The sequence below is a fragment of the Lygodium microphyllum genome, chromosome 30 (genome assembly GCF_053477565.2).
Source record: "Lygodium microphyllum isolate KBCC chromosome 30, Lygodium_microphyllum_v1.1.10, whole genome shotgun sequence".
Taxonomy (NCBI): Eukaryota; Viridiplantae; Streptophyta; class Polypodiopsida; order Schizaeales; family Lygodiaceae; genus Lygodium; species Lygodium microphyllum.
In genome coordinates this window covers 94,066,417-94,138,505 of record NC_141164.1, presented here as the reverse complement: position 1 = coordinate 94,138,505, position 72,089 = coordinate 94,066,417, and positions in this window count along the sequence as shown.

Here is a 72,089-nt window from a genome sequence, read left to right as displayed (position 1 = left end):
ACATGGCAGAATGCCTCACATCCAAAGACACACAAATGATTATAAGAGGGGGGACTTGCCTGCCCGTACCTCCTCTACAACCTGAAAGTCAATGCCACTGCTAGGCGACCTGTTAATGAGATGCATTGTAGTAGTAACTGCCTCAACCCAAAAGTGCTACGGTAAGCCAGCCTGGCTAAGCATGTTACGGACCCTTTCTTGAATGGTCCTATTCATGCATTCAGCCATACCATTCTAGGGTGGGGTGTAAGGGGCAGTCAACTGACACTTAATACCCCGCTCATCACAAAACTGCTCAAAAGCATGTGATATGTACTCACCCCCATTATTTGACCTTAGGCATTTGAGCCTTTTTTCAGACTGGTTCTCGGCCAATGCAAGCCAACACTGAAATGTGTCTAAGACATTGGATTTTCTCTTTATGGGATAAGCCCAAACCTTAAGTGAGTAATCATCTATGAAAATAATAAAGTACTTTGCCCCACCAAGTGACTGACAGGGCATGGGCCCACATACATCTAAGTGCACAAGAGCTAAGGGCTCACCCATGCGTTTCTTACCGGACTTTTTATGCGTATTTCTAGTCTGGCTGCCATACAAACAATGATCATAAGAATCAAAATGTCAAGAGTCAAAAGGTGGAAGACACTGCAAAGCACAGAGCATTTTCATTCCTTTAAGAGACATATGCCCCAAACGAGCATGCCAAAGGGATACATGGGGAATAGAACCCACAGACAAAACATGATCCAATTTAGCTTCAGATACAAGTAAGGGATAGAGGCAGTCAGACTTGGCACCTCTTGTAAGTACAAGCCTGCGACAAGTAATCTTCCATGCAGAGTCTCCAAAAGACACAAAATACCCTACATCATCAAGTTATCTAGCTGACATAAGGCTGCGAGTCAACATAGGTACATGGAATACATCATGCAAAACAAAAGAACTGCCAGAAGGAAATTGCAGCCTAACATCTCCAATGCCCACAATGTCAAGAGACATGTCATCACCAAGACGCATAGAACCAGACATGGTATGATAGGTATGAAACCAATCTCGACAGGGTGTCACATGAAAGGATGGACCCGAATCCAAGAGCTAGCACTGTGCATACATAGAATGTATCTCAGAAATCTGTAAGGCATCGCATGAAGAAGCTGCCCTTATGATCATTATCATGCCTGCCATTTCTGCCACCTCTAACGGTCAATGCATGTGAAAAGCGGGAAGCATCACTGTTTCTCTGATTGATTTCCTCAGTCAATAAAGCACTCTCAACATCTTTGATTTTCAGCCCATCAAGATTATTCATGCATATGGCAGTACGGAATACATTCCATGATTCAGGCAAGGTGCCAAACAGAAAAAACGGGTGCAAGTTGTCTTTGAACTCAATACCCTGTGAAAACAGACTCTTCATGATAGCATGAAACTGACTGAAATGAGATGAAAGGGAGGTCCCCTCCATGCGAAGGTCCATTAACTGCTTCAGCCAAGACATTTGTGACGTAGGACTCTGCTATGCATAAAGCTCCTGAATCTTCTCCCATAAATTCCATGCACTCTGATTCTCATCTTTAGCAACATTATGATGGACCTCTTCTGAGAGTGACAAAATAATGGTAGACTTGCATAGCTCATCAACTTCCATCCAAACATCATCATCTATATCCTCAGGTTTAACACCCTTGAAACACAAGGGTTTAATTTGCAGCTTTTGCACCAAAACTTGCCATATTTTGGGACTTCCAATACCCATAGTTGGTACCATCCAACTTGGCAATGTTAAAGAGAGCTATATCTTTCAAATGACCAGCCATTCTGTCCCAAATCAAAGCAAAAAGGTAAAATTGCAGGTTGCTATAATTAGCAAAAAATGCACTAAAACCACTGCTAAAACTGACTGAAAGGGTGGAAGCACCTGCCCACCAAATATGACCAAGATAACATCAAATAGTAAGCACTACCCTTAGAGAAGTGCTCAAAATCTGCAAATTTTAGATTGCTGTAATAAATGACAGCAGTATGTAAAACTGTCACAAAATGAAGCAATCATTGATAAATATGTTACTGCAACTGCCAGGTAACAAGATACATCCAATAGTGAGTTTCCAGGGGCAAGAAGGTACCAAGAATTGTCAAACCAATAACCTGTCAAGCAAGAGACATCTCATAAGTCCAGAAGTCATGCATGTAATGGGTCTCGGGGTAAGAGAAGAGACCAAGCACAAGCATAACTGATAGAGCAAGAAGCTCAATACATAACTATCCAAGATGCATACAAAATTGACAAACCTGTGATAGAGATAGGTGCTTGCCCCAATAGTCGTATCAAATTAGCCCACTACAGACAAATTGCATACATAAAGCTCTCAAGGAGAAAATGCATGTAATTGTCCCACAAGCTCAAGCTCATCTATAAATAAGACTTTGTGTACATTCGAATATACCAAGAGCCTCCCATTGGAAGTCAAGTCAGATGCAAAGAGAGCAAGCAATGCTCTAATACATCAAATACATAGCATTAGACATGCCAAATCCTAGTAAGGTACATCCGGAGCATAAATCCCAAGCTATCTCAGACCTGTAAAGCATAAGCCTGAAAGCATCCAAAGAGCATGTAACTGACAACCAAATGTAATGCCTAGTAGATCCAAAATGCTCAAATACATCTGAAGATGAAGCTCCAAGTAACTGTCAATCATGGGCAAACCAAGTGGCATCCATATCTGACCAAAGTATAAATGCAAGAGGCCTAAATGCCAAGCAAAGACAATAGGCATAAACCGGTCCAAAACATGCCAACTAAAGCCAAATGCCAGTGAAGAATGACCAAATCGAGCTTAATCCAAGCTTAAAAGCATTTTCGAACCAAGAAGAAGCATTTGACAACCTCCAAATACATGGGTATGGCAATTCAAACCTCCAGGAAGCACCCCGTATCCATGAACCAATGCATACACCAAGTAAATGAGCTTCAGCCCACTGTATTGTAGCAAGCAATTTACTGTTATATAAAGCTCAAATGGTGCTCAAATCTGCTCCAAATCAGTCCCAAAGCATAGACATAGCATCCCATAACATCCGGGCATCAATAGGCATCAAACAGGCAATAATGCTAAGAAGCATTAAATAGTAAATGTCAAGTGTTGCCCTATTTTGACAGTCCTAGGACTGTGTATACAACAAAGAGCTGAAGGGGGAAGCACTCGAATCGGGCACCGAGAGCCAAGATCCAATGTCAGGGAGTCTGAAGATGATCGGGAAGGTTGCAAACAATGCCGTGAAGTGGGGAAAGGAGCTGGAAATGCTAGGAGGGGATCAACCCAGCCCCCTAAAAATGCGCTGCATTTTGCGCTGGTTGCTCTTGGGGGATGGGGAATCTTCTACAGCCCTCGAGGGCACTTGGCAATGTCGAGGGGGCTCTGATGCAGTACGGGAAGAAGCCATTGAAGGGTTTGAAGATTGGGGAGGAGGTGAGAGATCAAAACATACTTGCAAATGAAGGTGCCATGGCTGCCATTGAAGCTTGGGTTGAAGCTCTTCAAATCCGGGCTGAAGAGAATACCGGGCAAGCTCCAATGCCTTTGCTCTGATACCAGTTGAAAGGGAAGTGGAACGTAGGAGGAGGAAGCTTAGCAGTGAGAGCTATGGCAGATGGAGAGAAAGTGCCGAGAGAGAGAGAGAGAGAGAGAGAGAGAGAGAGAGAGAGAGAGAGAGAGAGAGAGAGAGAGACTCAAAAGTGGAAACTCCAACAACCACAATGTGTGGCTGGGCATTCCTTTATTCAAACTGTTTCTAAAAGAATAAAGATTAAGTGACTGTGATGGGCACTTGCCACCTGTAGTGTGCATTGGTGGGTATTGTGAGTAGTAATACACGGGTGGCTAGGTGAAGGTGCCTTTACCACCAACAGGGATAAGCTTGGTGGACATCCCAAATCCTGAAATCAAAATGCATGCAAAACTACAGGCAAAGATGGTTCATACCCTCTTCTCCAGTCAAAGATACAATGTCCTTATGAATAGAATCGGGGTATCATTGTTGGAAAGCATTGCAATTGGATCCCTAGATAGGGTGGACTGGAACGTCTTCATGCGAAAGACCATCAAAAGCTTAGCAAAAGCCTTGACCATAGGTAGAGCAAAAGTAGGAGGGGAGTCCCTGACCTCCACAACAAGGTCATCCTGGAAAAAGTTATCCTCTAAGGCATCCACCATTAGGTCCAGTGGAGTAGTGACAACCATCATCTAGGAGGCCTTGAAGGACACAAAGAGAGGTGAAGAGGAAGTAGGGGAGACACTTGATCGATTGCCACACCCCGAGCAAGAGCAGTACAGCGAGAGGACTATAAGTGATAGGGAAGAGCAAGAGATATAGTTTGGCCAGAGAGAGCCCAAGGCGCCAAAGAAGAGAACCCCATCGAAGACACAAAAGGAAATAAAAGAAACAATGACAAAGGAGGAACATGCCGAGCTAAAGAGGTCCCAAAGAGAGTGCATGAGGGCCGAAGAAGAGAGAAAAAGAAAGCATAGCAAGAGGTGGAAGAGTTGAGGAGAAAGGAAGATGAAGACATAGTTGAGGCCATGCACAGGTTAGTGGAGGAGACCTTGGGTGTAGAAGAGCTAGCCACCATGAGCCCTTGGAGGGAAGGAGAACCAAACATCAATGCCAGGGCCATAGAAATTGAAGCAGTCTTGATAGTATCAGGCAAGGGCAAGGCCCCAATGTACCTCGTCCCATCAATATTCACATCCCATGCCATGATCACCTCGACTGCCAAAGAAACTACAGCTGCCATGGACACTAGTAAGTTAATGTCCATGATGCAAGTTTTGGTAACAAAGATGCATGAGATAGCTTTAGATTCGGGAGCAGAGGTCCCCACTGCAAGAGCTAAAAGACTGGCCATAGCCAATGCCGAGTCAAGGTAGGATCCTAAGAGGCAGAAGCTAGAGGCCTCCACGACTACAACATCCCCCGACACCCACGGCCACAACATATGATGAGTATGTCAAAGAGCTCCTAGTGCAGCTAGAAAAGGCCAAGGAGGAGAAGAGAGCGGAGCTGAAGATCGAAAGAGAAACCTCAGTAGTAGTAGTTAGATTGGAAGCAACCTACAAGGTAGTAAAGCATCAACGAGATATTCGAGAGATAAAAGAGCAGCTCGAAGCAAAGGAAGGAGAAGAAGGAAAGTGGGAAGCAAGGTGGGCTAAGGAGAAACAGAACCTCATAAGCATGCAACAACTTAATGACGAGTTAGCAAAGTTGAGTGAAGAACTGCAAGGGAATATGAAAAACATCCTAGAGGCTATGAGGAGCTAGAGGCCACAACAAAAGAGAGGACACGAAGATATTAACAATAAATAGAAGACTTGAAAAAGAGGACTACCCTAGAGTTGGAGGAACAAGGGAGATTGGAAAGGGAAATCAAATGCTTGGAGAAAGAGAAGGAAGAAGCCATTGATGAAGCAACCCAAGGGTTGTAGGAGGAGTAAAGAGCCTAGAATGGGAGGTGGAGGAGATAAAAACCATGGCTGAATCTGAAAGACAGCAGTAGAAAGGAAACCAAGAAGCCCACGTGCAAAAGAATGAAGATTTGTCCAAAAGGCTGTCGGAAACTTCCATGTAGCTCTTCGTGGTGCAACATGCCTAGAATATAGAGGAGTAGCTAAACCACCAGAATAAGGAAAAAACACACATGCTAGAAGTATGAAATGAACAACAATAGGTGGTAATGATGCTGTCTCAAAGCATGGAAAAGGGCAAGGAAGAGTTGAAAGAAAGAGCCACATAGTGGGAAGAGCACAACTTCGAACGAGTGCGAGAACTTGCTGAGCGCTTGATGTCAAGATTGTGGGAGAGAAGGAAGGAGTCTCACTTGTAGCTTTCTCACTTCACTTACACAATGGGGGAATACACACAAGGGTGGAGGCTGAAAACAGTTTTCCTCTTCTTAATTGTGTAAGCCAAAAAGAACACTCATACTAAGAAATAGAAGAACCCTATATATGGATCTCAAACCAAACTCAACTAACTAAGGTGGCATACTAAGTGAACCACGAACTAGAGTAGATAAGGATAGCTGTCATCTAGCTATTATTCATGAGCGGTGTACCAACCGCATCTGCAACTAACAAGTCGGTGACATAAATGCACAACGGTCACCCTGGCATATCACGAGTGGAGCTCGATATCTCAACACTCCCCCTCGAGCTCAATCCCAATTCCTGCACACCAAGTAGGTCTCTGAACTTGCACAGCTTCTCTGCGCCCAATGCCTTTGTGAATATGTCAGCTACCTGATCCTCTGTTCTGACATAAACTAGATCAATAAGACCTAGTAAAACCCTCTCTCGCACATAGTGATAATGCATCTCAATGTGCTTTGTTCTAGCATGATAGATTGGGTTATTTGCCAAGTGTATACTGCTCATGTTGTCACAATAAATGACAACTGGCCCATTTGTAGGTTGATGCATATCATAATGTAGCTTATGCAACCAAGCTACCTCACATGTAGCCATTGTTGCTCCCTTGTACTCAGCCTCTATGTCGACAAGGCAACTGTAGGCTATTTCTTGCTGCTCCAAGTGATTGCAGCACTCCCAAAAGAGAACACATATCCACTGGTAGATCGTCTATCAGAAACACTACCAGCCCAATCAGTATCAGTGTATCCATGCAACTGTATCTGAACCCTAGTCTCATAAAATAGTCCATACTGCAATGTGGACTTCACATACTTGAGTGTACGTCTAGCCACATCCAAATGCGGTTTCCTTGGAGCTTGCATAAACTGACTTACCAATCCAACAGCATAGCTCAAATCTAGCCTGGTAATAGTCATATAAATCAAACTTCCTACTATGCATCTGTACATAGTAGGGTCTTCGAGAAGCTCACCTGCATCTGCGCTCAGCTTCACATTCTGCTCTAAAGGAACTGAAATAGGCTTACAGCCTGTCATCCCATATTTGGACAGCATGTCCCATCCATACTACCTCTGCAAGAGCCATATCCCACTTGGTGATCTTATCACCTCAATGCCCAAGAAATAACGCAGCTCTCCCAAATCCTTCATCTCAAACTTTTGCTTCAATAGCATTTTCACATGAAGGATATCTTCATCACTATCACCTTTCATAATCAAATTATCAACATAAATGATAAGTAGCATAATACCTTTCTTTGTTTTTCTCACATAAAGTGAGAAATCTGCCTTGGGAATCTAAAAGCCAATAGTGACAAGATACTGCCCTATCTTGTCAGACCATGCTCTAGGTGCTTGCCTCAAGCCATACAAGGCTTTCTTCAACCTGCAAACAAACTCAGGATGAATAGCATGCACATAACCTGGTGGCTGCTCCATATAGACCTCTTCTTGCAAATCACCATGCAAGAAGGCATTCTTTACATCCATTTGATGTAAAGACCATCCCTTTGATGTAGCCATAGCAATGACTGCTCTTACGGTTGCCATCCTTGCAATTGGACTGAATGTTTCTTCATAATCAATGCCATATGTTTGCGCATATCCCTTGACTACTAATCTTGCCTTGTATCTGTTGGACAGAACCATCTGCATTGTGCTTCACCTTATAAATCCACTTACAACCAATTGCATTCTTATCTTTAGGCAAAGGTACCAATTCCCATGTAGCATTTGCTTTCAACGCATCCATTTCTTCATCCATGGCTTTCTCCCATTTTTCTTTTCCCATGGCTTGCTCAAAAGAAGCGGGTTCTGGTTCGTGTATCACTTTGACCATATAGGCATAGTGAATGGCTGTAAATCCATCATATTTCAGCCTATCCACAGGATACCTAGCTCTGGTAGACCTGCACAAAGTAGGTTCACTCCCACGCGCTCTCAAAACATCCCTGGTCTTCCTTACTCCAGGTGTAACAATAGAAGGAATACCCAACTCACCATCAATGCTATGTTCTGAGCCACTAGATTCACCATCCACATAAGAGTGACCTGCATCATTCACATCAAACATGGGCTGATCTACCTTCTCTTTTCCTTTTCGTGAAAACTTCATACCACTGTCTGCATTGTTTTGAGGAGATTCGCCTGATCTCAATCTACCTGTCCATGGCGAAGAATGTGAACCATTGCTAGAGGACACTCCAGGTCCACTAATATTTTGTGACTGCTGCTGTGAATTCTGTGCAGCATTATCATTTTGTGCATCTACATCATCAATCACATTTACTGGTTTATACCAGCTACTCATCTCATCAAGAACAACATCTTTGCTCACTATAAACTTACGAGTAGAAGGGTTATAGCATCTATACCCTTTCTGCTCTGCAGAGAGTAACCAATAAAGATGCACTTCTCAGCTTTTGGATCCAACTTGGATCTCAACTCATCTGGCACATGAACATAGGCAATGCAACCAAAAATTTTCAAATGAGAAATATCTGGTTTCCTACCAGTATACCTCTCCTCTCGAGTCATCCCACGTATTGCTGCAGTGGGAGTCTTGTTCATTATGTAGACTGTTGTAGCAACTGCTTCAGCCCAGTAAAAATTTGGCAGGTCTTTTTCGTTGAGCATGGCACGAGATACCTCTCCAATATGCCTGTTTTTCCTTTCTGCAATTCCATTTTGCTGTGGGGTATGACTGCATGAATATTGCTGCTTTATGCCATGCTCCTATAGGAACCTTGCAAACTCATTTGAGAGGTACTCTCCCCCTCCATCTGACCTTAGGCATTTTATTTGCAGGCCTGTTTCTTTTTCAACCATAGCTTTAAGAGTTTTGAAATGCCCAAACACTTCACTTTTCTTTTTCATAAAATACACCCAAAAATTTTTGCTATAGTTATCAATAAAAGTGACAAAACAATGACAGCCTCCAATAGATGCAGCTTTAGTAGTCCACACATCAGAGTGGATTAATTCCAATGGCTTCTTACTCTCTTGAACATGTCTAGGAAATTGTTTTCTTGCCTGTTTTCCAAATTGAGAGGCTTCACATACCTTATGCATTTCTGCAACCTTGAATTTAGGCAATCTTGCAACAATATTTTGGGCCTGCATTGATTTAAGTCGCTGTACATTAACATGACCAATGCGTTTATGCCAGATATCAATATCTGCAACTATAGCGGTCCCATGTGCAAACATTGCTGCACTCAATTCAGACATATTTGCATCCAATGTAAACATTATGCCCTTCTTCTTTCCTTTTGCTATCAAGCGACCTTTATTTTTCATATCCTGAACAAAGCATCCATGAGGATTAAATCTGACCTGCAAGCCTTGCTCAACCATTTGACCAACAGAAACCAGATTCTTGGTGATATTCGGGACATGATATAGATTTGACAAGTATTTCTTTTTTCCATCCTGCATAGACAAATGAATTTTGCCAACCTGCACAATAGGATGTGCATTATCATCACCAGTCTCCACAAATCCTAATTTTTCCATTTTTCTTGCATCCTCATCCATTCTGCATGACCTGTCATGTGGTTTGATGCACCTGAGTCAACATACCACACTTCGTTGCTTTCTTCTGCACTTGTCACAGAATTGTTCATGTGCTGCACCATAAACAAATGCTCATTTCTGTCATCACCCTGTCTACTAGAAGATGCATAATTCCCTTGTTGCAATTATCCATTCATGATGTCATTCTGCTTTTTATAGCAATTTTTAGCCATATGACCCATTTTACCACAGTAGTAGCATTCAACATTGATGTTTGCATTTTGGCCTCTTTGCCATCCACCACGACCTCTTTGGCTCCCCCTGCCTCTAGAGTTACCACGTCCTCCTCCATAGGGATGGTTTTCTTGAGTTTGCTACATATTCTGATTTCTACCACAGCCTCCAGATCGGCCTCCTCTACCTCTGCCTCTACCTCTTCCAACATTTGAGTAGAAGACAATTTCTTTTGAAGTTCCTCCTGAAGAAGATGCACCACCATTTCTCTGCTCCTCAGAAATTAGAAGAGCAATCAACTCCTCAAAATCAAGAAATCTTTCACGAACGGAAATGGATGTTCGGAACTGTGCATAATCCTTTCCTAGACCATTCAAGGTCACAGAAACTAAATCATCATCTTCCACTGGCGACCCAATGGAAGCAAGTGCATCTGCAATCTTCTTCACCTTCATGTGGTAGTCATTGATGCTCATACTTTCTCTTTGCACATTGTGCAACTCTTGCTTGAGCTGCATTTTCCTGGCTTGCGTATTTGTGCTATACATTTTTTGACAAAGTATCCCATGCCTCCTTTGGCGTACTTGCATCTTGAATATGCACAATCATAGAGTCTGAAATACTGATAGACAGCCAGTACTTAACTTTTCTGGCTCTCTCATGCCATCCTTTAAATGCCTGCATTTGCTGTTGATTGGGAACATCATGAAGAACTGGTTCTTCTTCATTTCTTGCAACAAATTCCCAATATCCTTTTCCCATAAGGAAATTCATCATCCTAAACTTCCATGCTTGGAAGTTGTTCTTGTCAAGCTTTTCAGTGACAATCTGTGAAAGAGAATCAGATGCCATTACAGAACACTGCAAAAAATTCCGTCACTGCAAAAAACACAGCTTCACCCTCACAAGGGCAAATCTGCAAAACTGACGAAAGTGGTATTTGACCACACAGTCACTTCCTAGTGACGATTTTGCATCAATAGACAACAAGGATGATTCTATAACTCCCAATGTCTTTGCGCACATGCATACAATGCAATTTCTATGGTAACTTTTCACTGACCTGTAGAACAGTAGTTGCACAACAAAAATAGGGCCTTTTCCTGAGTGCGTGTGGAAAACTTCCGCCTTCAAACAGGCCCCGAAATGGCCTCAAATCAAAAAAACAGGGCAACCAAGGGCTAAACCCCTTTTCCCACAGCATATACTGCCCGCTTGCTACACTGCAAAGCGTGTCTCAATCTGAGACAATGCACTCTTGCACTTTCCGGCTGTGCTACCTGCAGAGACTTGCTCCCAAACTCGAAAAATGAAAGCAACATTGGTCCTCTTACTAGAACACCGCGAACTTGGTTTGCTTTCTTGAGCTCCTTACCACGAACCAGGCTCTGATACCATGTCAAGATTGTGGGAGAGAATGAAGGAGTCTCACTTGTAGCTTTCTCACTTACACAATGGGGGAATATACACAAGGGTGGAGGGTGAAAACAGTTTTCCTCTTCTTAGTTGTGTAAGCCAAAAAGAACACTCATACAAAGAAATAGAAGAACCCTATATATGGGTCTCAAACCAAACTCAACTAACTAAGGTAGCATACTAAGTGAACCACGAACTAGAGTAGATAAGGATAGCTGTCATCTAGCTATTATTCATGAGCGGTGTACCAACTGCATCTGCAACTAACAAGTCGGTGACATAAATGCACAACGGTCACCCTGGCATATCACGAGTGGAGCTCAATATCTCAACACTTGGCCATAGCAAAATGTGAGCGGGTGTTGGCAAAGGCCAGAGCCAAAGTCGCAGAAGCAAGTTTAGAGGTGCAACGACAAGCCTTCTTAAGCATAGTGCTCCATGTAACACAAGTGGACAACGAGGATTCGGTGGACATGACAAGAAGGAAGTTAGAATTGACCTTTAGAGCCCTGAAGTATGGCATGCAAGAGCATGCTCTCCCAACCAGCATTGGTCTAACAAGAAAAGAACAATTGCAGTATTTGAGGCAAGCGGGCCTGTCCACATTGATGAGCTGAAGGAGTTAGGATTTGAAGAGCACGAGCAGTCACATCCACCCCCAACTCTGACCCCACAAGAGCAATCGCCAGAGAGGAAGGGCCAGACTTCGAGTAGGAGGAGCTAGGAGAAGAGCAACAAGCCCGAGAGCTTAGCCCACCACTACGAGATGTACCCTAGGAAGATCTAGAAGGTAGCCAAGTACCCAAGTGCATCAATATAACTAAGAGAAGAAGATGGGAATTGGTGGAGCAAATGCACGAGAGAGCTAGAGTGAAACCCCAACAGCTTCCTAGAGAGCCGATGCCACAACTCGAGGATTGCTATCCTATCAACTGGCCCTAAGAACTAAGTATTTTGGAGCAAGGAGAACTTCAAATGTAGCCCTTCGAGCTATCATTCCTCTACCCATGGGCCGTAGACCGAGTCCTACCAGTGGAGGTAGTGGATAACATAATTCAATGGCCAACAACTTGGCGAATCGATGGGTTGCAGACTAGAGCATAGTTATCACTCAATGAAAGTGGGAAGTTCTAGACTACTGGCAAAACAGGGTGTACCAGATTCCCAAGATGGTCCAAGGCTATGAAGCATGACCCAAGTGGCGGAGAAGGATCTGAGATATGAACCTTGATGCATGGATGGCATTTTGTGGCATGCTCCTTGAAGAAAGAAACGATCCTATCTACATGCCCTACCCTCGAGGCATGTAGTAGATTACAATACGGAGGAGCATGGTAGGTATGAATGTCCCAAGATCTACAATGCCAATGTAGAGAATCCCGAGGATTGCCTAACCTTCAAGGCAGGAGACATCCATCCTTCAATCACACGCTTCCTCGATGATTTCTCATCGTGTCGAGACCTCGCTTTCATCACAACTTGTAATTATCTTAGGACCATTAGGTTTCTACTAAAGCAAAAGCCAGCCGCCGAGGAGGCCCACCCACCTCCACTCTTTTTTGATTTCAACCTAGGAATAGATAGTTGTGCCATGGCCTCGGCTAATGATGAGGGCTACGTTGTTACCCTCTTTTTGTATGAAGGTACTCCAAGACATGAACTATAGCCGGTTTATGAGGTGTGGACATCCCTTTTTGTTAATGACACCTCTAAACATTAGTGCTAATCTCAAGATCTACATGCAAAGCCGTGCATTTTTGAGCAAATCCCTTAGGCCACCCCGTGATGCATCATCAGAAGAGAACCTGGGCACAACCTAAGAGCACCCATGTATCTATGATGTCGATTGTGTTTATCTATTAAAAAAAAGAAGAGAAAAAGAAAAATAAAAATGAGATAAAAGGAAAGGAAAATAATAGAAAAAATAAAAGAAAAAGAAAGAAAAGGAAAAGACTAAGCCCTTGCAATCATTCGAGTGCCACAATCAATGCACCTAGGATTTTTTATCTAGTCCCATCCCCCACTTCACGCTTAGGGCACCTCAAGGGCAGGACTTCTAGACCTGTCTCACTAAGCTGCACACTACACCTACAACGATACATGAAATGGATCCTCAAGTGTGGGACAATACTACAGGCTTGACCCAGATCCTAGTTCCCCTAGCATGAGCACAGTGCACCACGCGGCAAGATAGACATTGCTGTTGAGATGGCAAGCTCAACACGTGCGGACGTTGATGATGGATTGCCTGGCTAGACGAGTCTGCATGTCTACACTTAGCACGTTGGTAGTCATTATGATACTCACATGGCCACTGACTTATCACTTATTATATTTAGTTTTGTTACACCTACCTACAATTGGCAAATATATAATACCAGTCGATTAGTATAGTTGGTTATGCACTATTTGACTTAGAAGGCCACTTTTCTTTATGTTGTATCTTATCTATACTTTGTGTATATTGCATAGTGTGTGGAAAAAGAAGAAAAATTAGCAAGAAAACGTTTTGGCCTCCACCTCTCTTCAAGTGTTCTTGAGTGAGCTTCCTCTTGTGTATACAGTGTGTGTTTGGTGCAGCAGCTCAAGCAATTCCCCCCATCACGCGATTCTTGACATGGTATCGGAGCCGCACCACTAAGAAAGACTGATTTTGAAGGCTGAAGTAAAGGAGAAGAATCAAGGTTTGAGCAAGCAAGCAACAGGTAAGAAGCTCTCCTATTCTTCCACTTTCTCTCTTGGATAGTGCTTGTGGAGGCATCGGAAGCAGGGTAGAGCGAAAATTTCAGATTGCTATAAGATTTCGTATGCAAGCAGAGCACTGTATATTCTGTAGATAAGCCCTGTAGGGCTTTTCCCATAGTTATTTTGGGCGTTTGCGAATCTGTAATTTTTGAGGTATTTGGTGAAAGCAAACATAAGGTTTATTTGCAAACAGGTTGTAGATTACATGTACTATTGAGCAGTCAGTGAAAAAGGTTGCTTGGTGTAGTGATATGCACGTGTTGTGAAAGATTGCAGAAGACTAGCTTGCTGTACTATATCCTTGTTTGTGATAATGGTAGAGAAAAATGGAAATCCCATTATTGAGAAGCTCGACAAGAACAACTACCCTTCATGGAAGTTTCGTGTGACAAACTTCCTCAATGAAAAGGTCCTTTATGAGTTTGTTTTAGGTGAAGAAAAGGAGGTAGAGCTGGGTATACCTTCAATTCCAGATGAATTAAAAGCATGGAAAGAATGGAATGCAAAAGACAAAAATGTGATATACTGCTTATCTGCAGTCATTGATAATATGATGTTAGGACATATCAGGAATGCAAAAACTTCACATGTAGCTTGGACAATTTTTGAGAAAATGTTTTTAGTAAATACAAAGGCACGAAAGATTCAACTCAAGCAAGAGTTGAATGCCTTGAAGAAAGGAAAAATGTCTGTCAACGAGTATGTGTTGAAGGTGAGGAGCATTGCAGATGCTTTAGCAGCGATTGATGTAATGCATGATGATGATGATTTGGTTTCATCCACTTTGAGTGGCCTTAACAATGAGAAGGCATGGAAATCATTTGTTACTTCAGTATATGTAAAGAAGCCATTTTCAGATTTTGATGAGTTGATCTCTCTCATGATTATCAAAAAGATCAATATGTAGGGTGACTCATATGAAAAAAATGGTAAACAGGTTCAAGCATTTTACTCAAGTTCAGGAAGGGGATGCGGTAGATCCTCTTTGAGAGGCCGTGGTATGGGACATGCTGGCGATAACCAACAAAACAGGTTCAATCAACAATTTAGTGAAATGCACATTTTAGGAGGCCGAGGAAACTTTAGAGGTAGGGGGGGATCTAGAGAAAGAGGTGGATAGCAGAATAGAGGTTTTGGAGATTCTGCTATTGTTTGCCATTATTGTGGAAAAACAGGCCATATTGTAGCCCATTCCTATGCTAAGAAGGATGATATTCCTAGTGGTAAATTGCAGTAAGGAAACTATGCATCGTCTTCAGGACAGAATGAAGACAAAAATGAGCATCTGTTTGTTATGCAACATATGATGAATGCAATTACAGGAAAGGGGACACATGATGATATATGGTATGTCAATTTAGGTGCATCTAATCATATGACCAGTCATGTTGAATGGTTTGGAGAGATGCAAGACTTACAAAATCCAGGTGTGCAGACGGGTGATGATTCATGCCACCCAATTTCACACATTAGAAAGGTTCCCATGTCCTTGTATGATGGCTAGACAAAGAGTTTGACAGATGTATTTTATGTGCCATCAATCACAAAGAATCTAGTGTCTGTTGGCCAAATGGTAGAGCAGGGGTTGTTGGTCTGATTCAATGCAAAAGGTTGTTTTGTAGAAGACTTTAATGATAAGTGTAGGTTGGTTGCAAAAGGAAGTAAAGTTGGCCGAATGTTCACTTTAGATGCTGGAATTCTTGCAATGGATGCTGCTATATTGCTATTGAAAAAGGAGTAGTTGCAGATATTGAAATATGGCATAAATATATTGGACATGCAAATGTGCAAAGGCTAAAATTAATGCAGTCTAGAGGATTGGTTACAGGGTTGCCTTCTTTTAGAGTTGCAGAATTGCATAAAGTTTGTGAAGCATGCCAGTTTGGTAAGCAGGCAAGACAACCCTTCTCGCATGACAGAGAAGTGAGTAGAAAAATACTTGATGTAGTGCATACAGATGTTTGGGGGCCTACACAGAATATATCTCTTGGTGGCAACAAATACTTTGTCATATTTATTGATGACTGTTCAAGGAAGTTATGGGTATACTTCATGATGGGAAAGAGTGATGTGTTTGAGCACTTCAAATATTTTAAGGCAATTGTTGAAACAGAAACAGCCTTAAAAGTGAAGTGCTTGAGATCAAATGGAGGGGGAGAGTACCTCTCTAATGAGTTTACTGGCTTCTTGAGGAATCATGGGATAAAGAGGTAATTTACTTACAGGTATATCCCACAACAAAATGGGGTTGCAGAAAGAAAAAATAGGCATATTGCAGAAGTCGCACAGGCATTAATGGCTAAAAAGAAGATACCCAAACATTTTTGGTTTGAGGCTATCCATACTGCTGTCTAAATTATGAAAAGAACTCCCATAGTTGTAGTTCATGGGATGACTCCTAAAGAATGCTTTACTAGCAAGAAGCCCGATGTATCGCACTTGAAGGTATTTGGATGTGTTGCATATGTTCATGTGCCAGCTGAGCTATAGAAGAAGCTTGATCCAAAGGCTGAAAAATGTATTTTTATGGGTAACCCTATCACAGGTGAGCTTAGAGTGAGCAGGGATGTTATCTTCGATGAGATGGGTAGCTGGTATGCACCTATTGGTGATGTATTATATGATGATAATGATTAGGATAGCTATGTGCAGAGCAGTAGCTCCACATCTTCAGGTGGATCTATAAGTGTTGTAGGGAAGGACAAAGGAAAGAAGAAAGTGCTGGATGGTAATGATGCATCTATTAGTCCTTGGTCTGGGAGACTAAGGAGTAGCTCCACATCTTCAGGTGGATCTATAAGTGTTGCAAGGAAGGACAAAGGAAAGAAGAAAGTGCTGGATGGTAATGATGCATCTATTAGTCATTTGGGATTTGAGGGAGATTCTAGTGGTTCGAAGAGTTTGGATGATGAGCTTGGTATCCCTTCAGTCAGGACACCAGGTGTACAAAGAGCTCATGGTAATGTAAAGGCTCCATTGAGTGATCTGGTGGTATGTAGATCTAGCAGGGTCAGATACCCTGTTAAAATATTTGGATTTGAAGGTTATGCAGCTCACTATTATGCTTATATGGTGAAACTAGTTGAGAATGTTGAGCCCACTTGTTTTGAGGATGTTGTTGGTCATGCTCATTGGGATGCAGCAATGGAGGAGATGGCTGCATTAGAAGCCAATAAGACTTGGGATTTGGTATCCTCACCTAAGGATAAGAAAGCTATTGGTTGTAAGTGGGTTTACAAAGTCAAGCATAATGCAGATGGTTCAGTTAGCAAGTATAAGACTAGGCTGGTTGCAAACGACTATGCTCAAACATATGGCATAGATTATGAAGAGACATTCAGTCCAGCTGCTAGGATGGCAACTGTTAGGTGTGTGATTGCCTTGGCAGTAGCCAAAGGTTGGAGTTTACAGCAAATGGATGTTAAGAATGCCTTCTTGCATGGTGAATTGCAAGAAGAAGTGTATATGGAGCAACCAGCAGGTTATGAGGATTTAGAGCATCCCACATATGTGTGCAGGTTAAAGAAGGCACTCTATGGGCTGAAGCAAGCACCTAAAGCATGGTCTGACAAGATTGGAGAGTATCTTGTCAATATTTGATTTTGTATTTCTGATGCTGATCACTCACTTTATGTGAGAAAGGGAGATGCAGGTTTGGTCATCATAGTCATCTATGTGGATGACTTGATTATTACAGGTGACAATGACAACGGAATTGCTAAAGTTAAGGACTTCTTGAAGAAGAAGTTTGAGATAAAAGATTTGGGTGAGCTGAGATACTTTCTTGGTATTGAGGTGATCAAATGTGATGATGGTATATGGCTATCCCAAAGGCAATATGGCTTGGATATGTTATCCAAGTATGGTATGACAGCATGTAAGCCTCTTTCAGTACCATTGGCGCAAAATGTGAAGTTGAGTGCTGACATTGGAGATGAGATAGAAGACCGTAATATGCTCAGGAGGATAGTAGGGAGTTTGATTTACATGACTATCACAAGGCCAGGCTTGAGCTATGCTGTTGGCCTTGTTAGTCAGTTTATGCAGATGCCTAGAAAGCCTCATTTGGATGCAGTTAGACGTATATTGAGGTATGTGAAGTCCACTTTACATTATGGAATTTTTTATGAGGCTGGTAAGGACGTACATGTCTTTGGATTCACAGATGCAGATTGGGCTGATAGCATGTTAGACAGAAGATCTACAAGTGGATTCATGTTTTCCCTTGGTAGTGCAGTAGTTACATGGAGCAGCAAAAAGCAACCTAAAACTGCTTTATCGAGTACAGAGGCTGAGTATAGAGGTGCTGCTATGGCAGCATGTGAGGTGGTATGGATGCAAAAGCTATTAGGTGATTTGGATGTGCAGGGAGATGGTCCAGTTGTTATTCATTGTGACAACATGAGCAGCATACAGTTAGCTAGGAATCCAATGTTCCATGCTAGGACAAAACACATTGAGGTGCACTACCACTTTGTGAGAGAGAAGGTACTTGCAGGAGAGATTGACTTGGTATATGTCAGTACATAGGATTAAATAGCTGACATTTTCACAAAGGCATTGGGTACAGAGAAGCTTCAAAAGTTTCGAAGCTTATTTGGAGTTGTAGAGATAGAGTTGAGCTTGAGAGGGAATGTTGAGATGGCAAGCTTAACACGTGCGGACATTGATGATGGACCACCTGGCTAGCTGAGTCCGCATGTATACACTTAGCATGTTGGTGGTCATTATGATACTCACATGGCCACTGACTTATCACTTATTATATTTAGTTTGTTACACCTACCTACAACTGGTAAAGATATAACGCTAGTCGATTAGTGTAGTCGGTTATGCACTGTTTGACTTAGAAGGCCACTTTCCTTTATGTTGTATCTTATCCATACTTTGTGTATATTGTATAGTGTGTGGAAGAAGAAGAAAAACTAGCAAGGAAATGTTTTGGCTTCCATCTCTCTTCTTGTGTTCTTGAATGAGCTTCCTCTTGTGTATACAGTGTGTGTTTGGCGCAACAGCTCAAGCAAATCCCCCCATCATGCGATTCTTGACAATTGCCCCCAAGTAGCACACTTCTTTTCTTTTTAGGTACAAACAAATACAGTAAACCACCAACTTTGGAGGCCCCGCCATCCACTCCAACCATTCTCAGCCTCCACCACCTCAACATTTTGGTTAGCTTCTCTCTAACGACTAATCCCTAAGAGGTCCCATTATCATCAACTCACCAACCACCCTTTAGATCACCGAACCCTCATCAACATAGACACACAAGTGCCATGGGACTGGCACTCATCTAGGAGGGGGTAATGTTAACCCCAGTTTGAGATGGAGAAAAAGAACTCCAAATGTGAACACAAAGGAGGAAGCGGGAAGGGAAATGGCCAAAAGCGCAAGGGGGAACCTCAAAAGCTAAGTCAAAGGAAAAAGCACATATTTAAATGTAAGGCACCCATAAAACTTTTGCAAAAGAGTGCCACGCTCCCTCCTGTGAAAATCGTAAAGGGTAAAAGGGCATAGGTAATTTCTTTCTTGCTTGCTTGTGTGTGCTTGAGAGAGGGAGTGTGAGAGTGTGAGGGAGTGAGTGTGGGAGGGTGAGGGATCCAGGAGAAGAAGCTCTCCATGATCTCCTCTCTTCTTCTCTTCTTTTCTCTACTCTTCTTTTATCTTGTGTGCGGCTATGGAGGATGGAGCTTGAAGGTGGAGGCTTGAGGTTGCTTAAGCTCACATCACAAATCGTGGAGCTACCGATGCGCTTGAAGGAGGAGGGTACTCAATCGGACATCAAGGTAAGCTCACTACACTCATAGAGAGGGACAATGCGTTGGCTATATGAGAGGTAGCTATTAGTGCTCGGTTTGAAACACTTGAACAATAAGCCATCCATGGGTCTTGGCGGTTGAGCATGAGCTCCCAACAAGGAAGAATAAGAATCATTGGTGCCAACTCAGATCAAATGGAAACCCATCCATAGGATAATAAAATCCTTCATTAGTGGCATCCTCTTCTTTATGAATTTCTTCCACCATTGGATAAGTATCAACGTGTCGTAAATTTCCCTCTTGTTCCTCTTCTTCTTTAACTTTCACATCTTAAGTGATTACCATATTGATTTTAGAATTTGTGGCTTTACACTTCACTTTATGGTCTTTGGACCACTTATCCCAATATTTGAAACATAATCCTTTGGCATGCATTTCCCTAAGCTTATCATGAGGAAGGAAGTTGTTGTTAGAACTATTTTGGGATAGGTTAGAAGCACATTCAGACCTTGAAAAATTGCCTCTTGTCTTAGCTACACTTTTGAAACTTTGCTCTTGCTTTTGTGGATAATTTTCACCCTGTTTTGAGGCATAAACAATAGGGAATGTTGGTACTTTGCTGTTATAACTACTATGACTATTATAACCCCTATTTTCTTGCTTGAAAGTGTCTCTTAATTGCTTGAGAACTTGCCCATATTTTGTAGATTGATTGGAAAAGTTATTGCCCAAACTCCTTTGCTGAAAATTTCATGCATCTGTCTTGTACTTCAAAGAATATCTTTTAGCTAATTGTATGGTCTCATGCAAGGTTTTTGGTTGTTGACTTCCCACCTTCGATGATAGGGCAGGGTCAAGACCAAAAATATATTTATTTAGCTTAATAAAATCTGAAATGCCTTTGACATACATAGAGAGATTCAAGTCGGTGTTTGAGTAGTCTCTAACAGACTTCACTCTTTGAACACATGCATACCATATTCTTTGAAGCCTTTCTTTTTCCAAAGGGAAAACAAAAACATCAATCATTACTTGCTTCTTCCAAGCGAGAAAGTCTTGCCCAATCTTGCACATGTATTGCCACCAAGTATGAGTGTAACCTTCAAGATGATGAGCCACAAAATAAATCTTGACTTATTCACTTTGAGGATAAAGGGTGAAGTACAATTCAAGCTTGTTAATCCATTTCTTCCATTCTGAAGGTGAAGCGGTATCCCCTTTTAAATTAGTGATGTTGATCTTTTCCTTCTACTCCTTTTCATTTTAAGATAGCTATCCATAAGAATGTTACTTCCATGAATCTTTGTTTCAAGAGCGTTGCCTAAAAGTTTCAAGAGTGTTGCCTAAAAGTAGGTTTTCCAAAACCATGAGATGAGGGTTGGTCGTTTGAAAAATGCTCTTTATTTGAGAGATCATGGGCTGATTTTATCCCATCATTCTTTCCACCTTCATGAACTTGATTTTCAATTACATTTCCTTTTTGCACATTAGAGGGATGATGGTAAAAATACTTATAAAAGGGGTCACATTCATAATAATCATCATCCCATCAATTGTTATCTTATTCCCCTTCATGTCTAAGACCATCTTTTGGGCTGCTAAAAACTGAGGCCTTGTGGTATGAATGCCATGAATTTGTGAAGAGTGGTGGTTACCTCTCACCCTTGGTGGTTCTTCTCTTTCAAAAGTATACATAAATGGCTGAGAAATTTCTTTGTTTGGATGGAATAAATTGTCAAAAAGAGGGATTGCATGTGGGTCTTCAATAGGTTGGGGTTTCCTTTGTGGCTTGCTACCAATTTCTCTTATGGGGTTGAAATGAGTTCTTGAAATAAAGATTTGTTGCTTTGCTGCAAATCAGCGTTACTCTTATTTACTTGTGCTATGCTACAACAAACCTTGATTCATATGTATTAGGACTTCATTCAATGTCTTCAAATCCTTGGAAATACCATTATTTATATATCACAGCTCTTTAGACAGTAACAAGTAATCATTCCCTACATGTACTTCATGTGTGAATCAATTTCTTGGTGTTTGCTATAAGCAAATCCAATGCTTAAGTCTTTATCTATTTACTCAAAATTATTGGCTTCATTTGTGTAATTTTGATCCTCTTGAAAGTTTTTGACACTCTCATTCATTGCTTCTGAAATAGGGTCTATCTTCTTATTCTTGGCCATTAGAAACAATGCTATAGTAGTAGACTATTTGTCAATAAATCCCTTGTTTCTCTCAAAATATAGATCCAATCCTAATGGTTAATAGCTCAATAGAAAGATTATTATATAAAAATATAGAAGATTTGAAAAGATTTCAACTTGGGTTGAAGACTTTAGGTGAAACAATGATAAACAATGTCACCTTGTATGTTGTCTGGGTGTTGTCTTACTATACCTACTGTGAGTAAGTAAGCAATAACTTGAGCTCCCGATATTAGATCTACATAATTTTTAATTCTAATTAGAGCTTAGGACCCCATCTTCATAAGGAGTTATCAAGTTCTCAATATGGATTTGTACTAAATGTTCTATAATAGGATTTTCAATGCTAAATAGAAGTTTTCTACACCATGCCCACAACTTGTAAGTGCCTTGTTTGATCCTGAGGGAGTTCCTTGTCTGAGAATAACCCCTGTAAAACCTTGTAGCAACTTGGAAAGGGTCATGGGACACATATAGGTCTCAAGAATGACTTGTGAAATGGTGGGTACATGTTGTATAAACCTATGAAACTGTGACCACCTATAGGTATCAAGAGAACATGAGATACCTTGCACCTCTTTCAATATTGTTCCTATGGAACTTCAACCACGTGTAGCTCTCTAAATAGGGCTGATCATTGATGTACTACTATCAAGATCTATCAATGGGAATGTACCTACAACTAAACTTGAAAATTGCATGGGCTCCAAGACTTGAGGGGTGTGCAAAGTTTCTCCTCAAGCTGGGTTGTGCACCCCTTCAGGGTCATAATCATGAAGGGAGAGTCACCTCATTATTATCTTCTCGACGTACTTGGCATTTACTTTTTCCTCGTAGGAATCAATATGGAAAGTAAATTCTAATGACTAATCAAATAGGGATGGTATGAGTTGATTGAAAAAGTCATTGGATTCTTTAATGAGATGCAAGTGGGTATTAGAAAATGAATGAATTCAAAGAGCTAAGGATAGAACATTACCCTTTTGCAGTAACTCACTACTTTTACAAATATCCCACTTACCATTTTCATCATTCTTTCAGTCCTTAGCATCAATGTTCAATCATCCAATCAAATTCCAAGTTAGGTAGGCAATGAATAGTGTTATGCAATCAATTTGGCATCAATTTATGAATGGGCAAAAAAGGAAAATCATAAAGCAATCACAATTAGTCCTAGGTTGAATTCTACATGCTCTTCAATGGTAATTTCAGAGGATCTATTACACTGAATCTCTCTTTATCAATAGTAGGATTGGTTTAACAATAGGATGAAAAGAGAGATTTAGTTGAAAGCAATAGGATTACCACTTAATGTTGATGAAGAGTAGTAGATGAACCACAACTGAGATCAATTCTCAACACAATCCATAATTAATGGACCAAGATTGAAGAATGTAAGGCTGCCTTCAAGAAATAATTTGTCCCATGATGATTGCTTCCATGTAACTTCAGCTCCCAATCATAAAGATTGCTCCAATAAATCAAGAGAATCCCATACTTGAGTAGAAGTCCACAATAATTTTTTGGAGAAGGTCCTTTGAGCCTTGAAGAATCCAAATTCCTGATAGAATTAAGAATTTCAAGAATTTTCATACATTTTCATATTCAAAAGGATGAAAATGCCATAAATCTTGATGGAATGATTCAATGTAAGCCAATTCTTGATAGAGTAGCTTCAGTCTAATCTTCTTGAGTTGTAGACAACAAAAGCCCCATGGTTTGAAGCTTCAAATAAGCAAAATTTGATGAAAACTTATGGCTGCCCTAATTTGACCCAATTTGAAATAGAGAAAATGCTTCCAATCTTGCTTTCAAGCTTCAATGTATGCCCAGTGTCAGTTGTAGATGCTTGCCTTTCACTTCATGAAGCTAAAAGGCACCAAGCTTGACTCAAATATTCAAGAAATATCTAAAATTTTCATGATGTCCAAGTTTTTCCATAGCTAGGATTATGATGAGAGCTTAGAGGTTCAAGAAGAGTGAAAGATCAAGTAAGGGATGGTTAATACTTCATGTCAAGGTTGCATTTAATCAAATACTTTAGGGCATAGCTTGAGGATGAAGTCGTGGACTATTTTAAGAGGACAAGAGCATGCTGAAAATTGGTGCAAATTGTCATAGAACCTCCTCTTTCATCACATATTGAAGTTGGGCTAGAGATGAGGCATATAGGTATTTTACAAGTTGTTCAAGACCTTAGAAATCATCCTCTATAGGTTATATGAAGAGTAATGACCATGAGAAAGAGGTAGGAGAAGAGATCTCCATGAAAGCTCTCATAGGGAAGCTTGGAAAGAGGAGAGAGAAGCCCACTTCAAAAAGTAACCACAGTTTAACCCTATTTAGACTCAAGTTAAGTCCAAAAGCCTTCAACATGGCTCCAAATTGACCACAAGCCACTAAAATGACCTTGAACATGCCATTATTCTAGGAATGGTGTGCTTGGTGGTTAGATAGCTCTTTCTACTAGTTGGCTTGGTTGGGATAGTGGTGGTAAAGGTTGATGAATTGTTTCCTTTCTCTTGCCTTTGATTGTCTTAGGCTCCTCCTCACTTGTGGTGATCCCCACTTTCTTTGTGCCTTTGCTTGAACCTATTCCAAGTTGGGGTGGGTTAGGTGGAACTCCATTGTCTATACTTCTTCCCCTTCGAGTCTCTTCTACTAGATTACTTATAGCTTGATGATAATCTTTGCTCTCGTTCCATTGCAACTCCTCTTTCTCCTTCTAAAGTTTAGCTTGGCACTCCATCTCTGTCCTTCATGAGTCCTATAGGGCTATCTCCAAGGCATCTTTCTCTTCTGGGGGTATTTTTCCTCTTCACCACTTTTCTTTGTGGTTCCTTCTTTCTTCCCTCCCTTGGTGGAAACTTTTTCCTTGATCTTCTCTTAGTCACTTTTCTATGTATCTTCTCCTAGTTTTTCTTTTTCTATTTTCTACTTTTGAATGGCCTTTAACTTGGCTTGGTGCACTCCTTCAACCTTTTTTCTTCTCTCCTCTCTAGTCTTCCTTTCCTTTTGAGTTTGTAGCCTTTTCTTGGTTTGTGATGTCTAAGATCCTTCTACTTCTTGAATCTGTCCCTATTTTCCATATGTACTAGACCATGTCTTACTAGTCTCCCTTTCTCTTGAAGTTAATTCCTATAGTAAGGACATTGCAATGTCTTCATGGCTATGTTGGGGTCATTCAATGCTTCCTTGATGATGTCAGTTAGTATACCTCTAAACCCAACCATGGTAGCCTTACCTATAGCCTTTCCCCTTGCAAGTTTCTTGCTCCCCATTGTGACCTCCTCAAACTCAATAGGATTATTAAGTACTTTGGTTGTTGCATGGATTGTGATCCTTATATAAGCATTAAGATCCACATTCCTTAGGTGCCTAGTGACCAAATCTTCAAACATGCCCAAGTGGATCCTATTCATTATTGAGTTGTGGAAAGTGCTAGAGAATAATATGTGCATCAACTTGGCTTGCTCACACAATGGATGCATTGGAGAGTAGTATTTCTTAATGTGACTTCTATTGAAGAAGCCTATGCCCTTGTTGTCCAAAGTTTCAAGCTCCACATTGCTGGCCCTACTAATCTGAAAAAATTAGAATGGTTCAAGTCCTCTAAATTTAAATATTTGTTTGTGGCCCTTAATTGAATAAAGCAATATCAAGTTTCCCTTTTCAAAATTGCATTAATATGTTTATCAAATCATGCCATTCATCATGCTTTTTTGCATATTAGTGCATGTGTAGCTATGAGTTGAGTTTCAAATAGTTGTTCCAACTTTATTAGGTAATCATTCCTTGCCTCCTATCCTTCCCACCTTTCTTGCATAGCTATCCTAAGTTTGGAACAAAGAATTTGACTGGCAAGATTGCTTCTGTCCTATAGGTTAGGCTGAAAGGTGTTTGTCCATCAACTATTTTGTAGGCACTTCAATAGGCCCATAAGGCTACCATTAGTTGTTGTCCTTATCACTTCGTGAGATTGAGATAGTTTTTGTCAATACATTCACCAAAATTTTGTTTGTTATTTCAATTAAACTATTGTCCTAGGAATAAAATGATGACAATTTTCTATGGATTATGGATAGTAGATGAGTGATGACTTTATTAATGAAATGTGTGCCCTGATCATCACTAACTAATTCAATCGGGAAACCACACCTAGAAATCATTGCTCCCAAAGGAACTTATCTATAGTCCTTGCATCATTTTTCCTAGTCGCTCTTGCTTCAACCCATTTCATAAGGTAGTTTGTGGCTATAATTATGTATTTGGCTTGTGAGTATTGGGCTGCAAGGTGAATGGGTCCAATGAAGTCAATGCTCCATTTTTCAATTGGTTGGCATGCTATCACTACTGTAAAATCCATTTTATCCTTACATATAGGTATTTTTGTATGTTGACACTCATCACAATGCTTGACAAATCGAGGATTGTTGAGTAATACACCTCAATATCAGTGAGTTGCCTACTTGTAAACTCACTACAAAATCCATATTATGTTCACTAGATTGGCACAACATTGCTTCCACTACGAATTTTGAAGCATATTGATGGAAAGAAATAGACCAATCTAGGGCTCTTAAAATGGGTGCTAAAGTCAAAGCCTATTTAGGCTTCTCATTAGCTTTTTGACATTCCTTTTTCCACTTGAACGTAATCAACAATTTGTATAGGGGCGTAGCAATTCATGCATAGTTCAACAAAAACCATTGATAGTATCCAATCTGGCCAAGGAAGTAGTGAGCTCAACAAAAATCACTAATAGTATCCAATATGGCCAAGGGATTAGTGAACTCCCTTATAGTTGGTAGGATGTGGGAGATCCATGATCACTTTGACTTTTGAGAAGTCTATGGAAATCCCATTTTTTGACATTTTGTGCCCTAGTATGCAGTCATGTTTGACTCAAAATTGGCACTTCAAGGGGTTGAACAAGAGATCATATTGTATAAATTGCTCAAGATGATGTGAAGTTTTCCAAAGGTGTTTGTCTAGGTGGTATGAATACACGTCATTGACAAACACTCCCAACCACTTCGTAAGAATGTCTTTGAAGATTTCACACATGAGGTATTTGAAGGTAGCAAGGGCATTGGTAAGCCCAAATGGCATGGTTATGTAGGCAAACATTCCCCATTCCATAGGGAATGTCATTTTGTGCTTGTCATGTAGGTGGACTTGCACTTTGTTATATCCTGAGAACCCATCTAGGAAGTTGTATGCTTCCTTCCCTACTACTCTCTCAAGCATGTGCTCAATGTAAGGCAAAGGATAGTTGTCTCTCTTTGTTGTTGCATTGAATTTTTTGTAGTAAATATGCACTCAGATCTTTCTGTTCCTTTTTGGTACAATCATGATGGGTGATATCCAATTTGTGTGCTCAATCTCATAAATGAATCTAGTGCTCAAGAGCTTATTGATATTTTCTTTACTATGTGAGCATTCTTAGGATTCATGGTGTATGGTCTTTGTTTTACCAATGTTGCATCAAGAACCATAGGGATATTATGAGTCCCAATACTCAAGTCAATGCCTTTTAGCTTTTCCATGGACCATGAAAAAACATTGGAGAGCTCTTTTAAGAGATGAATGAAATTGCTCTCTTCCTCCTTGGTCAAATTGTCAACTATGAGCATATTAGACTTCAAGCTCATCTATCTGTCTTCAGTTATGACTGTACCCGACACTTACGATGTCCAACTGTACCACACTATGTAGACATTGAATAAGCCGGTGTTTTAGGACTTAGCTATCTTTGGTGTGAATGGTCCTTTGACCTTAGGTTGTACTATTCACTTTAGTTATGTGTGAGAATGGATAATGGAAGTGGGTGAGAGAGCACACTGCTCTACACTGTTACTCCAACTCTCTGTCTCTGACTTTGAACATGGTATCAGAGCACCCATGACTGGGCTCTGTGGAGTGAAGCATGTGGAGTGAAGCATTCGGGAGTGAAGACACAGGTTCTTGAAGTGAAGAAGGCTGACTGCCATTGACTATCATTGTCTATGCAACAAGGTATGCATTTTGGTTAGATGGAGTCTATGCTTCATGTTAGTGTTTGAGACTTCTGTGGGAGCTTTGGGGAGCACCCTTGAGCACATCCAAGTGCTCATCTTTATCATCATCATCAAAATATGCTGCTACCATCAGACCTACTGCCTACGTGATTGCGCCTGGTTTTGATGCTATCATAAATGTCTGCAAACTGTCACTTACACCATTCACAGACTGAAATGGAGCTTGCCTATGCTCTTTGAGAGGTTATTGAAAGCTTGGACATGTTAGTACTTGGTCAGGGACTCATCAATGAGCTCAAAGGACTATTTGCAGGTCTAGAAATATTCAATGTCTGCTGTATACAGGATACATACAGCATGTATGCATGTCAAACATGAGGTTGGAGCCTTCAAACATGTCCAAAACAATCACCTGAGCTTCTGTATATGCAAAGAAGACATATGTATTGAATGCCATGCTTATAAATTGAAGTTTGGTGTCAAAATAATTCAGATTTGTGAGTTCTTGACAGGTTGAAAACTGTCATTCATAGTCTATAGCAAGCATTCATCTACATTGGAAGATTACATGTTTTTTTTCTGTTGGTCTTGATGACATGTATGACATTGGATATGTCTGCAAAATTGTTTGAGGATTGACATGAGCATTGGATGCTCTTGGAAACTGAAATTTGGATCAGAAAACAAATGCTTTGACACTCTATTGGATGGTCATGAAGTGTGAATGTATTGTCTGATATTGCTCTTGAAGACAGGACAACTTGGAAGTGGTCAGGCTCATGTATTGGATCCCATGTATGGTGGTACATGTCTATGATGTTTTGAAGAGTTTGGTGGACTGAAATACACTATCATTGACTGTTTATGCTTGACTGAAATTTACAGCAAGTGTACCTTGCTTTTGTACTTGCAGTTCATGTTGCATTCAATGTTAGACTAATATGTCTGGAACCCCATATGCAAAGATATAACTCTGAACTGCTGTAAGTGATCTTGGGGCACGTACCCTTTGTATTGAGCTCAAATAGAGATGCTGGTTACTATCATTTTTCAGCCTACAGACTGCTTGTCTGTACATGAATAGGTTGCCTAAATACATGTTGGTTTTGCATTGAATGCAGTCCGTACATGCAGGTTGCAATACCTAGGTGATTGCCAAGTGTCAGGAGGTATATGTACCACTATTTTTAGGCTGGAATAACTGAATGTCTGAGCACATAGAGTGCTGAAAACTGTCATAAACAGTTGCAGGCTAAAACTGAACTGTTAAGAAGAATTGGTTTGTAGGTAGCCAGACAGGGTCTAAAACATGGCAAATGCAGAAAGGATAGACAATATTACCCAGATTGTGGGGGAGAAGTTGGACATCCATAACTATGCCATTTGGAAGTTCAGAATGGAAAACTTCTTAATAGGTAAAGGATACTGGGAGTTGGTGACTGGAGTCAAGCTGAACCTGAGCTCCTAGATCGACCTACAGCTGATCAGAGATGACTACATCGAGCTTGGACAGAAAGAGATCGTAGGGTCTTGCAATGGTTGTCTCTATGTATATCAGATGCCATGGTAATACAGATAATGAACTGCAACTCTCCTAAGGATGCTTGGGACATCCTGGTCAAGTACTATGGCACAACCACAAGTGCCAGAAAGATAGAGTTGAAGCAAAAGTTCAACAAGATGGAGAGAAAGAGCAGAGCCATACATGATTATGTCACGGAGATCAAGACCATTGCAGATCATCTAGTATCTATTGGTTCACAGGTTGAAGATGAAGACGTGGTTGCTGTGACTTTGAATGGCTTGGGGCCTGAAAAAAGTCTTTTGACACTTCTGTGTCTGTGTGGGTTGAAATGTTTGATTTCAATGAGCTAGTTGCATTGCTTATCCATGAGGAGGTTAAACTTGGCTTGGCTACAGGGTCAAGCAATTCTAAAAACAAGGATGCAGTTTTTTATTCCAATCAACGCACTCATGGCAGCCATGGTAGAGGCTATGGGTCTGGCAAAGGAGGCTAGCAGAATGCATCCTATGGAGGTAATAACTAGCAAGTATCGAATGCAAGAGGTGGTGGAAACTTTAGAGGTAGGGGGAGATCTAGCCCTAGAGGCAGAGGCTCCTGGCAGCAGCAGTGCCCATCTGACAATCTGAATAAGGATAAGGATTGTCATTACTGGGGGAAATATGGGCATATTGCCAAAGACTTCTGGAAGAAGCAGGGCAATCAGAAGGGCAAACAGCATGGACATTTTGCTATGTCTAGTCAGGCAGATGATGCTTCAGGTGATAGACTGTTTGTCCATGTAGTATGTAAAAGACAGGGATGTTGAAAAATCCACTGATGATGCAGTTTGGTATATTGATTCAGGGGCATCAAACTACATGACCCCTCATGGTGATTGGTTCATTGACATGGTGGTTGAAAAACATGGCTATGTATGTACAGGTGATGACACGCAGCATAGCATTGAGCATAAAGACAAAGTGCCTCTTGTGGTTCATGATGGCATAAAGAAAAATTTGCATGATGTACTGCATGTTCCATCGATTACGAAGAACTTACTGTCAGTCAATCAGATGATAGAGTAGAACTTGCAAGTTAGATTCAATAAGCATGGCAGCTTTATTGAAGAGTTTGGCAATGGATGCAAGTTAATAGCTCGTGGTCACAGGAATGGCAGAATGTTTACTCTTGATGCTACTTTGTTAGAGCTAAATTCAGCTATGTTTGCCCATGGTTCTAGCACTATCAGAGATTTGGAAATTTGGCACAAGAGAGTGGGGCATGTGAATTTGCAAAGGCTGCAAATTATGTAGAAAAAATAGCTTGTTACAAGTTTACCCAAGTTCCAATACTCAGATATTAGTCATGTATGTGATGCTTGCTAGTTTGGTAAGCAATGAAGGTTGCCATTTGTCAGGCATGTAAGGCAGAGTACACGTCCATTGCAGTTAGTGCACTCTAATGTTTGGGGGACCAGCCCATAATGCATCTATGGGAGGCTCAAAGTATGATGTGACATTTATTGATGATTACAGTCGCTATACTTGGGTTTACATTCTAACGGCAAAGGATGAAGTGTTTGCTGTTTGTCAGCAGTTTAAAAAGCTGGTTGAAAAGGAATTTGAGTGCTATATATCTTGCTTGAGATCAGATAGCAGTGGGGAGTATGTGTCAAATGAGTTTGATAATTTTTTGGCTGAAAATGGCATACGCAAGTAGCTTACCTGTAGCTACACTCCTCAGCAGAATGGGGTAGCTGAAAGAAAGAACAGGGTCTTGATGAAAATTGCTTGTGTCGTTATGAATGAGAAGAAGATGCTACTCTATTATTGGGCTGAGGCTGTTATGACAGCCATGTATATCTTGAATCGGTCTCCCACTGCAGGTATTCATGAGATGACACCGTTTGAGAAGCTGTATGTAAGTCACACGAAAGTCTTTGACTATCTTGCTTATGTGCACATTCTAGATGAGAAAAGGAAGAAGCTGGATCCAAAAGCACATAAGTGTGTTTTCATTGGATATTCGCAGGAGAAGAAGGCATACAAATGCTATGATCCCTCTACCAGGGAGACATTGGTGAGCAGGGATGTTATCTTTGATGAGATGGGCTCTTGGTATGTATCACCAGCTGCAGTGCCATCGTATATGCCTTCCACTCATGTATCTACAGTTGATTTGTAGCAGATCACTGCTATGACAGGTCCTAGTGGTTAGATAGTATCCCCATGGACAGGGAGATTGAGGAGCTCACCGTCCACTGATACGAGTATGTCAGTGAGGGAGAGATATGATGTCTTGGACATCAAAGGAAAAGAGAAAGCTACCGAGGATGCATCTGGTATGATGACACCTGGTAGAATGACTTCTGGATATGAGTCTGTTGACACTTTAGACAGTGAACTTGGTATTCCGATTGTCTATACGCCTGGCATGAGGCAGAGCAGGTACATTCCGCCTCATGAGAGAGGGGAATCGAGCAGTGCACCACAGCCTAGACAATCGCAGAGAGTCAGATATCCTATTGATAGGTTGACGTACACTGGCTACTCTGCAAAGCATTATGCTTACATGACAAAAGTAATGGAGATGAAAGAACTAGGTACATATGCTGAAGCAGTGAAAGATGAGAATTGGTGTGTAGCTATGGATGAAGAAATGAATGCCTTGGCTGAAAATAAGACATGGGATCTTGTGCCATTGCATGAAGGGAAAAAGGCCATTGGTTGGAAATGGGTCTACAAGATCAAATGAAAATCGGATGGCAGTGTTGAAAGGTACAAAGCCAGGGTGGTTGCTAAGGGGTATGCCCAATAGTATGGGTTGATTATGAGGAAACATTCAACCCTGTTGCCAAGATGGCAACCATATGCACTGTGATTACGTTGGCTACTGCTAGATGCTAGAAATTGTAGCAGATGGACGTGAAGAATGCCTTTCTTAATGGTGACTTGGTAGAGGATGTCTATATGGTTCAGCCAGAAGGGTATGTACACCTTGATTTTCAGCATTATGTATGCAGGCTGAAAAAGGCATTGCACGGGCTAAAGCAGGCTCTGAGAGCCTGGCATGCAAGGATCAGTAACTACTTGTAGAGCTTGGGATTTGCTGTTGGTAGGGCTGATCACAACCTATTTACAAAAAATACTGACAGTGGCTTGGTAGTGCTGGTCATATATGTTGATGATTTGATAATCACTGGTGATGATGACTTGGGCATACAGAATGTAATGAAGATGCTAAAATTTGAATTTGACATGAAGGACCTAGGAGAACTGAAGTATTTCATGGGCATTGAAGTAGTTCCAGTTGAAAATGGTTTATGGTTGATGCAGAAGCACTATGCCATGGAAATGGTGAAGAAGTATGGCATGGTTGAATGCAAACCATTGGATACACCTCTTGATCAGAACGTCAAGCTAGAAATGAGCACTGGGGTTGTAAGTAGAGGATGTGACTATCTACAGGAAAATGGTTGGCAGTCTGATTTACTTGACCATCACTAGGCCTGACTTGAGCTATGTTGCAGGGCTCATAAGCCAGTTTATGCAGAAGCCTAGAAAGTTGAATTTGGATGCAGTTAGATGCATTATGAGATATGTTAAGTCCACTGTAGATTATGGGCTGTTTTATGTCAGAGATAAGCCCTTGAAATTGATTACATATACGGATGCAGATTGGGTAGGATTCTCATATGATTGTAGATCTACTAGTGGCTATGCTTTCGGGTTTGGTAGTGGCATGATCAATTGGAGCAGCAAGAAGCAGCGTACAATTGCTTTATCAAGTACTGAAGCAGAGTACAGAGGTGCTGCATTGGCAGCATGTGAGACTGCATGGCTGCTCAAGCTTATGGCTAATTTGGATATACAGGTGGATGCTCTAGTGATCTTGCTATGTGATAATCTGAGTAGTGTACTCCTGGCTATGAATCCAGTATACCATGCCAGGACAAAACACATAGAGGTACACTACCACTTCATCAGAGAGATGGTTCTTACAGGGAGAGTTGATCTCATGCATGTGAAGACTGATGAGTAGGTTGTAGATATCTTTATCAAGTCTTTGGGTAAAGATAAGTTTAGTGTTTTTAGATTGTTGCTTGGTGTCCAGATGCTATCTTGAGGTTGAGAGGGAGTGTTAGACTTCAAGCTCATCTATCTATCTTCAGCTATGATTGTACCTGACACTTAGGATGTCCGCTGTACCACACTATGTGGACATTGAATAAGTCGATGTTTTAGGACTTAGCTATCTTTGGTGTGAATGGTCCTTGAGACCTTAGGTTGTACTATTCACTTTAGTTATGTGTGAGAATGGATAATGGAAGTGGGTGAGAGAGCACACTGCTCTACATTGTTACTCCAACTCTTTGTCTTTGACTTTGAATAGAGCATAGGTTAAGGCCCCTTCCCTTGCTAAGTTGACCTCCTTGACCTTGGTAAGTTTATCAATGGGCTCACTAGCTTGGCCTTTCCTTTTGAATCCCAATAACACCACTATTGTGTCACATTTTTCAAACTTCATTAACTATTTTGGCAAATCATGGGATTTCTTTTGCCATTTTGCTTTTGAGTCATTGGGTTATTTCTTTTTCTCCTTCTTCAACCTTCTACACCTCACGTGGACTAGAAGGTCTCCTTTAGTGCATCGAGTCTTAAAGGGTCATGCTATTTCAAGATCACTATCAGAGCTAACCTTAGATATAGAGTTAAATTCACACTCTTGGATAAGGGAGTTTCATTGAGTGGTTAGAGTTGTGATGTAGATCCTATTTCATAAAATGGTGTAGATTCAATCTCAGTCAATCCTACTCATTCAGAGTCAACTACCTCTAGGTGTTCCAACCAAGAGATTGCAATCCACCCTGATGACTCCTTTTTTAAACTTGAACACATTAGTCTCTCTATGCTTAAAATCCATAATAGTCTATTCAATTGTCCACTCATCTGTGTCATACTAGTCAATGGTATCTACTTCCTCATCACTCATTTCACTCGTAGAGTCACAGTATACATATTTGTTATCGAAATTCTCTCATTCAAAGAGCTCCTCCTCTACTTGCTCATTGCCTTTTAGGTCCTCATTGTCCTTGAGAAGAGCCCAATTGTACATGAGATTCAGGTTGTGCACTCTAGTCCATTTCCATTTGAGATTCTCCATGATATCTTTAAGAGGTTTTAGATTGGGATGTCAACTAGTTTCCAAGTTAGATATAGAAGGATCCCATGCAATTCTAACCTGATTATCGAAACGTGGTATGTCATAGGCATTGACCTTTTCTTGAGCTTCCTGCCATCATGCAAAGAGGTACTATGGATAGGTCATCATCCTTAGGCGTACATGTTTCCATTGTTTTGTTGAATGTGCTCGCTTTCTCAATGACCCTTTTGTAATCATTCTCATCATTGGAGAATGGAAAGTCAAGGGCTGCCAATTCATGCGTCAAATTGTGCATGTCCTTTGGATATGGGATATATTTAGTCAAGGGGCCATAATTGGCTTTGCTATGTCATTTTTCCTTGAGGATGGCAGAAATGGCATCTAGGTTGACAGGTGAGGTATTCTAGGTGTCCATTTCCACTTGGACTATTTCCATTCTATTCCAAAAGAACATTAACACATTTCCCTAGTCTTCTATCTCTCAAGCACCTCTCATACCCAGCAATATGTCACAGTCCACACCCTTCATTACAATGAAATTTACCAAGGACTAGACTCTAGCTATCTTGATTGGCCAGCATTTTAGTACTTCAAATGGATGAACTTTCATGTTATTAGTGAGTGTCATGTTGAATGTAGCTATTTTCACAAGGGTCTTACCCCACACTTGTAACACTATGTTGCTAAGGATACTCACTCCTACTCATGTACCCATGATGCCTTTTCAAATCGCATCTCTTAATGCCACAACTAGAAGGACAATATGCATATTAGTTCCTTTCTAGAAGGCATTAGCCTACAATGAACTTGGCACTGGGAAAGGTGTCACACTTGGAATGTAGGTATTACTATCAGTCTCTCGTACTAACGTTGATTATCCTTGCCCCACAACCCATGGTTTGAATTGTATTCCATATGCCCCAATTTTTCCTCATTGTTTGACCCAAGGGTAATGAACTTGAGTGGACACAACGGCTATTAGCAATCCTGTATTAGGAGAGATTTGAACTAAGAAAAGTGGACCTTCTAAAGAATCCCATGTCACAATATCCACTAAAAGATGGGAGCATGGAATTTTTTTTGCAAACGAGATACAAATTTGTTAGACTTTGAGGACTTAGATTCTAGTCATCAAGATCTTTCTAGTGATATTTGGATTGCTAGGGTTTAGAAGCGGGACAATAAAGTTATACCAAAGATTTCCTTTTGCCTATGGAATATTATCGATGGCAATATTCCATAGGCAAAATGAATTCTTTGGTATAACTTCATTGTCATTGGTAATATTCCATAGGCAAAAGGGAATCTTTGGTATAACTCTATTATCCCACTTCCAAACCCTATCAAGGTAATATTTAATAAGAATAGAGAAGGATGCACAATGGAAGGGGCAATAGCAAGAGATATGGAGGCTCAAGAGTTTTTCTTCTTCTTTTTCCTTCATTCCCAATTGATATACCATACAAGTATCCTCTAACGTGATAGATACCTTTTGGCCTTTTTTAGGGCTGTTCACACACAGTTTTTACTTTATTTATGCATACATAGGATACAACTTATCCTATGCTTTATTTCTTAACACTCCCCTTGAAGTTCAAAATGAGCTAGCAAATGCAGTACCCTAAGTTCACTCCTAAAGTACTTGAACTTATCTTTACTTGGTGCTTTAGTAAAGATATCCTCGACTTGGTTGTTGGTTTTGACATGTACTACGTCTTTCTCTCCATCCATAACCTTCTCTATGATGAAATGGTAGTGCACTTTGATATTCTTCATCCTTGTATGGTAGGCTGGGTTCTTTGCCAATGTGATGTTACTAATGTTATCACAATACATGATAACTCCACCATCTATCAATATCCCCAAATCGCATAGTAACAATCCTAGCTAGGTCTATTCACATGTTGGTAATGTAATATATCTGTACTCCACTTATGTGGTAGATAGAGCAATTGTAGGTTGCTTTTTGCTACTTCAACTTACCATGGCTGGAACCAAATGAGAATGCATAGCCACTAGTGGATCTCTTAACCATGATACTTCTAGCCTAGTCTGCATCTGTGTAGCCAAACAATGTAGGCTTGATCCCTTTCTCATAGAAGAAGCCAAAGCTAATGGTTCCATCTTCTTTCTCAAATCATCAAGGAGATGTACATAAGATACTCAACCAAATACCCTAACGTATGCAATTGTAGGTGTCCTACCATACATATTCTCATATGGAGACATATGATGCGTTAAAGCTGTAGGTATCCTGTTCATGATATGGACTACAATATGTACTGCTTGAGCTCAATAGGTCAAGGGCATGTGCATCGGTTTCATCATTTCCCTTGCTACTTCCACGATAATCCTGTTCTTCCTTTCTGCCACACCATTTTTCTATGGTGTATACTTGCAAGTGATCTATCTTTTGATCCCATGGTCTCTCAAATAGTAAGAGAACTCATTTGACATATATCCTCCACCATTATCCAATCTCAAACATTTAATGTATCTCCCAAATTGTTTTTCTACCATAGCATTAAGCTTCAAAAACTTTTCAAATACTTCACTTTTATGTTGCAAAAAGTACACCCATGTCATCCTGCTAAAGTCACCAATGAAAGTGATATAGAACTTGCATTTCCCACTCAAAGAGACATTCTAACATGGTGTCGTGCCACTACGCGAACACGGTGTGAAAAACTCCGGAGTGCACCATCATCCAACTTTCTTATTGATCAAGAGAGTCAATGACATCTAAGTCATTAGTGCTAGTGTGAGTGACATGGATGGTCCAAAAATACTAGATTTTTGGACAATTTTAGCCTATTTTAGATATTATTTATTGTAAATATCCAAAAAATTAGGAAAAATTATAGATTAGGATGACATGCAAAAAGCAAGTTGCTTTTTCAGTCAATTTTGAATTTTTCATAAAAAAGAGAGATGGGCGAAATCACGCGCATTGCGATCGCAGTTGATAGGCTGAAAATTGCACTTTGAACTGAAAGAAGAAGGAGTGAATTGGGAGATTTTGGATTAGGTGTCTTGAGGTTTTACCCCTTTTCAAAGCCAACGAAGCCATCGGATTTGGGTTCCGAGTAGCAGAGAGGAAGCTATTATTTTGATACACGTTTTTGGTCTACGAGGGAGCTCCAAGAGATCTAATGCATGGAGATTGCTTCTAAGTAGTGCCAGACAAAGGATTTCAGGTTCTGTCAATACATATTGATTCAATTCATTAGGCTTTTTCTTTATCGTGTTTACCTCTTGTCTATTATTTTTCTTCTCTTCCATCTCCTATCTCTACTTCCTTCTACCTTTGATCCCCGGTGGATACGACCTTTCGACAGAAACCCCTCTGACATTGATGAACCCGATGTGAAAGGTCCTCAGAACGAAAGACAAGATGGGGGAACCTTCGAATACAATTTCTAGTGATGTTTTGCAATAGTTGGTGCAAAATATGAATATGCTTATGTAGGTACAACAATAACAATAGGTGATGCAGGCTTTTGCTCAAACATAAAGTGTTGTGATGAATGCTTTGCAAGTAGTTGAGCGTGAGATGAAGTTGTCCAATGGCAGGAATATATCTACATATGTACATACCTATGCTCAAAAGATGAAATTCTTTGGAGTGGCTCAACTTGCATGGAGTCGGGATCACTGCGCGTGAATTGAAAGCATGAATTACTGAATTATACATGCAAGATGCCGACTGAGTAGCTTTCAAGAAGACATGCAGGGAAGAATTTTACATTGAGGATACCAATTTGATTAGCATAAGACTTTTCAGGAGTGGGTTTTACAACCCAATAAGGGTCTTGTGGCTCTACGGAATTGTTAAGAGAAATTGAAAGTTGATATGAGCAGTTGGATCTTGCAGAACAATAAGCTCTTGCAAGTCAAAAAATTGAATTGTTTCTACAAGTAGCAAATCCTGAGCTTCAAGAGAAGCTTGACGATTTGCTAGAGGATCAGATTATAGAGAGAGGTCTTAAAATAGAGTGGAGACATGTCAAGGAAGCTATTACTACACTTGTGAAAAAGCATAGAAGAAGAGAAATATTGCATATCTCTAGCTTGCCCACTGTTACAGGAAAAATAGTTGAAGTATTCTATAAGCCACCCACTTTTGTGGCTAACCCTATGACTGTACCTGCTATTTTTCCCTCTATTAGGGAAGATGCCTTAGATAAATTGGTCAAAGTCATGTAGGATCTTCAATTGAAGGTTGTAAAATTGGATGAAAAAGGACAAGAGGAAAGGGGATGGGCAGCAGCCCCTAAGCTAGGAAAAAGATGTATGTGGTGTGATAGTTTGTAGCATGAGAGAAAGGATTGTGCTACCTATTAGGAGGCCTTGGAACAATAGCTCATCTTTTGGAAAGATGGAATATCCATGCACAAGAAATGGGATTGCCTCTCGCTTTAAATTTTGAAAAGGGAGGTATGTAGAAGTTGTTGGAAGACTTGGCTGTTTGAAATGCTTATGCGGATGTACATGCTTCTATTTTTGGTCTACAGTTGGATATAATGCATGACCAAGTGATGGTTGGTCCAAAGGCTGAAATATGGACACATGCTTTACATGCAACTCAAAAGAGAAAGGTTAATGATAGTAAAATGTCTCATGTAGGGAAAGACATGTCAAGAATCGCGTGGTGGGGGGACTTGCTCAAGATGCTGTGCCGAACACACACAGAATGCACAAGGAGAAGCTCACTCAAAAGACAAGAAGAGAGATGGAGGCCAAAATGTTTTCTTGTTGGTTTCTTCTTCTTCTTCACACACTTTACAATGTACACAAAGTATAGATAAGATACAACATAAGAAAAAGTGGCCTACTAAGTCAAACAATGCATAACCGACTACACTAGTCGTCTGGCGCTATAACTATGCCAGTTGTAAATAGATGTAACAACCTGAATAAATACGTAATGAGTCAGTGGTCATGTGAGAGTCATAATGACCACCGACGTGCTAATAAGTGTAGATGTGCGGACCCATCTAACCAGGTGGTCTGTCATTAATGTCCGCATGTGTTGAGCTTGTCATCTCAACACTCCCCCTCAAGCTCAACTACATCTCTGCAACTCCAAGTAAGCTTCAAAACTTTTGAAGCTTCTCTGTACCCAATGCCTTCGTAAAGATGTCAGTTATCTGATCCTGTGTGCTGAAATACACCAAGTCAATCTCACCTGCTAGTACCTTCTCTCTCACAAAGTGGTAGTGTACCTCAATATGTTTTGTCCTAGCATGGAACACAGGGTTCCTAGCCAACTGTATATTGCTCACGTTTCACAATAAATGACAACTGGACCTTCCACCTGCACATCTAAATCAGCTAATAACTTTTGCAGCCATACTACCTCACATGTTGCAATAGCAGCACCTCTATACTCAGCCTCTGTACTTGACAAAGCAACTGCAGATTTCTTTTTGCTGCTCCAAGTAACTGCTGCACTGCCAAGAGAGAACATGTATCCGGTGGTAGATCTTCTATCAGACATACTACCAGCCCAATCTGCATCTGTGTATCCAAACACCTGTACATCTGTACTTGCCTCATAGAAAAGTTCATAATGTAATGTGGACTTCACATATCTCAATATGCATCTGACTGCATCCAAATGTGGCTTTCTAGGTACTTGCATAAACTGACTCACAAGACCAACATCGTAGCTCAAGTCTGGCCTTGTAATGGTCATGTAGATCAAACTCCCCACTATCCTCTTGAACGTAGTAGGGTCTTGTATCTCATCCCTAACATTAGCACTCAACTTTACATTCTGCTCCAACGGGACTGAAAGTGGTTTGCATGCTGTCATACCATACTTGGACAACATATCCAAGCCATATTGTCTTTGGGACAGCCATATACCATCATCACATCTGATCACCTCAATGCCAAGGAAGTACCTTAGCTCACCTAAATCCTTCATCTCAAACTTCTTCTTCAAAAAGTCCTTGACTTTAGCAATCCCACTATCACTATCACCTGTAATAATCAAGTCATCCACATAGATGACTATGATGACCAAACCTGCATCTCCCTTTCTCACATAAAGTGAGTGATCAGCATCAGAAACATAAAAGCCAATATTGACAAGATACTCTCTGATCTTGTCAGACCATGCTCTAGGTGCTTGCTTGAGCACATAGAGTGCCTTCTTCAACCTGCATACATACGTGGGATGCTCTAAAACTTCATAACTTGCTGGCTAATCCATATACACTTCTTCTTGCAAATCACCATGCAAGAAGGCATTCTTCACATCCATTTGCTGCAACCTCCAACCTTTGGCTACTGCCAAAGCAATCACACATTTGATAGTTGCCATCCTAGCAACTGGACTGAAGGTTTCTTCATAATCTATGCCATATGCCTGGGCATAGCCTTTTGCAACCAGCCTAGCTTTGTACCTACTAATAGAACCATCTGCATTGTGCTTAATCTTATAAACCCACTTACATCCAATAGCTTTCTTGGCCTTTGGCAATGATACTAGATTCCAAGTCTTATTGGCCTCTAATGCAGCCATCTCCTCATCCATTGCTGCATCCCAATGAGTATGACCAATAACATCCTCAAAACAAGTGGACTCAACATCCTCAACTAGTTTCACCATGTAAGCATAATGGTGAGCTGCATAACCTTCAAAACCAAATCTTTTAACAGGGTATTTGACCCTGCTAGATCTGCGTACCAGCGGATCACTGAATGGAGCCTTTACATTATTAGATCTCTCTGTACACCTGGTATCCTGACAGAAGGAATACCAAGCTCATCATCCAAGCTCTCTGAGCCACTGGAGGCTCCATCAAGAATTGCATCAATGCCATCTGAAACTTTATTCTTTCCTTTGTCTTTACATGTAGTGCTACTAGATGCACCTGAATATGTAGAGCTACTTCTTAGTCTCCCAGACCAAGGACTATTAGATGATGTCTCTGGTCCATAAGAGTCCGTGATTCTTGCTTTTCAGCCTGCACATGAGTGTCATGATCATCATCATCATCCAATGCATCACCACTAGATGCATATCAACTGCTCATTTCATCAAAGATGACATCCTTGCTCACTCTGAACTTACATGTGACAAGGTTATAATAGCGATACCCTTTTTGCTCTAAAGAGTATCCAATAAAGACACATTTTTTTGCCTTTGGATCAAGCTTCTTCCGTAGCTCATCTGGCACATGAACATATGAAACACAACAAAATACCTTCAAGTGCGATACATCAGGCTTCTTGCCAGTAAAGCATTCTTCAGGAGTCATCCCATGAACTGCAGCTATAGGAGTTCTGTTCATAATATAAACAGCAGTATGAATAGCCACAGCTTTCTAGAACAATCATCAATGAATGTGACAAAGTATGAACTGCCTCCAAGAGATACATTTTGTGTAGGCTCCCAAATATCTGTATGCACAACATCAAGGATATTTCTGCTTACATCTCTGTCATGTGAAAAGGGTTGTCTTGTCTGCTTACCAAACTAACATGCTTTGCATACCTTATGAAATTCTGCAACTCTAAATGTAGGCAAACTTGACCCTTTGGAGTGCATTAATTTCAACCTTTGGACTGCATTAATTTCAGCCTTTGTACATTTGCATATCCAATGCGTTTGTGCCAAATTTCAATATTTGCAACAACACCTTTTCCTTTAGTATACATAGCAGCATTCATAGTAGGAATTCCAGCATCCAGAGTAAACATACGTCCAACTCTACTTCCCTTTGCAACCAACTTGCACTTGTTATTGAAGTTTTCTACAAAGTAGCCCTTTGCATTAAATCTGACTTGCAGCCCTTGCTCTACCATTTGACCGATTGACACCAAGTTCTTTGTAATAGATGGCACATGTAATACATCTAAAAAACTCTTTGTCTTACCATCATGCAAGGATAAGGGAACTTTTTCAATATGTGAAATTGGGTGGCATGAATCATCATCCGTCTGCACATAACCTGTATTTTGCAAATCCTGCATCTCTCCAAACCATTCTGCATGGCTGGTCATATGATTGGATGCACTTGAATCAACATACCAAACATCATCATGTGTTCCCTTTTCCTGTAACAGCATTTAGCATATGCTACATAACAACCATATATTCATTTTTGTTTTCATTTTGTTGTGAAGACGATGCATAGTTTCCTTGCTGCAACTTACCACTATGAATATCATCTTTCTTAGCATAAGATTGGACTACAATATGACCTGTTTTGCCACAGTAGTGACACACAATACCAGAGTTGTTAGAACCTCTGTTCTGCCATCCACCTCTTCCTCTAAAGCTCCCCCTGCCTCTAAAGTTACCATGACCTCCTGAAACCTACATATCGCCAAATTGATGATTCAATTTGTTTTGCTGGTTGTCACTACCACGTCCTGTACCACGGCCTCTTGAAGAGGACCTACCATGTCCCCTTCCTGAACTGGAGTAGAAAGGTTGGACCTGTTCACTGCTTTTTCTAGATGTCTCACTTTGCATGTTGATCTCTTCAGTGATTATAAGGGAGACCAACTTATCAAAATCAGGAAATGGCTTTTTGACATATACGGAAGTTACAAAAGACTTCCAAGCCTTTTCATTGTTAAGTCCACCCAAGGTAGATGACACCAAATCATCATCATCGGGATTGCATCAATTACTGCTAAGGCATTTGCAATGCTCCTTACCTTCAGTGCATACTCATTGATAGACATCTTCCCTTTCTTCAATGTATTCAACTCTTGCTTGAGTTGAATCTTTCGTGCCTTTGTATTTACGAAAAACATACTTTCAAGTATGGTCCAAGCTGCATATGAATTCTTTGCATTTCTAATATGTCCTAGTATATTATTGTCAATTACTGCAGACAGCCAATACATGACCTTTTTGTCTTTTGCATTCCATTCCTTTCGTGCCTTTGTCTCTTCTGCAGTTGGAGGATCACTCACCTCCGGCTCCTTTTCTTCACTTGAAACAAACTCGTAGAGGCCTTTTCCAATAAGGAAGTTCGTGACATGGAACTTCCATGAAGGGTAGTTGTTCTTGTTGAGCTTCTCAATGATGGGGTTTCCACTGTTCTCTGCCATTATCACAAAACTAATACCAAATAGCAAGCAAATCTTCTGCAACCCTCAACCTGTAGTGCACAACAATACACAGACAACCTTTTTCACTGTCTGCTCAACAATACATGCAATCTGCAACCCGTTTGCAGATAAACCTTGTTTTTTTTGCTGGTAAACACCTTTGAACTTACAGATCTGAAATCTGTAACCTATGCACTTGTATACGGCAGACACAGCTGAAATTGCAAGATACCTCGTGCTGCTGTCTGCAACCTTGCGAGTCTAAAACGGGGCCTGAAATGACCTCGGATGGCCAAAATAGCAGCGGTAAGCCCTAAAGGACATATTTGTAGAATACATAGCGCTCTTTGCACACACCAAATCTCATTGCAATCTGAGCTTTTTACTCTGCCCTACTTCCGGTGCCTCCACAGGCACTGTCCAAGAGAAGAAGTAGAGAATGGAAGAGCTTCTTACCCGTTGCTTGCTTGATCGAATCCTTGGCTCCTCTCCTTTGCTTTAGCCTTCAAAATAAGCCTCAATTAGTGGTGTAGCTCTAATACCATGTCAAGAATCGTGTGGTGGGGGGACTTGCTCAAGATGCTACGTCGAACACAGACAGAATACACAAGGAGAAGCTCACTCAAGAGACAAGAAGAGAGATGGAGGCCAAAACGTTTTCTTGCTGGTTTCTTCTTCTTCTTCACACACTTTACAATGTACACAAAGTGTAGATAAGATACAACATAAAGGAAAGTGGCCTACTAAGTCAAACAATGTATAACCGACTACACTAGTTGACTGGCGCTATAACTATGCCAGCTGTAAATAGGTGTAACAACTTGAATATAATAAATAATGAGTCAATGGCCATGTGAGAGTCATAATGACCACCGACGTGCTAAGTGTAGACGTGTGGATCCATCTAACTAGGCGGTCCATCATTCGTGTCCGCATGTGTTTAGCTTGTCATCTCAACAAGACATTCGTGACATATTTAGTGTATCGCTAGTAGATGCATATTTAGTGTATGCATATTTAGCAAAGGTACAAAACATGGATGTACTTGTGGAACAAAAATGAAAGAGAGATGAAGATAATTCAGGGACATCTAAAAGAGTGGCAAGAAGAAGTGTGGATTAGCCTAAAGATACAAATCAACCACCTCCCAAGCATGTTATGAAAGAGGTTAGTTAGGAGCAAAATAGGATAGCAAACAAGAGGGCAAAAAGAAGGGCAAGCAGCCAGGATATAAGTTGCAGTCTGACATTGAGACAACTGCAGATCTTAAGAAGGTTCTTGAAGAACAAAACTTAAACAATCGGGTGGAATTCACATTGGGAAAGGTGCTTGGCATCACCAAGCGAGAATTTCATGATGAGATCATTGACATAATTAAGAGGAAGAGTCAGTTTCTTGGTGATACCACTAGTGCATTGGCGCAATTTGAAGAGAAAACTGGTTTGTTGGGTATTCTGGCTGAATATGAGCATGAGTACTGGATTATCTATGCAGGATGCTACTAATCAATGGAAAGCATGTGGAAAAGAGAAGAAAGTGGTTGAAAATGCATTGTCTTGTAGCAATATGCATGGTGGAGTAAGGTAGATGCAACAATATGGGGAACATACTCTAGGATTTATTCCTCGAAGTCATTATATAAGAAATCATTGGGCTAGGGATACCACTGAAATAGAAGTGAAAAAAGGGGAACATGAAACTCCTTATGTTGCTTTGCTTGACTATGAGCCTGACATTAATGTCATTGAGTGTGGATTGTATGAGAATGGTGGATGGCCTGTGGACACTGATCATGGTTGGTGTATGAGGGCTGCAAATAATTCTTTGGGGGAGCTTTATGATCCATTTCCTAATGTGAAAGTGATGATTGGTGATGTATAAGAAGAGAAACACTTCTTTGTGCATGATAATTCCTCATATGCAGCGATTTTGGGACAGCCCTATATTACAGGAATACGTATGGAAACACAAGTTCTTGATGATGGCTCTGGTTATGCAAGAGTAAGAAGCAAGGATGGGAGGAAAGCAATCCAATTTCTTACTATTTGTGTTAATCATCCTAGAAATCATGATACGCTTCAAGAGTCTCCTTTGGCTCCAAATGCAAGGGAATTCAAAGACATGGATTTTCACTAAGCACTACTGTAATGCAAGGCTATAGTAGTGCTATTCAGAGGATGTACTCACCTCTTGATGGAATGAAGCATGTATTTACTATTGGTTATTCTCAGTTTAACTAAGGAATTGACAGCATTGGGGCTATTAGCTAAAAATGAAGGCATTTCATGCATATTTTATGGATTGAATATTAATGACACTATGGTTCAAATTTAAGCAACTATACATGCAATGTGCAGGGCTGACCGCATATCTATGAAATGGGTTACTAAGGAATTGACAGCATTGGGGCTATTAGCTAAAAATGAAGGCATTTCATGCATATTTTATGGATTGAATATTAATGACACTATGGTTCAAATTTAAGCAACTATACATGCATAAAATGAGGTTGAAAACAGAGTGTTGCCAATATGTTCTTTGGACATGTATGATGTTATAGCATTGTTTGCTCAACAGGAAGGATTACAATGGGCTGAAGCACTTGTGGAGATAAAGTATAAGATAGTTGACAAAAATATGAAACCAATTGCTTTGCCACTTCTAGCAGAAAGTGAGGATTTGTGTATGAAAAAGTGTCAAGGTAGCCAAGCTTACGGGATCCTAGAGATATAGGTCATCGATTTACATCTGAAACATTATAGGAATTGAAAGTTGGTGTAGAAGGGTTTCTTTTGCTTGCTGAAAGAGATTGTTTTATGCAGATGTTGGCTAGGCATGGAGAGGCATTTGCATTTTATCCAACTGAAATAGGTTGTGTGGATCCAAATGTTGTCTCTCCTATGGTAATATTTACTATGCCACATGTACCATGGAACTTGAGGCCTATTCTAGTGCCTAAAGCTTACTTGCCAAAGGTGATTGATTTGTTAAATGAAAATATTCACATGAAGATCTTGGAGCCCTCTTCAGCCCTGTACTCAAATCATTGGTTTACTATGCCCAAAAACAATGGGGCTTTGAGATTTATTCAAGACATGCAACAGGTCAATAAAGTGACCATAAGAAATGTGGGTGCAGGTCCTGTGGTTGATGAATTTGCAAAGGCTTTTGCAGGCAGAGCGATCTATTCTTTGGGTGATCTTTACTTGGGGTATGATCAATTTTAGCTTGCAATTGAGAGTAGGTATATCACAACCATGAAGACTCCTTCAGGATTAGTACGGATGTGTACTCTTTTGCAAGGTGCAACAAACTCAGTGGCACACATGACAAATGCTATGAATAGAGTGATGAGGGATTTTATACCACAATTGACAATACCCTTCTTAGATGATGTTCCAATCAAAGGGTGCCCAGTGGATGAAAAGAATGAAGAGATGGATGCTCATGGATGCATATATTTTGTTGCAAACCATACTGTGGATTGTGAGAGGATTTTGATGCATCTAGAAGAGGTGCATTTAACTCTTTTTGGACAAAATTCTATCTTTGGAGTTGAAGAGGTTTTGATTGTTGAGCACATGTGTGGGCCCTATGGGCGAAGACCATCACCAACAAAAATAGATGGGATTGATAGAATGCAAGATGTATGCAAGAATGTATTAGAGGTGCGTAGATTCTTGGGTGCATGTGTGTTTTATTTGATATGGATTCCTCACTTTGCACATGTAGCTGATGCTCTATATCAACTTTTGAGGAAAGGTCAGAGATTTCATTAGGAAAGGAAGCATCATAAAGCAATAAAGAAATTGAAGTAGCTCTTAAAATCTGCTCCTACATTGAGAAAGACTGACTATTCACATGGAAAGCCTATCATTATTACTGTTGATACAAGCCCAATCGGAATTGGATGGGCAATTGGGCAAGATGATGAGGAAGGGAAAAGATATGCAATACGCTTTGGTGTTAAAGTATTGATTGAACGACAGAGAAGGTATCCATAGGTAAAAAGAGAATTATGGGAAATTGTGACAGCCCTTAAATGTGATAAGGAGTATTTTATGGGTGCTTATGTAGTCATTGAGACTAATTTTTTGCTAGTATTGGGTATGATTACTAGCTGTGCTACCTCAGACATTGGTATGCTCCGGTGGATTGCATACACCAAATCTTTGAACCCTGAATTTTAGCATATTGGAGGAAGAGATAACCCAGTGGCAGACATGTTATCTCGAGCACATTATGAGAATGAAGATGGGATGATAGATGAGGAGGAAAAAGGTGACTTTCTTGCGACTGAAAATGATGTTGCAAGAGTGAGTTTAGCAATGCAAGGTGTTGCTACAACATTAACATAAGCTTGGACAACAAAGAGAAGACACTTTAGATGTTTTGCATCTTGTGTAGAAGTGTTTCTAGAAGACAAATATGCATGAGAGTGGCTGAGAATTGTCAATACCTCAATACATTAACAAAGAGAGATGAATGGTCAGATGAGGAGTTTAAGAAGATTAAGAGGAAAGACTATGGGTTTTTCTTAAAAGATGGATACTTATGGAAACATGCTAAAATGAAACAGAGTATGCCATTGCGAGTTTTGGGTCATAGAGCTTCACAAGTAAATGTTATACAAAAATTTCATGAAAGCTTGTGGGCTGGCCATAGAGGTATTTGGGATACTTTTGCAAAGATAAAAGAAAGATATTGGTGACAAGGTATATATAAGGATGTTGCTCACTTTGTGGAAACATGTATGACATGTCAAATGTATTCATCTGTGAGACATCGGGATGGATTACAGCCCACATATCCATTGTCTCTTCATTTTAAGTGGGTGGTGGATTTAGTCACGATGCCTATAGGTCTTTGGAAAATGAGATATCTTGTGCTTACTCGAGAAGACTTGACTAATCAAGTGGAAGGGAGAGCTCTACATACTAAGACAACAAATGCAGTGTGTACTTTTCTCTTAGAAGAGATCTTTTGTCGGTATGGCTGTGTGGAAAAAATTACAACAGATAGGGGTGAGCTGGATGCACATGAAGCTCATGATTTCTTTGCATGGTTGGGGATAAATCTTGCTTTAACTTCACCTTATAACCTTGAAGGAAATGGCAAAAGTGAAAGAGGTCATTCACCTATTGTGAAGGCATTGGAAAAAGCATGTGGAGAGAAGGTGAAAGAGTGGCCACGATTGCTCCCTTATGCCTTATGGGTTGACATAACAACTCATTGTGCTATTACAGGATATATGATTGTAGAATTGATGTATGGTCAAAAATCTATCATGCTGATAGAAGAGATGATAGTCCCATGGAGTGTGCTACCTTGGGAGGAGGAGTTGAATCGAGAGGAGTTATTGGCCTTACACATTAGACAGTGTGAAAGAAAGTCAAAAGATATAGAGGCAACAATTGTAAAGTTAAGGGCAACAATGATATAAAACAAGGAACGGTTTGACAAAAGACATAGAATGAGGCCAAGAACCATACAAGATGGGGATTGGGTATTGGTTTATGATAGTAGTTTAGACAATCAGCATAGTGCCATGCGTAAAGTTTCCAAAAGATGGTTTATACCCTATGTGGTAAGACATGTGTTTGTTGATAATGCTACTTATGCATTAAATGAGTTGGATGGGACAACCATAAAACTTTTGATAGTAGGGAAAAGAATCAAATTATTCAAGAGGTGGGAATCTAATGCCTATGAGTTGCCAAAATTGGATGAAAATAGTGGCCATAATACAAGGGCTAGCTAGGAAGATATGGAAGATGAAGAAGCAAAGGATATGGTTGCAGAGGATGAGGACTCAGAATCTAGTGACAACTAGGATTTTGGCACATACAAGAGGATGTGTAGATTCAGAGGGGTTGGATGTTGTGCCACTACATGGACACGGTGTGAAAAACTTTGGAGTGCATCATCATCCGACTTTCTTATTGATTAAGAGAGTCAATGACATTTGAGTCATTAGTGCTAGTGTGAGTGGCATGGATGGTCCAAAAATACTAGATTTTTGGATAATTTTAGTGTATTTTAGATATCTTGGATATTATTTATGGTAAATATCTGAAAAAGCTAGAAAAACTTCCAGATTAGGATGGCATGCAAAAATCAAGTTACTTTTTCAGTCAATTTTGGGATTTTTCATAAAAAAGAAAGATGGGTGAAATCATGCCGTTGTGATCGCAGTTGACAGGCTGAAAACTGCACTTTGAACTGGAAGAAGAAGGAGTGAATAGGGAGATTCTAGACTAGGTCAAGTGGGGTTCTACCCCCCTTTCAAAGCCAACGGAGCCATCAGATTTGGGTTCTGAGTAGTAGAGGGAAGCTGTTATTTTGATGCACATTTTTGGTCTATGAGGGAGCTCCAGGAGATCTAATGCCTGGAGATTGATTTTAGTGCCAAACAAAGGATTTTAGGTTTTGTCAATACACATTGATTCAATTCATTGGGCTTTTTCTTTATCATGTTTACCTCTTCTCTATTCTTTTTCTTCTCTTCCATCTCCTATCTCCACTTCCTTCTACCTCTGATCCCCAGTGGATACGACCTTTCGACAAAAAACCCTCTGACAAGGGACTCCAAATATTGGAATCTATCATTTCCAAAAGATAGATACTCACTCTCCCCCTCTTTGAAAATGGGAGCCTAGACTGCTTGCCAAACTAACAAGTCTCACATACATTGTCATAATTTATATATCCAAAGTGTAGAAGTTTATGAATCACATGTCTAGATTGCATCTATTTAAGCCTTTGCAAATTCACATATCCAATCCTTTTATGACATAGTTCTACATATTTATCTTGTCCATACCCCATCGCAACATACATAGAGCTTTGAATGATGGGAGTTCCTGCATCCAAAGCAAATAATCTACCTTTCTTTTGACCACGAGCAATAAGCCAACTAGGTTTTTCATTCATGAACTCCTCAATGAAACATCCATACTTGTTAAAACTCACTTGCAATCCTTCATCACAACTAATGCAATTCTTAGTGATAGTGGATACATATAAGACATCCCCAACCTTATTTTAAGTCCCATCTCTAGTCACTAAAGGCACACTTCCAATATGAGTTATCTTATGCAATGTCTCATCTCCTGTAGCCACATAATCTTCTGTTTGCATTTGCTACTTCCTATTACTTCCTATCAAACCATTTTGCATGGTGAGCCATATGTTTTGTAGCACATGAATCCAAAAACCAATCATCCCCTCTAGGAGGGGTATCATACTATCAAGTACATGCTCCATGGCAAAGAGATGACCTCAAGGTGATGAACCACCTCTAGAACCATAGTCACCACCACTATATCCACTTGAAAAAGGTCCAAAATGGGTCCTTCCTCGACCCTAAACATAGCATTTTGCTTATGAAAGCACTCTCCCTCAAAGTGACCAAAATACCCACAAAAATGACATGCACCATCTCTCTATGGACTAGAGCATCCTCTACCTCTAGAGTAGGATCTTACCTTGCCTCTAGGCATAAAATCACTACATCCAAAGGTATTCTTTTTCAAAAGTGTCTCCACAACCATAAGATGATCCTCTAGCTCTAGATGAGCTATTATGGCCTGATTGATGATAAAACACACTATCTTGATTTGCATTATTTTCACTGCTAAATGTATTGAGGCTTAATCTCTTCCATAAGAACCAAAGCAATTAACTCTTCAAAATCAAGCATAGAGTCTCCGCTCATAGAAATGGAGGTATCAAGGGACTTGTATGCTAGTCCAAGTCCATTTAGAGTGATAGATACCAAATCATCATCATCAACTAGCGCATTTATTGAAGCAAGATCTTTTGCAACCTGTTTTATTTCTACCACATAGTCATTGATGCTTCTATTTCCTTGCCATGCACCATACAACACCTACTTTAGCTATATTCTCCTGGCCTGCATGTGCCATACATCTTTTCAATGATTTTTCAAGCATCTTTGCAAGTATTTTCCTTTTTAATGTGCGGAATTAGTGTCTTTGATATACATAAGATATCCAATGCAATACATTTCTATTCTTGCTAGTTCAATCCTTGTACATCTTTTTCTAATCTTCGATGGGCTCTCATCAGCTAGTAGTTTTGGACTTGCATCTTCACATGTAATAAAGTCCCAAAGACCTCTTCCCGTAAAAAAAATTCTCCATACAATAGAACCATACACTATAGTTGTCCTTAGTCAATTTACCACCCAAAATTTGTGTAATCTGTGCATTACTTGACATTATGACAGTTGCAAAATCAACAAAACCAACTATGTCTAATGTTCTAAATCATTATCCAAGCATTGAATAAAACTTGGCATCAATCAATCAAAATTAACACCATAAAGCATTCAAAATCCCTAAGAAAATGCATATACATTGAGTTTCACTATAATAAGTGTTGTACATGTATCCAATTGCAATTATATGTGCCTGTGCATTATGCCTATATGTCAAACATTTGGATGCCCAGCAAGAAACAATGAAAACAAGGCTCAAATGGTGCCCGTATGGCCCAAAAGCATCAAAACATGGGTCTAAAATTATAGACCATTTTTTCGATTGTTTTTCTATAGTTTTTCATGCCAAGAACGAAGTCCCAGACAAGCTCAATCCATAGTAATTTTCATGGATTTTTTTGACATTTTTTCCTTCAAATTAGTACCTAAAAATTGCATAGAAATGATATTTTGACTCTTCAAACAACCATTTTCATGTACTGGAGTGTGAATAGAGCTCATTGTAACTAGTTTAGACTTTGCAAATATGAAAATAGGTTTTAAAATATCTAGTCCACTTGAATGTGAATAGGAGTCTCATAATCAAGTAGTTGAAGATATTGTGTGTGAATAGTGTCAAGAATCGCGTGATGGGAGCTGCTGTGCCAAAAACACACTGTATACACAAGAGGAAGCTCACTCAAGAGAATAAGAAGAGAGATGGAGGCCAAAACGTTTTCTTGCTTATTTTTCTTCTTCTTCCACACACTATACAACGTACACAAAGTATAGATAAGATACAACATAAAGGAAAGTGGCCTTCTAAGTCAAATAGTGCATAATCGACTAGACTAGTCGACCGACATTATATCTTTGCCAGCTGTAGGTAGGTGTAACAAAATAAATATAATAAGTGATAAGTCAGTGGCCACGTGAGTATCATAATGACCACCAATGTGCTAAGTGTAGACATGTGGACTCATCTAACCAAGCGGTCCATCATCAATGTCCGCACGTGTTGAGCTTGCCATCTCAACAAATAGGCCTTAATTATAAGGCTTAATAACCTTAGAGATGATAAGCCTTTTTTAATGAGCTCTAATTATCAATAGGTCAGAAGCATTTGGTGCCCCAAAATTGACATTTTTTGCCCCATGGCATGTCGTGGATGGATCTTATGAGTGAAAAAACATCCTCTTGTGGGAGTCCTGTTCATTATGTAGACTGCTGTAGCAACTGCCTCAGCCAGTAAAAATTTGGCAGGTCTTTTTTATTGAGCATGGCATGAGATACCTCTCCAATATGCCTGTTTTTTCTTTCTGCAATTCCATTTTGCTGTGGGGTATGACTACATGAATATTGCTGCTTTATGCCATGCTCCTGCAAGAACCTTGCAAACTCGTTTGAGAGGTACTCTCCCCCTCCATCTGACCTTAGGCATTTTATTTGCAGGCTTGCTTCTTTTTTAACAATAGCTCTAAGAGTTTTGAAATGCCCAAAAACTTCACTTTTCTTTTTCATAAAATACACCCAAACTTTTTTGCTATAGTCATAAATAAAAGTGACAAAATAATGACAACCTCCAATAGATGCAGCTTTAGTAGTCCACACATCAGAGTGGATTAATTCCAATGGCTTCTTACTCTCTTAAACATGTCTAGGAAATGGTTTCCTTGCCTGTTTTCCAAATTGACAGGCTTCACATACCTTATGCATTTCTGCAACCTTGAATTTAGGCAATCCTGCAACAATATTTTGGGCTTGCATTGATTTAAGTCACTGTACATTAACATGACCAATGCGTTTATGCCAGATATCAATATCTGAAACTACATCGGTCCCATGTGCAAACATTGCTACACTCAATTCAGGCATGTATGCATCCAACGTAAACATTCTACCCTTTTTCTTTCCTTTTGCTATCAAGCGACCTTTATTTTTCATATCCTCAACAAATTATCCATGAGGATTAAATCTGACCTGCAAGCCCTGCTCAACCATTTGACCAACAGAAACTAGGTTCTTGGTGATATTCGGGACATGAAACCCATCCAACAGGTATTTCTTTTTCCCATCCTACATAGACAAAGGAAAATTTCCAATCTGCACAATAGGATGTACAGTATCATAACCAGTCTCCACAAATCCTGGTTTTTCCATTTTCCTTGCATCCTGCATCCATTCTGCATGACCTATCATGTGGTTTGATGCACCTGAGTCAACATACCACACATCGTTGCTTTCTTCTGCACTTGTCACAGAATCGGTCATGTGCTGCACCATAAACAAATGCTCATTTCTGTCATCATCCTGTCTACTAGAAGATGTATAATTCCCTTGTTGCAATTTTCCATTCATGATGTCATTCTGCTTTTTATAGCAATCTTTAGCCATATGACCCATTTTACCACAGTAGTAGCATTCAACATTGTTGTTTGCATTTTGCCCTCTTTGCCATCCACCACGACCTCTTTGGCTCCCCCTGCCTCTAGAGTTACCACATCCTCCTCCATAGGACTAGTTTTCTTGAGTTGGCTGCATATTCTGATTTCTACCACGGCCTCCAGATCTCGGCCTTCTCTACAACTGCCTCTACCTCTTCCAGCATTTGAGTAGAAGACAACTTCTTTTGAAGTTCCTCCTGAAGAAGATGCACCACCATTTCTCTGCTCCTCAGAAATTAGAAGAGCAATCAACTCCTCAAAATCAAGAAATCTTTCACGGACGGAAATGGATGTTCAGAATTGTGCATAATCCTTTTCTAGACCATTCAAGGTCACAGAAACTAAATCATCATCTTCCATTGGTGACCCAATGGAAGCAAGTGTATCTGCAATCTTCTTCACCTTCATGTGGTAGTCATTGATGCTTATACTTTCTCTTTGCACATTGTGCAACTCTTGCTTGAGCTGCATTTTTCTGGCTTGTGTATTTGTGCTATACATTTTTGATAAAGTATCCCATGTCTCCTTTGGCGTACTTGCATCCTGAATATGCACAATCATAGAGTCTGAAATACTGATAGACAGCCCAGTACATAACTTTTCTGGCTCTCTCATGCCATCCTTTAAATGCCTGCATTTGCTGTTGATTGGGAACATCAGGAAGAACTGGTTCTTCTTCATTTCCTGCAACAAATTCCCAATATCATTTTCCCATAAGAAAATTCGTCATTCTAAACTTGCATGCTTGGAAGTTGTTCTTGTCAAGATTTTCAATCTGTGAAAGAGAATCAGATGCCATTACAGAACACTGCAAAAAATTTTGTCATTGCAAAAAACACAGCTTCAGCCTAACAAGGGCAAATCTGCAAAATTGACGAAAGTGGTATTTGACCACACAGTCACTTCATAGTGACGATTTTGCATCAACAGGCAACAAGGATGATTCTGTAACTCCCAATGTCTCTGCACACAGGCATACGATGCAATTTCTACGGTAACTTTTCACCGACCTATAGAACATCGCACAGGAAAAAACATGGCCTTTTCCTGAGTGCGTGCAAAAAACTTCCGCCTCCAAAACAGGCCCCGAAATGGACTCGAATCAAAAAAATAGGGCAACTAAGGGCTAAAGCCTTCTCCCGCAACATATACTGCCCTCTTGCTACATCATGAAGGGCGTCTCAATCTGAGACAATGCACTCTTGCACTTTTCGGCTGTGCTACCTTGCAGAGACTTGCTCCCAAACTCGAAAAAAATGAAAGCGACACTGGTCCTCTTACCAGAACACCGCGAACTTGGTTTGCTTTCTTGATCTCCTTACCACGAACCGGGCTCTGATACCATGTCAAGATTGTGGAAGAGAAGGAAGGAGTCTCACTTGTAGCTTTCTCACTTACACAATGGGGGAATACACACAAAGGTGGAGGCTGAAAACAGTTTTCCTCTTCTTAGTTGTGTAAGCCAAAAAAGAACACACGTACAGAGAAATAGAAGAACCCTATATATGGGTCTCAAACCAAACTCAACTAACTAAGGTGGCATACTAACTGAGCCACGAACTAGAGTAGATAAGGATAGCTGTCATCTAGCTATTATTCATTGGTGGTGTACCAACCACATTTGCAGCTAACAAGTCGGTGCCATAAATGCACAATGGTCACCCTGGTACATCACGAGTGGAGCTCGATATCTCAACACTTTGTTCCTTCTTGGTAGCCGAGTTTCCATCTCCAAGTCATGTTGAGGTGAAGTAGGTTCACCTGATTGGTTTGAGGTTCTTGGCCTTGGCCATCAATGATCATATGTAAGTCTGAGAGGAGGGCGGCTCTATGCTAGACATCTTTTGATTATCATGGTTTGTTATTGACTCTCCTATATGCACTTGATCTTGCTCTATCCAATCTCTCACTTTCTTTATGATTTCCAATTGGTTCTTTGGGTCGGGATACTCTCCTACCTTACCACACCCCTTCTTGCCAATCTTTGGGATTGATGCTTCAAGTTCAGTGCTTGGTACTTTTCTCCCTAATGTCAATTACTAGCATTGTCACTTTTTAGGCTTTTCATTTAGCTCTCTTCTTCTTCTTCTTCTTCTTCTTGCCAATAGAGGACACATCCACATTATTAGTCTAGGTTTTGACACCCGTAATTGCTTGGCTTGTGCCCTAGTCATTACATTTACAATGGAATGGTTGTGGCTTCATCATCAAGTGATTCAACATGAAAGAGACCTAGGGGCACTGAAGGTATAACTATGCTACTAGATGATGCTTTTCTCCTTGGACATCCTATGTACAGATGTGTAGTCCCACACTCTAGACATCTCAACTCGGCTTTGTCTTTTGTTGGGTTATTCCCATTCAGAACATTGAGAAGAAATGTGTCTAGGATGCCCACAATTCTCACAAGTCAATGGTTCATATGAATACATTCCTCAAGATCCTCATCCTCTTCCCCTAGCTAGGGCCATTACCAGAATTGGCCTATAGTCCAGAAGAATTGGTTTCCCTCTTCATCATATGAGATGTAAGGGTTAACATATGGCCTATAGTCCAATAAGAACTAGGTTTCCCTCTTCATCATGTGACATGTAAGGATTCATGTATTGCTCTTCCTTGACATAATGCATAAGAGAATTACTTTGTGGTAGCATTATAATTGGTGCAAAGGGTCTAGGTATACTAGTTGGTTTAATCTCTACCCTAGGTGTAGTTGGTCTTTGATTGTGTTTTTAGGAGTTGTAAAAGCTAATGGAGCTCTCCATCCAAAGAGAAATTTTCTATTCATTGGATATTATTGCTGGTATGGCTATTGATAAGGCAACCTTTGAGGAATTCTGTAGTGTATGGCCTCGTAACCATATCTTCCACATTGGACATTGGCTCTAGTGGATCTCTTCAAAGCTTCTTAGAGCTTAGCTATCTCTAATTTGAGGTTAGACATCTCGTCCAAGCCTTTGCCCTTGCCATGAGATTTAGATGTTGCTTGTTCACTATGGATGGTAGACATTTCACTATGAATGGTGATGATGCCAATTGGATGGTTAGCATTGCTGCTCCTTTCTTTTAACATGTCGTCAAATTATATGACTTTGTCAAACACACTTGTCAATACATCTCTTTCTAAGCTTGAGTTGCTTGCCATGGCCTTGTATAGCTCTTAATTATTTATGTCGATGGTGGATATTGCTCTAGGTTTAGGTCATTCAATGGAAGATGGTCATGCAATGAAATAACAATGATTCAAGCAAAATTGTGTGTCTTGCTAAGAGCTAAAACTAGTCTTTAAGGTGTCTCAAAAAGCTTGCAATAGGCTTGCACATGTATCCCCAGCTCCAATTAGTCTAAAAAATCCTCTCTTTCAAATAATTATAGAAAATTTGAAAACATACAAGTGCAAATCAACTTTCTTTACAATTCACTTTTTTAGCTCCTCATACTATGCCCTTTTTTGCACTCGTAGAAGAGAACTAGTCAACACTGTGGGGAACTATCTCTGTGCACCTTGCAACTTCTTGAGTTTGTGTAGTTAGAGAACCTTAACTTTCAAAAACTTTACAGGTTCATGGTCTACTATAACTGTGTATATCAAAGTATTAGGAAAATCTAAAAGCTCTATTACATAGGCAATTGATTAGACTAGCTAGTTGCAATGTACTCTAGATAGTTTGGCACCCTATTTGTCTTGAATGAATCTTCTGATCATGAATTTGATTCTCAACAAAATTTTAGAATTTTTCTCATTAATTTCATAACTAGTCCTCATGCATCCTTTTTGCCTAAGTTGACAAAAGTTTAAAAATTTCACCACATTCTCCCAAAATTTACTACAAAATTTTAGCCAAGCATGACTCATGATTGACTCAATCAATTAGACTCAAATACATCCTTTTGCAACATGACTATGCTCATTATATCTAGTTATCAATACTCTTCTTGCTTGTGTTTAGAATACTAAAAGGTAGAGCCTGAGTGGAAGCACACAAGCAGAAGTAAAAGCAAAACAAGAGCTATGGCAAATGAAGCACGAGAGAGAGAGAGAGAGAGAGAGAGAGAGAGAGAGAGAGAGAGAGAGAGAGAGAGAGAGAGAGAGAGAGAGAGAGAGATCATATATGGAAACTCCAACAGTTACAATGTGTGACTGGCCTCTCTTATTCAAATGTCACTAAAAGAATAATGAATAAATTGATAGTGATGGGCACTCACCACCTGCAGCATACAGGTATGTAGGTACTATCAGTGTAATGAATACATGGGTAGTTATGCACATGCACCTTTATCTCCAACAACCTTCCACTTAAAGGCAAATGTGTCCCTAGTGAGGAGAGAACAAGAAAAAAGTAAAAAAGTACAAATGTACATAAAGCACAATAGGAGGAGCAATAGACATCATCTCATTCTATGCTCATCATCTTCCTAGGGAAGGCAAAACCTTTGACTGAGAGACTTTTAGTAAGCAGATATGTAGGATTACTACTAGTTGAAGCTCAATAGACTTGTCCTTTGCCACCTCCCTGATGATGAAGTGATAGTGTATCTCAATGTGCTTTGTCTTCATATGAAAGACCGGATTCTTGGCCAATTGAATGGCATTCATAGAATCTAAATGTAGTGTAGGGACCACATCAGTAATACCAAGGTTTGTGATTAGATGGCCTAACCAAAGAGCCTCCTTGCAAGCCTCAATGGTTGTAACATACTCTACCTCTGTAATAGATAGCACCGTGCATTTCTACCCCCTAGACATCCAAGAAACAACACCCCTAGCAAAGGTGAAGACAGAGCCAAAGGTGGACTTCCTACTGTCTGCATGTCCTGCATAATCAAAGTCAATGTACCCTAGGACTCTTGTATCCTGGTTACCATAACATATACACATATCTTCATTTCCCTTAAGATACCTCATGATACCCTTCACGAGATCTAGTGCCACTGCCAGGTGTAGCCATATAGCATGCCACAACTCACACTGCAAATACTATGTCAAGACGAGTGACTATCATGGCATATATCAAACTATCCACTACAGATGTATAAGGAGTCTTGGCCATCTTGATCTTCTACTCATTAGATTGTGGACAATTGGCCTGACTAACCTTCACATGAGAAGATAAAGGACATCCAAGAGGCTTAACATCTTACATATGAAATCACTCAAGGGCCTTTTAGATGTATTCCTTTTGTGAATAAGTAAAGGAGCCCCTTAGAGAGATCACACATGATGTGCATCCCAAGAATATGCCAGGCTTGTCTTATGTCCTTCATCTCAAGAGTTGACCTTTCAAGGCATCTAGCTCATCATGAGCACTTCTAGCCATTAGCATATCATCCATGTAGAGTACCAAAGTCATAAGGCTACTATCGCAAGCTTTCTTTTGTATCAATACAGATCCATATCACTACGAATATATCCATGTGGATACATGAAAGCATCAAACTTGTGGTACCATTCCTTAGGTACTTGCTTAAGGCCATAAAATCTCTTTCTCAACTTGCACACTAGGTGTTCCTTACCTTTTTCTTCAAAGCCCTTAGGCTATTTCATATAAATCTCATCATACAAGTCTCCATGTAAGAAAGTTGTCTTGACATCCATATGCTAATAGAGGTCCAGATTGAGCTGTGCAACTAAAGCCAAACTTAAGCATTGGGTAGTCATATTGACAATAAGAGATAAGCTAGCTTGGAGCATCCAGGGGTACTCTGCAACGTGTACACCCATTGCATGGCAAATCACATTTTTCACTAGGCAAAGGAACCAAATCCCATATATGATTTCTCTTTACCGAGGCATACTTTGACTGCATGGTCCTCTCCCAAGAGTGACTAATACACCTTTGCACATGGCCTCATCATATGTAACAAACTCACTAGCATCTATCACTATAGCATGATCCATCGAGGGCAAAAACCGATCACAAGCTGACGTTTATCTCTAGTAGACGACAAAAAATAGATTGTGGAACATATGCAACCTGTTTAAAATTTTTTGTTGATATGGCAAGCTCAACATGTGCAGATATCGATGATGGATTGCTTAGTTAGATAGGTTTGCACATCTACACTTTAGCACATTGGTAGCCATTATGATCCTCACATGGCCACTACTGACTTATTACTTATTATATTTAGCTTGTTGCACCTACCTATAGTTGGTATAGTTATAGCACGAGTCAATTAGTATAGTCAATTATACACTATTTGAATTAGTAGACTATTTTTCTTTATATTGTATCTTATCTATACTTTATGTACATTGTATTGTATGAGGAGGAAGAAGAAGAAACTCGAAAGAAAATGTTTTGGCATCTATCTCTCTTCTTTTGTTCTTGAGTGAGCTTCTCTATTGTGTGTATAGTGTGTGCTTGGTGTAGTAGCTCAAGCAAGTCCCCCCACCACACGATTCTTGACATGGTATCAGAGCAGTGCCATTGAGAGAAGATGATTTTAAAGGTTAAGTGAAGGAGAAGAAGCAATGACTTGATCAAGCAATAAATGGGTATGAAACTCTTTGATTCTTCTTCTCTTTCTCTTGGATAGTGTCTATGGAGGCGACATAAGTAGGACATAGCTATTTTGGGTCCCATTTTAGATATGAAAGATTGCAGACAATAATTTCAAGGCATATTGCAATTTTGAATGTCTTGGTTAAAAGTGGATGCATAAGTTATAGATTTCAAATTTGTAAATGAAAAAGACTGCTTGATATATTGTTGTGCACTTGTGAAAGGTTGCAAAAGACTTGCTTGCTATTTTGTATCATTTTTATGATAATGATAGAGAATAGTGGAAACCCCATTATTGAGAAATTGGACAAAAGAATAACTGCCCATCATGGAAGTTTCATGTGATGAACTTATTGGAAAAGGCCTTTAGTTCAGTTTAGATGAAGAAAAGGAGCTAGAGCAGTTGAGTAACCTTGTAATTGCAGATAAATTGAATGCATGGAAAGAATGGAATACAAAGGTCATAAAGGTAATGTATTGGCTATTTGTAGTTATTGATAATACTATGCTAGGATATATCAGAAATGTAGAAACTTCACATGTAGCTTGGACCATTTTTGAGAATATGTTTTCAGTAAATACAAAGGTATGGAAGATTCAACTCAAGCAAGAATTGAATACTTTGAAGAAAGAGAAATTTTTTTTCAATGAGTATGTTTTAAAGGTAAGAAGCATCACAGATGCTATGGTAGTGATTTTGATGTAATGATTGATGATGATGATTTTATTTCATCTACTTTGGGTGGCCTTAATAGTGAAAAGGCTGAAAAATCATTTGTTACTTCTATATATGTACGGAAGCCATTTTTCAAATTTTGATGAGTTGATCTCTCTCATGATCACCGAAGAGATCAATGTACAATGTGAATAATTTGAAAGAAGTGGTGACCAATTCCAAGCATTTTACTCAAGTTCAGGAAGGGAATGTGGTAGATCCTCCTTGAGAGGCCATGGTATGGGACACGCTGGTGATAATTAGCAAAACAGGTTAAATTAGCAATTAAGTGAAATATATGTTTGAGGAGGCCTGGAAACTTTAGAGGCATGGGGAGCTCTAAAGGAAGAAGTTGATAGTAGAATAGAGGTTTTGGAAATTTTGGTATTGTTTGTCATGATTATGGGAAAACAAGTTATATTGTAGCCCATTGTTATGCTAAGAAGGATGATATCCATAGTAGCAAATTACAAGGAAACTATGCATTGTCTTCATGATAGAATGAAGATAAAAATGAGAGTATGTTTTTTATGTAGCATATGATGAATGCTATTACAAGAAAGAGGACACATGATGATGTATGGTATGCCAATTTAGGTGTATCTAATCATATAAGTCATGCTGAATGGTTAGAAGAGATGCGAGATTTACAGAATCCAAGTTATGTATAGACAAGTGATGATTCATACGACCCAATTTTACACATTGGAAAGGTTCCCTTGTCCTTGCATGATGGCCAAACAAAGAGTCTATCAGATCTATTACATGTACCATCAAACACAAATAATTTAGTATCTATTGGCCAAATGGTAGAGCAAGGGTTGCAAATTGATGCCAGGAGGCATATTCCACGGTGGATTCTGTGCCACGGTGGATTCCGTGAGGTTTTGCGGTGGATTCTGTAAAATTTTATTACTGGGGCTCATACACAAAGTGGATTCTTTGTGCGGGAAGTCGATGGGGACGCCTATCCTTTTCGGGCGTTTTGTTAATTTTATGTGTATATGGGTGATTCCATAGCGGGTGATTCCGTAAAATACATATTTAAATTAATAAATGTTTATGAGTTTAGAGTGCGCACTCGTAATAAATTAAGGTTAGGATTGATTTCTAACCAATTTATTTATGTAGTTGAAGACTGCTAGGTATTCATTTTGTCAGTTTAATTGTATTATTTTTCTAACAATTGTGAATGCTTCAGTTGATGTGTAGAGCAAGCAACAGTGGCAGTGGGAAGCATTGGAGGATAGCATGTATTCAAGTTATTGTCAATATTTTGATGGGCACGTATCTTAGGCATGGCGCCTATATTTTGTCGCGCTTATTTATCAAAGCGCTTGATATTTATTTATTATTTTTGTATGCACATGGGCGCACGATTTAAATATTTGTATTGGACATTGTATTTGGGTACCGCCTGACTTCTTGGGCGCCCATTAGCTTTAATTCTTTATTGGCACAAAAGCAAACTCAAAAGCTAAAGCGTGCTATTTTGTAATTTGGGCTATTATTTAAGCTTGAAGATAAATAATATATGAAATACATGCTTTGTGGAGCGCTCACACAAGGCATGGGGGGAGATTGCATCCAATTGGTCTCTGGTTCATGTCGTGCAAGCTTTCTTTATTGATTTGTGTGCAAAAAGTAGAGTTATTTTGTTCTTGGGGACCTTTTGATGCTCACTACGCGCGCATACGGTGACCGATCCATCTTGCGTGAAGGCGGAGCTCCTGGAATGATCGAGCTTTACAGTCAGTTTCATTGCGAACGGTCAATACCAGTGTGTTCCTGGTAGTCAAGAACCCCCTTTTGCACCCTCTGATAGCGAGAGACCAGCCTTTGTAGGTGGAGGACTACGTGGATATCTCCTTCATCAAGTCCGGCATGTCCTGGATGGTGTTGAAATGGCCGAGTACATACTGACGTCCACGAAAATCAGCTTGGTGACTTAAGCTTTTAAGTCCTCTAAGATTTCCAAGTTACCCAAGCTCACTTAATCCTGCAAGTCATAAAGGTCACTAAAGACTTATTCAACAACTATCATAGAGACAGTTCATACGCAGAAGCACATGAACTAGTCTATTGCTCTCTCGTAGACCCTGTTCACACTTGCAGACTTGCTAAACCAGTTTCAGTAAGAACAGAAGTTCATACGCAGGTCATACGCAGTTTCTACGCAACACTATTCTCTTGGAAGGCGGTTGTGACAATGAATACCGCAATCGCAAAGGAGAGATACCATAAAAGCCAAAAAAAAAGAGAGCCTTGTAAACCCGCCTTTGAGCTATGCTCATCCCGCTAATAAGATTTCGAGAGTGTGAGGTCTTTTGGATTTTGTAGGGTGACTGAACAAAACATGGACGATCTTATGGCTGAAGGTGATCTACCCGAACCAACGATGGAGCAAAAGTTGGATTTGATTATGATGCAGCTTGAAGAAGAACGAAGAGCTCAACAATTTTTGCAAGTTCAATTGGCCAATCCGCAACGATCTACCACCGAACAAGATGGACCACAACCCGAAGATCTTATACGACGTACCATCGATGCAACACTTGAAGTCCAATCCATTCGCAAAGAAACAAAGATAAGTAAAAGAAACTTCAAATTTCGTACTTTCAATGGATCACTCGATGGAAAGACTGTACTTGCTTTTATCAGTCAATTTGATGATTACTTCTATAAAGAAATATATGCTGAGAAAGACAAAATTAAATGTGTCACTAACCATTTAGTTGATCGAGCATCCTTATGGTGGACTATGGTCCGCAAGAGCGTTGATTGTCCCACTACCTTGGAGACTTTCCAAAAGAAATTTTTGCAGAATTTCCTTCCTCCTCAATTCCATGAAAAAGCCATCAAACAATGGGATCTTCTACAATAAAGGGATCGCGAACCTATTTCCCAATACACTGAATGTTTCTGGAATGCTCTACTGCAACTACGAATGCTTGAAGATGTACCTGAAGCAACTCATAAACGCAAGTTTATGTTTGGCCTACTTGGACATTTCTATGAGAAAGTCAATATGCTCAAGTCAACAACACTTGAAGATGCAATTTCCTTAGCTCATGACACTGAAGACAAGATTCGAGGATGAGACAAGCGACCACAACAATTTCCAGCTAATGGTAACTATGGTTCCAAACAATTCAATTCAAATTTTTGAAAATTCAATCAAAGTCGTTTTCTTCCATCTTCATTCCGTAAATCTTGGACACGACCACCTGCCTTGCCATCAAACACCAATCCAAACCCTAAGCCATCCTCATAGTCAAATCCCAACATTCCTAAACTTCCTGCCATTACCAATAATGTATCTAAAGCAAAACCCATAGTTTGTTACAAATGCCATCAACCTGGACATCTAGCAGCCAATTGCCAATCGAAAAAGCCACTTGTTCATATCAATTATCTGGGAGCCATAGAAGAAGAAGAACGTGAGGAAATGCCGGACTTTACGGAAGATGATGACAACATTGGTACTACTTTGGATACTTTGCCAGGTATGCCAACTCCCCATTCTTTGTTAACAATGAAATGTTTTGTGCATGGTAAAGAAAAGACTATTTTACATGATGATGGGAGCACACATGACTTTATTTCTGCAAAGTTAGTCAAAGAATTGAATTTACAAACTGTTTCTACACATTATCGCATCAAGGCTGCATTCCTAGGTACAAGATATAATGGAACACAAGACGTGCATAATTTAGAAATTAAAATTGGTGAATATACTGAATGAAGAAATTTCCTAGTTGTACATTTGCAGTCTAGTGACATTATCTTAGGAATGCCTTGGCGTCATCAATACAATCCTGACATAGATTATTCTACCTATTCAATTAAAATTTATTTTCAAGGAAAACAAATCACTCTGCATGGTATGCACTCTTCCAATAAATTTCCACTTCTTACTCATACTCAGGCTAAACGTGCATTACGTAAAAGTAGCAAATCTTATTTAATATGGGTGAATGAAATTCAAGCTAAAGAAAAATAGATGCATCCTAGGCATACACAATTTCTTGCCCAATCTCAAGATTATTTTGCTGCTAATTTACCACATGGATTACCACCTTCACGTCCTAAAGATCACAAAATAGATTTAATTCCTGGTACACAACCACCATGTGAAGCACTATATAGACATAACCAAATTGAACAGAAAGAAATTCAAAACCAAGTAGAAGAATTGCTTAGCAGAGGATTAATTCGACCTAGTAGTTCTCCATTTGGTGCACCTGTTTTACTAGTGAATAATAAAAATAATACTTATCGCATGTGCATTGATTATCATGCCCTAAATAAAATTACTGTTAAGAATAGATATCCGATTCCTAGGGTAGATGATCTTATGGATAAGCTACAAGGATCTGCCATATTCAGTAAGATAGATCTTAAATCTGGCTATCATCAAGTAAGATTGGACAAATCTGATATATTCAAAACTACATTTAGAACACAATTTGGACACTATGAATTTCTAGTTATGCCTTTTGGTTTAACTAATGCACCAGCCACATTTAGTCGTATGATGAATCACATATTTTTGAAACATCAGTATTGTGTCATAGTTTTCTTTGATGATATATTAGTATTTAGTAAAAATGAGAATGAGCATTATGAACATTTGTCTTTAGTTTTTAACTTGTTAAAAGACAATCAATTATATGCTAATCCAAAAAAGAGTGAATTCTTCCAAACAAAAATTGAATATCTAGGACATATTATTTCATCAGAAGGTATTAAAGTCGACCCTAAAAAGATAGAAGCAATTTTAAATTGGCCCATACCCAAAAATGTGCATGAATTACGTTCTTTTCTAGGTCTTGCTAGCTTTTACAAAAAGTTTGTGAGGAATTTTTCATTACTTGCATTACCTTTGACAAAACTTTTAAAGAAGGGTATTAAGTATAATTGGTCTGACAATCAACAAAAATCCTTTGATTTATTGAAATATGCTTTAACTCATGCTCATGTATTACAACTACCTAACTTCAATAGACCATTCTTCTTAGTAGTTACTGACGCTAGTGGATTTGGAATAGGAGCCGTCCTTATGCAAGATTCTCATCCCATAGACTACTCTAGTTGCAAACTCAAACCATCTGAACTTAAATATTCTACATATGATAAAGAATTGCTAGCTGTAGTACAAGCCTTACATCAATGGAAACATTATTTAATGGGATTTGAATTTATGCTCAAAACTGATCAACAAAGCATTAGAAATCTCCTTAGTCAACCACAAATATCTGACCGACACATTAAATGGGCCGCTTTTATTCAAAGTTTTCATCCTTTATACAATATCAACCAGGAAAAGAGAATGTAGTAGCTGATGCTTTGAGTAGAATACCGACAATTCATAATATTTCTGTGATATCATTTGATTCCCTTATTCCTATGAAAGATACCTATCATCAGGACCCTACTTTTCAAGCTGATTGGAATAAACTAGTTGCAAATAATTGGATTCCTATTGATTCACTGTCTTACAATAATGGATTCATGTTTTATGGAAAAAGATTATGTGTGACTGTTTCATTTCGATCATTTGTTTTGCATGAAATTCATTGTCCTCCATATCAAGGTCATAGAGGAATTATATCTACTTTGCGTACATTGACTGAAGATTTTTATTGGCCACATATGGACATTGATGTATCTAACTTTGTATCTGAATGCTTAGTTTGTCAACGAGTTAAAAGACACCATGGTAAACAATATGGTTTACTAATGCCCTTACCTATTCCATCATGACCATGGGAACTGATTTCAATGGATTTTATCACTGGTTTACCTAACACTAAAGCTAACCATGATATGATTTGGACTGTTATAGACAGGTTTAGCAAACAAGCATATTTTATTCCATGCAAGAAAACTTTAACTGTATCTCAAGCTACTCAATTGTTTTTGAAAACTGTTTTCACTAACCATGGTTTACCAAAAGTCATTATTTTTTATCATGATTCTAGATTCTGTAATAATTTTTGGATTACTTTGTTTGCTAACTTAGGAACAAAGATTGATTTTTCATCTGCATTTCATCCTAAAACAAATGGTCAAACAGAAGCTACTAACAGTACTATTTTAGATCTTTTGCGTGCTTACACCATTTCAAAACCACACACATGGGATACACATCTACATTTACTTCAGTTTGCATATAATAATACACCACATACAGCTACAAAGAAAGCACCATTTGAAGTTATTTATGGATATCGATTGCCTACACCTGTTGCATCATTATCAAACAAAATTCAAATTGCTGATGATATTGCTAACATGCATGCCACTATTTTTGATGAGTTAAAGATATGATTGCCAAAGCCCAGCAATCATATACAAAACAAGAAAATAAGAAAAGACAGGCTATGAATTTTAAAGTTGATGATTATGTTTGGTTACGAATAGAAAAACAAAGATTACAAAGTGTAGATAAACACCCAGTTGTGAAATTAGCACCTAGATTTTATGGACCATTCAAAATGATACACAAAATCAATAACAATGCATTTAAATTAGAATTACCACAACATTGGAAAATCCACAACACCTTCCATATCAGTTTATTACGACCATTTAGAGGCCAATTACATGTACACCCAGTTTATGAAAACCCTCCTTTGCAAGATGATGAAATTGAAATCCTTGAGCCTGAAACTATTATAGATACTGACTTTATGACCACTAGAACTGGCCGTAGATATTCTAGATATTTGGTCAAGTTTAAAAATCATCCTATTGAAGAGGCCCAATGGATACATGCTAGAGACTTAAATGCTTTCCCCACTCTGTTAGCTCCACATTGAGCTAATAGCAATTGAGGACAATTGCTATCCCACCCCGGGGGTATGATGCCAGGAGGCATATTCCAAGGTGGATTCCGTGAGGTTTTGCGGTGGATTCTGTAAAATTTTATTACAGGGGCTCATACACAAAGTGGATTCTCTGTGCGAGAAGTCGATGGGGACGCTTATCCTTTTCAGGCGTTTTGTTAATTTTATGTGTACATGGGTGATTCCATAGTGGGTGATTCTGCAAAATACATATTTAAATTATTTTGTAGAATACTTTAATGATAAGTGTAAGTTCATCGCAAAAGGAAGTAGAGTTGGTCGCATGTTCACTTTAGATGTTGAAATTCATACTATGAATGTTGCTATGTATTCTAAAGGAAAAGGAGTAGTCTCACAAATATTGGAATATAGCATAAACATATTAGATATGCAAATGTGTAAATGTTGAAATTAATACAGTCCAAAGGATTGGTTATAGGATTGTCCACTTTTAGAGTTGCAGAATTTCATAAAGTGTATGAAGCATGTCCTTTGGTAAGCAAGCAAGACAACCTTCTTCACATGATAGAGATGTGAGTAGAAACACACTTGATGTTGTGCATATAGATATTTAGGGGTCTACATAGAATATATCTCTTGCTGGCAGCAAATACTTTATCATGTTTATTGATGATTGTTCAAGAAAGCTATGGGTATATTTCATGAAGGAAACGAGTGATGTATTTGAGCACTTCAAAGCTTTCAAGGTTGCTGTTGAAATAGAAACATGCTTGAAAGTTAAATGCTTGAGATCAGATGGAGGGGGAGAGTACCTCTCTAATGAATTTAGTGACTTCTTGAGGTCTCATGGGATAAAGAGACCGTTTACTTATAGGTATAGCCCATAGTAAAATCGGGTTGTAGAAAGGAAAAATAGACATATTGAAGAAGTTACACCAGCATCGATCGGTTAAAAAGAATATGTCAAAATACTTTTGGTTTGAATCTTGTTTATACTGCTGTCTATATTATGAGCAGAACTTCCATAGCTACAATTCATGGAATGACCCTTAAAGAATGCTTTACATGTAAGAAAATTGATGTATCACACTTGAAAATGTTTGGCTATATTCCATATGTTCATGTGCCAAATGAGTGTAGGGTGAGCTCATGCTCAATTGCCAAGACCCACAGACCACTTATTCATTCAAGTGTTTCAAGTGACCACCTATGGCTATCTCTCACCTAGCTGACATGCCTTCAATCCTACTGAGTGTAGTGAGCTTACCTCGATGCCCGAATGAGTTGCCTCCTCCCTCAAGCATACCATTAGCACCATGATTCTTGATGCAAGCTCAAGCATCCTCAAGCCTCCACCTCCAAGCTCCATCCTCTATAGCCACGTGCGAGATAAGATAAGAGAAGAGAAGAGAAGAGAAGAGAAGAAGAAGAGAGGAGATGGTGGAGAGCTTCATCTCCTTGATCCCTCACCCTCACACACTCACTCCCTCACACTCTCACACTTCCTCTCTCAAGTACACACAAGCAAGCAAAGAGAAGAGGAGAAGAGAAGAAGAAGAGTCTCTTGTTGCCATACACCAAAGAATGAGATCTCATTCACTTTTTGAAATTTATATACATGCCCTAAAATCCCATGGGCCATCCCTTTTTTTAGATGACTAGCCATTGTGGCAAGGTCCTCTTTTCCATTCCCTTCTACTTGGACTATTTCTTTGGCCTATGCCCATCTACCCTTTTACAATTTGCAAAGGAGGGAGCCTGTCACTCTTTTACAAAATTTTTGGGGTGCATTTCACTTAAAAATGCATTTTTTCCTTAACTTGATTTTAGAGGCCACCCCATCCTGCTTCTTCCATTTTATCCACATTTCACTTCTTTTGCTTCTGTCTCGAGCTGGGGTTAACAATACCCCCTCCTAGATGAGTGCTAGTCCCATGGCACTTGAGGGGCCTTGTTGTTGAGGGTCTGGTTCTTCGAAGGGTGGTTGCTTAAGTGGATGATGGGGGCTTGTGTTGATCGGTAGTGGTTGAGGAGCTTGGAAATGATTGCATTGTTGGAGACTGAGGGTATGTTGAAGGGATGGCGGGGCCTTCGATGCTGGTGGTTGTAGCATTTTGGAGTAACTAAAAAGACAAGATGTGCTCTACCTAGGGGGAGTGTCTACCTCATCGTGTAGTGCATCATCGTGCTTGTGCTGGTGGAACGGGGAGCTGGGTTTGAGGGTTGGTGATATCCCATACTTAAGGACCCCGTGCGTGTAGAAATGAGGTGTGGTGGTTGTGGCTTAGGGAGACAGGTCTAGTGTTATCTCCCTAGGTATGTCCAGCCCTTGAGGTGCCCTAAGTGTGTGTAGTGGGGGATCAAAAAGGGCTAGGGGTTAGAAACACAGAGCCGAGCAATTGAGGCCATCGTGTAAGAGTAGATGGGCTAAGGATATGCAAGCATCTGAATCCCATAGGCATAGAGAAGAAAGGCTGCACCTACCTAGTTCTATTTAACATTGTACTTGCTTGTCATTTTCATATGAGATGATTGCAATGTCACTATCATTTTTCTTTTCAATTTAGTGTATCTGCTGCTTGGTTTGTGTCCTTTAGTCAAGTCACTTTGTCTCTATCATGTCCAAGTACATATGAGTTTGGTATATGTCTACGAGCCTCCGTAGTTGCCATGCTCCAGATTCGTGTTTTTCACATGGTATCAGAGCACAATTCATCATGGCTTAACATGTGTTAGCTCCATCTCACTCTCTGCTCAGCTTAGTTTGAGTGCTAAACCCCATCTCCAACTTCATTTGCATTCCTACCTTCAATGAAGCTTCCATGGCAACCATAGCCAGCAGCACCCTGTCACCTTGAAGCTTTTATATCTCTCTCCACAAGTCAAATTCATTTAAATTTCCTTCCAGACAAGTGTTTCTTTGCTTCTAGAGCTCCTTGCTAGCACTTCAATCATTGACATTGGGCAAGTATAGCTTCATCATTGCCTCTTTTCAGAGTCATTGTCATACTTATGTCTGTGGATAGCAGCACCTACCCGACTTGGAGGAGCCTGATCTCTGCATACAAAGCATATCTCTCTGAGAGTCCTTCTGTGGAATTTATCTCCAGCTCAAGGAACCCCTAGCTAGCACAACAAACTATGAGATTAGTGCTCCACATGCCCAACATTGTTGATTTTGCAGGTTGCTGTTCCAAACTACGCCTATTTTATTCGTGCTGCTGCTGCGTCTCCCACAGGGTGCAATTCTAGTTGTCTCCATAAGGAAATGATAGCCCACGTAGTAGTCTCCTACCACTTACAAGGAATCATGATAATTCCCTTCCTAATGATCACACAGAGCAAAAGAATAACCGCCTCTCAGAAACCCTAATCCTTCCTCCATAGCCAAATATTCTTCAAGCTCAAAACCACTTCATTTTCTCTCTCCTGCCAATCAAGCCAAGGGATTATCATTTAAATCCAATTACTCTCTAAAGATTCAAGAAAAGTTCACGTATCAAATCATTGAGGAGAGGAGATCATGGTGACTTCTTGCAAGATTGAAGCATAGTATCATAGTGTCTCTTGACACTTATCTAGTGACTCTTGTCACTTGTATTAGCTTTGCCTCACATCAGTTTTGAGATTTTTTGGATTACTCCAGCATCAAATCAAGGAGGGAAATACAAGATCTTTGAAGCACTTGAAGACCCATTGAAGATTTGAAGATCTCTCAAGCATGTGGCTCCACAAGTATCTCTTGATACTATCATCTAGTGTCTCTTGGCACTTGTGCTTTATCGGCACATTCAAAATAATCTCTTCTACTGCTGAAATA